The sequence below is a fragment of the Ornithodoros turicata genome, unplaced genomic scaffold, assembly GCF_037126465.1.
Source record: "Ornithodoros turicata isolate Travis unplaced genomic scaffold, ASM3712646v1 Chromosome29, whole genome shotgun sequence".
Lineage (NCBI taxonomy): Eukaryota > Metazoa > Arthropoda > Arachnida > Ixodida > Argasidae > Ornithodoros > Ornithodoros turicata.
The window spans coordinates 640324-712412 of NW_026999353.1; the positions used below are offsets into that span (position 1 = coordinate 640324).

General features: G+C 48.6%; 3 protein-coding genes across 3 annotated transcripts; 2 read left to right on the plus strand and 1 right to left on the minus strand.

Annotated features, from left to right (window-relative positions):
- Nucleotides 1–24943: 24943 nt before the first annotated feature.
- On the minus strand, nucleotides 24944–25867 carry LOC135373666 (uncharacterized). The gene has a single exon (XM_064606758.1). It carries the CDS (start codon nucleotides 25865–25867, stop codon nucleotides 24944–24946), a length of 924 nt encoding a protein of 307 aa, XP_064462828.1.
- A 10258-nt stretch (nucleotides 25868–36125) lies between these two features.
- LOC135373667 (uncharacterized) lies at nucleotides 36126–38711 on the plus strand. Its single transcript, XM_064606759.1, has one exon. It carries the CDS (start codon nucleotides 36126–36128, stop codon nucleotides 38709–38711), a length of 2586 nt encoding a protein of 861 aa, XP_064462829.1.
- Nucleotides 38708–44294, plus strand: LOC135373668 (uncharacterized). The gene is made up of 3 exons (XM_064606760.1): nucleotides 38708–40396; nucleotides 43290–43344; nucleotides 43804–44294. Exons 1-3 carry the CDS (start codon nucleotides 38708–38710, stop codon nucleotides 44292–44294), a joined length of 2235 nt encoding a protein of 744 aa, XP_064462830.1.
- Nucleotides 44295–72089: the final 27795 nt, after the last annotated feature.

The window sequence follows — 72089 nt, forward strand, 5'->3', positions numbered from 1 at the left end:
TCTGGCTCTTGTTGGGAGAAGACGTGCGGTCGTTCGCTCCGTCGTCACTTGATCCCTGGCTGTCGACGAGAGCAGTCGCATCGGTCTGCGCTCCTGCTGTGGTGAAGTGATTTGTTGCGTAACTAATGCTTTCGTCAACTTTGTTCCCGCTTTGTTTGCGATTTTCGTGCCAGTGCTGGTTGCTGTTGCCCGGGCATTCCCGCCATTTTCTATCATCTTCTGCCTTGGGAACGGCAGTAGCGCTTGCGTGATTCTTAATAATTTTGTTGTGAGATTAGTTGAGAAAGTAACCGCTAGGGGGTGCAGCTGCAGGGCTTTATACAGGACAAAAAAGCATTACGAGTCAGTTTCTGCCTGCCTCTCGGATGGAGCAGTCGCATGGTTCTGCGCTCCTGTTCTGGTGGGCTCATTTGTTGTGTAACTAATTGTTTTTTCTTGTTAGCTATTGATGGTTTGCATACTCTTGCTTTCCCAGCCTCTGTATTACGAGTGTTTTTCTCCTTGCATGTCCAGAGCTGTCCTAACTTGCCCAGACATGCCATGATGACGTCACAGCTGACGTCACAGGATGTGCGGAACTGGTGCTGCGATGCTTTGCAACCTGCCTCTGTGCTCCGTCGCCCAGCGACGATCAGCGGCCGTTCCGTGCCGCTTTCTTCAAGATGACGTCGTTGATCTTCAACTAAACTCCTTCTCTCCACTCTATTTCTATCTCTTCATTTTATTTTCTACCTATTTTTTTATTTTTTATCAGCTCAAGTAGCTGGCAACTCACACAGTGGTCTGGACGTGTCTTAGATGATCCCCAATTAGTCTAATGACTCCCTGGTGGGTCCTGATTAATGTGGGTGGTCCCAATTAGCTCTAATTGCTAATTAATGGCGTCCAGACGAAGATGTGACTTGCCGGCTTCTTGAGCTGATACATTACTACTAGTAACAGTTGTTTTTCATCTTCCAATAGTCGAATAGGCCACTGTAAGGGTCACGGAACCGTTGCCGGTTGCTGCAAGGGATCGGAAACATTTGGTGTGCTTGATTGCGGAAATAGATTTCCAAATTTCGATACGCCAGTGCCGGTTAGCCTTCGGTGGCCCCGACTTTGGGAGCGTAGGCCTGTTTGATGCAGTTCGTACTGGACTTCGGGCGCTGATCACCAGTGAACAGGTAATCCTCGGCCCAGTCGCGTGCTCCCGTCGCTGCCTCTGCTCCACTCGCCTCTTCCGCTATGATCAGGGTGAGTGGCACATTCTGTTCTAGCCAGTTTGCTACACTTCTACTGCCCTCCGTCGCCACTCTCCCGTTGATCATGGATTGTTCGCATGGTATCACCCGTACATACAGCAATATCGCTTAGGAGCGTTGTTATCCTCCCTTTCGGTATATTGCAGTTCTAGTGTAAAGGACCCTACCTCCATAGGTACCTCTCCTGCTTGATGACAATACAATGCACTCATCTAACAAGTTAACAATACAAATGTTTCGCTTAGCTCCTGTCTGAATTGCTTCAGGACTTTATCTCCTCGAAGGATAGAAAAACTCTCCTAACATCTCTCGCTTCCTTAAAGGGGCCGCATCCAGACCACCGAACATTTCACAGATAATGGGACCCCATGTAAGGATACTGGTCACAATACCCAAATATACGTTTCTTTCGTATATAAAATATAAATTTCTTTCGGCTCGTGCCAGCTCAGTGACCCATATAACTGCTTTCAAAGTTGAGTAACCAGCGCGCCTCTTTCCATCACGCCTATGTCACATGGCTGCATAGCCTTTTGCGGTCCAATCGAGGGACCGAGCTGCAAACATAGATAACCATTAGAAATTTTGAGACAAAGAGCCTAACCCTAGGGGTCTTTGTAGATTTCCTAAATGCATTGGACTGCATGAATCATAATGTATAGGCCAATAAACTAGACTATTCCACTAAATCTAATAGTATTCTTACCTAAGCCTGCGTGAGCAGGCAAGTTGTAATAAACATCCCGTCTAACCTTGCACGTGTCAAATCAGTGGTTCCACAAGGCAGCGCATTAGGCCCTTTACTTTTTAATAGATGCATGATGACATAGTCGACACCACTGATTCGAACTGCCATCACTAGGCACGCGTTCCTAGGCATGATCATAGGCAGAATATTTCACAGAATTGTGCCACCATGCACTACAAGCTAACTCAGGCGTCGTCGTCGTCATCGCGTTGCGTTAGGAGAGCAGCAGTGACGAACATTTTTATTCTAAACGCATCCGCATCACCAGCAAGGTTGGATGACTGGCGCTGATAATATGTAACAGTCGCCGGACTCGACGTTCGTGTTTGCGGTGATCGCCGCGGTAACTGTTACAGGCTTTCTTAATTCTTCTATTGCGCGTTTCACCTCTGTTGGAGATGGTGTTACATCCTCGCCAAGCATGTCCCGTCCCCGGCAGGTCCTCAGACCTTCATAGAATCGCTCTCCGTGATGCCATCCACTGGTTAGCAGTGGTCATGCCCCCGCTGTGCTGGCGTCATTCGATCAGTCCAAGGCATTCCATCGCGTGCAACACGCATACCTGTTCTCTCGGTTGATGGCATATGAGGGGAAACGTTGTATAGGGGCGCTAGAAGCGTTGTCTCTGTCGCTGGCGGACTGTCGTCCCCCTTTGATGTAACTTGTGGGGTCCGTAAAGGATGTCCTCTCTCTCCCGCCTTGTACACCATTGCCATCAACCCTCTACTCGAGAGACTGTGCTCGCTTCCAGTTACATTGCCACTGCCCAACGGATACCCCCACCTCTTCTTGCGTTCGCGGACGACATCTCTGTGATCGTTTCTCGGAAGTGTTTCCTAGGGCCCGTTTTGAAGGCGTTCGAGGATTACGGAGCCGTTTCAGGGGCGAGGCTGAATAGATCAAAAAGTGCAGCACTGTTTTTGATCCTCCAGCCTTCCTGCGGGACTCCTTTCTGTGTTCCAGTGATGCCAGAAGTCGAAATTATGGGCGTGACTTTTGATTGCACTGGCATATCTACCGTAAATTGGCCACGATTGTTTAATCGTTGCAGAGCTGTCCTGCGGCAGCTTAAGTTTGTTGATTTGCCCACCACTTTTCGCGCTCATCTCCTAGTGGCCTGGTACTACAGTTGCTTGTGGTTTTTAGGAGTCGTTGCCACGCCGCCACCGCTACTGCCATCACTAGGCACGCGTTCCGTTTCCTCTGGGGCGGTTCGGTGGAGTGGGTCGCGAGGTCCCGCTTGCACCGTACACGTGACCGTGGCGGCTTAGCCTTGCCGGTGGAGCTCGACAAGTGCCTTGCACTTCAGTCGCATGTTTATTTCGAGGCATTGTACACTCCCGAACACCCAGCGTGCGCATTTGTACAGTACTCTCTGGGATGTGCTACCAGGTGGTTCGTTGAGAGCCTTAGGTTTCAGCCTAGGTCCGAAGTCCTGCCTCATCAATACAGTGCCTGTGTTGATGTTGTACGGCGTTTGTGACTCCAGCTTCCGGACGCTGACATCCAGTTATGGGCTGTCAGTGATTTTTATACAGCTGTCTGGGAGTTGGAGTTCCTTCGGTGCCGACGAAGCTGTCTTGGCGTCGAATCACTGCGGGCTGGCTAGATGCCCGCCGCGCCAGTCTTCAGTGGAAGTTGGCCCACGACGTTCTTTCTCTTCGCGAGCGACTACACCGTTTTCACATCTCTCGCTCTGACGGTTGCCCGTCTTGCGGGATGTGTGAGACCGCAGAGCACTGTTTCAGGCGTTGTCGTCTTCCTCTTTTGCTGTGGCGCAGAGTAACCCAGATATTTCATGTGTCGACAGTCGCCTGGGGCACCGCACAGTTCATGGAACGGTTGCCTAATCCGCGCGTTCGGCGTAACCTATTCGCTTTATTAGTTACCGAGATCAAGTTTCAAATTCGGATCTGTCGTTGCCGGCTGGCTTTCGGCGGCCCAGACTTCAGAGACGCAGCTATACTTCAGGCTGTCAGGGCAGGTCTTGGAAGCCACATTGTCCGTGAACAAGCACCGTATGGTCTTGTGCAGTGCTCTCGCCGCTGGCTAACGTCTACTCGTCTTTTCCGCCATGTTCAGGGTGAGTGGCAAATCATGTTCTAGCCAGTTCGTTAGGACCGTACTGAACTCCACAGCGACTCTCCTGTGTTTGAATTGTTCGCTTGCTATGGTCAGTACGAAAAGCAAACCCTCCTAGAAAGTGTTGTTATTTAGCTTGTACTGTAACGTAAAGTTAGTGTCTGTCCAAAGGGGACTACCTCCATAGGTAGTTCTCCTGCTTGATGACAATGCACACGAACTATGCTGCTTAGTTTGTCAACAAGTGGCCCTGATATCTAGGACACCAAGAGATTTGAAGCATGTCTCCGTATACGAAAAATGTCCAGAGTCGCGACGGCTACAGGGAAGGTGTGCATCTGAAGTATGCAACAATCGTAGTCTAGTATCCCTAATCGACAACTCGTAGACGCGGTACAGTATCAAAGAACAAAAGGACAATGACAGTATTCTAACGAACACTAAACACAATAGAATAGAATATAGCTTGATTGATCGAGTTACTTTGCCTGGTTACCAGCCCGATCGAAACCAGCTACGTTAACATGTGGTTAGCACAACCGCGTGTATTGTCATCAAGTAAGTATGAAGGCTGACCTTTATACAGGTGACGCAATTCTTCCCTACCTACTGGAGAAGAACTCCACCCAGAACTCCACCCACTCCACCCATCTACTAACTCCACCCTAAGGTGGATTGCTGGGCTTGCCCGCAGACCATGCGAACAATCCAGAACTCAGGAAGACTCGCTTCGTACCGTCCAAGCTCTTCGGCTAGAACATAGTCTCCCATTCACCTTGGGTATGGCGGAAAAGACTTGTGGATGACAACCACCAACGAGAACAATCCAGGGTACCATAAAGGCTCCCCGCTCATGCGTAAGGTGCGCACGAAGACCAGCACAAACGTATGGACGGCATCCTGCGTTTACGCAGTCTGGGCCACCAAAGGCTAAGCGGCACTAATCCACACGTGAAACTTAATGAAACTTAACACATCATTAGCCTAAGCTACTTTAATACACAAGCAGTCATTTTAATACGTTGACATGATACACGCTCGCCAGCGCCAGGCGGATGAACCTGCAGTATAATTCTTCTGTGGAGGAAAACTCACACGACCTCTCGCGTCGGGCCAGTCTTTGGACGATGGTTGAGCAGCTTTTTGCTTTGTTTTTTCTTCTTCTTTTTTTTTTTGTCTCTCTGGGCGACGTGTGACGCTGGCGAGGCTTTCCCTTTCTCATTTGTTCTCTCCCCCTCCCTCCCACCGCTGGTGTGCCGGTTCTGGACTTTCGTTCGCGTCGAGTGAAGTCAATAAGAATACGTCGAAGAGTTGGCTGTTTCTGTCACACAAAATGCTTTATTTTGGTGGATGAAGGATGAAAGTCACTGAAAAGGTTAGCTAGCTGTAGGACTCGAACCCACATCTTCTGGATTACCCGTCCAGGGCTCATGTTCTCTTATTTTTGGGGATAGGTATTTTTAAATTACAAATATGCAGTCTGGTGTACCTGAGCCAAACACGAATATCACATAAACATAGTTTCTGAACTTCGAGTGTTATGGCGAAGCAACTTTGCTTTCACTGATAGCCGACATCTCACGTGGAAGACTTCATAGTAGAACAATTGTATATTTACTGCACTGGCACACACACTGACAGGTTCAGCATCAGAGAGAACATGTCCATATCTCTTTGCTGCTTCTGTAGGCGTCTGTTGACCCGTCACAGAGGGACTTGTGGAGCTGGTATGCCGAAAGATTAAAGGTGCTTCAACCGCTCTGAGTGGCTTATCGATGCAGATGCTTTTCTGAAGGAGATATGACTTGAGTGCTTATACCTGAGCAAGAAACACCAGAATAGGAATCAGAAATGTGAAAACCAGCAGCATTCCCGGACGCGTATTTCCAAAACATATCGCGCACAGCCGGCGAGGCTCCTCCTCACCCTCTGCTACACCGGGATCACAAGACGCATGCGCCTGTTCGCACGGCGATTCATGTGTTTGAGGCCGCTTCAATCACTGCCGCACAAGACAGCAGCAGTGGCAAGGCCGAGTGCATCCGAAAGATGAGAACACCTCTTGCTGTTTGTACCTTGCTGTTTGTGGCATCGAAGCTATCGAATAGCTCGCGAACGAGTAGTCAAGTTACACGCTGATGCTGTAGCAACACGTGAATGGTGCACCTGTGGTGTAACACACACCAAATCATTTCTGCAACGTTACAGTTGACTTAACTCTTTGGCACACTTTGCACCATTCGAGCTGCATATATGCTGTCTCGTGGTTTGCTATTTTGAACACACAATACAGGGTCTATACGAACGTTTCTGCAATGTACTTCTTTGTAGTCGTAGTGCAAGTTACAAAACAAATCAAGAGTGAACTCACCAAAATCACTCTTGTTGTCATATATGACGCAGCTAATTGCGCGATATGTAATAAACGTCAGCGGCAAAACACGTTATAATGGCTGTCCATATGTACAGGCAGTGCAGTCAACCCACAATTTGCGAACCGTGAGCATTATATTATTGTTATCGAGGAATTCACTTTTGGAATAATTGCAAGAGTAGACATGCAGTAAAATAACACGAGATGCCCCTTAACATGTGATGACATGCATTTAATTTAGTCAGTTAACGTCTTTATATATATGTATATATATATATATACAGGGTGTCCACGCTAAGTGTGAACAGATTTTTTAAAAATATATCAATCACTTTTTCCGAGATGAAATCAATTGCAATATAGCATATGCTGAAGGGCACTCCCTAGGGGGGCTTTAAGAGACTCCTGGGGCAATGTCTTAATTAACTTTCAATAATTACCTTTTCAATTATAAAAGCTACGAAGTTGCTCCAATGAGAATATCTGATCTCTTCGGTCACCAGATACCAAAACCGTTTTCAGAACAAAAATCCGTTCGGTAGATCGTCCGCAAAAAATTCGTGAAGGAACGCCATTTTTTCCTTTATTTGGTTTATTGCGCATCTTCAAAGAAGCGGCTTTCCTTTACCCCCCTCCCCCCCAGTGTGAGAGAGTGAAAGAGCACAGTGCCGCCTCATGCGTCGAAGGTTAGCTTTAACTTGCGGAAACAAAACAAAAACACAAATCTATCGGGTGACTCTATCGCGACTGTCCTTATATTGGGCTGCATTTTCTGTTTTCTTTTAATCTTTTTCCAGGACGCAAGAGGCGATAGTGTGCTCTTTCATCCTCCGTATTGGGGGCGAAGGAAAGACGCGACTCTAGAGATGCACAATGAATAAAGTAAAGAAAAAATGACGTTCCTTCACGATTTTTTTGCGGACGATCTATCGAACGGATTTTTGTTCTGAAAACGGCTTTGGTATCTGTCGACCGAAGAGATCAGATGTTCTCATTGGAGCAACTTCGTAGCTTTTATAATTAAAAAGTTAATTATTTAAAGTTAATTCAGACATTGCCTTAGGAGTCTGTTAATGCCCCCCTAGGGAGTGCCCTTCAGCATATGCCATATTGCAATTGATTTCATCTCGGGAAAAGTGATTGATATATTTTTGAAAAATCTGTTCACACTTAGCGTGGACACCCTGTATATATAAATAGCTTCTAATAATGTTCTAAAATTGATTCGTTTTGCCAGTCTTGCTCAATATTAGTAGTGCAGCTCTACCTCTTCGTTCCTGTCCAAAGCTCAATTAAATTGTCCGAGGATTATTAACCGTACTCTGGACACGATTCCGCACAGATCCAGCTCTAACATGCTATTCTTGAATCACAATGAGGGCTATCATCAGAACTGTTTTCTTTTAGGGAAGACGCATCTTTTTCTCTTTGCCGTTTTCGCTGTGCCCCTATTTCAAAGTGCTCCTCCAAAGTGACATATAACTGTTAGTGATGTGACTGATGGCATTCACTGCCTTCATAAATCAAAGTAAGAAAAAGGTAGGATCTTGATAGATTTGTAAAAGAAAAAAAAGATGAAGCTGTTAGTCCCAGGTAGGATATTCTGAACTTGTTCCTTATTCATTGTTTGGAAACTGGGGATTCATATAACAATGACCTAGCCAGTATGTGTGTGTGTGTGGAGGGGGGGTCTGGAACATCCCCCAAATCATACTTTTGGTAGTGCATTTCGGAGTGACAAACAGGTGAAATCACCCCCCCCCCCCTTCCGAGCAATGTCCCCACAGAGTCCCTCCCGCAACATTTTTCTTGCTGCGATACTGCTTCATAAACGGACAGGGGAATACAAGGTGCTTCACGCGAGAGTGAACTGTTTATATATCGAACGCATTCGTAATTTGTGGTTTCATAAGCAGAGGGTAGACAGCATAATCATGAAAGACTTGCAATATGCATGCAACTACGCGGTAGACATATTCAAAATGGGCAGCAGCTCGTTGTGACAACAATTCATAAAATGCATAGTTGGAAAAAGGAAAAAATCGTGTTTTATGAAGAGTTGCACAGCAGGATACCGGAACGTTAGTACAATAGCACAAGATACAAAGGCTTCTGCAGTATCACATGACAAAGTATTGACGGGGTAACACTTGATGTCCGCTGTCCTTTGCCACGTTCGTGTTTGGTCATCTGACCTGTGAGAAGAGGGTTCGGTCTTCGGTGTCAGAATGTAACATTGCTTAGTTTGTACGGAAAACCTCTGTCAAGTGCGGGTAGAAAAAAAAAAGCACTAGACAACACCAACACACACACTGAGTTAAGTGGTGCGTAAGTGCCAGATTAAGAAGCGATGCTATTACATTGAGCAAAAAAGATGGCAGTATGATCGACGACATTTTCTGAAACGTAAGGCGAGTTGACACTCCGAAGAAGCGTGCACTTTTGCGGATTTTCATGCGTAATATTCCACAACAGAGGAAATTCATTATTATAAATACTATAAAACATTTGTAGTTATCGACAAACAAAGAACACACGTGTTTGTTTATTGTTTAGACACAAGACCGTACATCTCCTAGTTTCAGCACATACAAAACCGTGTCCAACAAAAACATAAGCACAAGTCGGCACGAATCACCTTGAACTCGTCCATCGAGGATTTGTCTCTTTCCTACATGGCATGACCCAGTATTGTTCGATGATTGAGGTGTTTTCACCTGAAAAAGCAAAGATTCGCTGCGCAGAGGTAGGCGAAGTCTACAAGTAATTCACGAAAAAGCCAATAAGTGCCAGCGCCAGGGGCTAGCGCTTCGGCTTGTTTGTTTATCTGAGGCAGAGGAGTCGGATATCAGGTACGCAATCTACGCGAGGGCGTTAAAAAGCGCGCGTAATTTCGGTGAGCGCTCCCGTTTACATTGCGCATGCGCGCTGGTCAAGCGTGGACGGCGGAGTTGTTGCTGCGCCGACGAGACCACTTGGCGGCGGCGTCTCCATGGTTACAAAGAGCATGCGCACTGCGGCAACAGGAGCAATGTGCAAGAAGGAAGGCCGCGCTGGCTGTGCGCGATATGTTTTGGAAATACGCTTCCCGGACATATAGAAGCCATGCGGGCGACTGTGATGGCCACGGGAGTTGATCCAAGTGAATTCGTGTCTGCCGCCATGAACATGAGAGCAGCCGTCAGTTAAGCCTGTCGCGTTTACAAGGCATTCGAGTTCTCTGCAGGCCTGCCTACCGTGTTGGCGGTCGATCGTGCAATTAAACTCGCCCGCAGGTATCAAGTTTTGGTTGCCAAAAAGAAAAGTGTCCAAGCGACAGAAGAAGCCCGATCGCTCAATAAGATGCAGCGGAGCGTAAACATGTAAAATTTGAAATAATTTGACGTCAAGCTGAAGCTCGAAGATGCTACCCTACCATCCAAATATTATTTTCAACCATACGGTTCAACTATTGTTCTACCTTTTCCCGTGATACATATGGCACCATTCGAGGTTTACAAAAGCAGGCTGAGTTCTCTGCTTCAGCACAAGCTTTGCCTCAAATCATATAACAGTCTGGGGGTCCCCGAACACCGTCGAGTACAGGGCTTTTTGCTTTTTCTACATCACAGTCACCACTGGTAACCTTGTTCACCGATCTCAAATTCACTTTTAGCTCCTGGAGCCAGTCTCTGCCCAATAACGTGGGTAATCTGGTCCCTCCACTCTGATCTATGAGCAACGGCAGAACCTTTCTTTGTCCTTCATGCTCTACCTGCACATGCATCACACCTTTGACCTTTACATTTTGACCAGTGTAGCTCCTTAACTTCACGTTCGTAGGCTTGTATCTTTTGTGTGGGAATAATTCCCTACAGTTATGCTCAGACATGGTAGATACAGCCGCGCCTGTGTCAATTTCCATGACAATGTCCCGCCCTTCAATTTGCATGGTTACTTTCCACGGTTCCGACTTGCCTTTTTCATGGAAGTAACAACAAAATCTATTTTCTTAAATTTTGGAACAAGAATAGACTTACACATTTCTCTGGTGTGTCCCCCTTTTCCACATCGAAAACACTGTTCCTTCATGAACCTACAGTTCTGGGCAGTATGTTCTGTCGCACCACAACGTGAACATCCTGGTCCTTTCGGCCTGCTTCGCGGTGTAAACCTCTTACGGTGACCTCTTCCCACCGGAGCCGTTGGTTTCCCAGCGTTATGAAGTCGATGCACCTCCGATAGAGCAGAAGTCTCGTTAGTGTACGGACGCAGCTCTTCACACTTGGCCATTGCCAATTCTTTAGCGGTGCCCACCTTGAAGCATTTGTCAAAATTCTCGTCATCTAGTTCAAGCAACGCTTTCTTGATCCCAGTGTCGCGGCAGCCCACGACCAGCCTACCCCGTAGGGCTTCATCCAAGAATGTGCCAAACTTGCACGTCATCGCCAGACCTTTGATAGCGACAACTCGCTGAGCGACTCGCCTTCTTTTTGATTTCTTCCGTGGAATTTGGCTCGTTCTGCTATCAGCAGGCGCTTGGGAGCATAGTGGCCTAGCAGTTTCTGCTTCAGCGTTTCGTACGTTTGCGACGTGGGCAGGTCGGGCACAAAGATGCTTTTGAGTACATGGTACGCATCTTTACCGATATAATTCAGGAGCGATACAGTCTTGTTTTCTGTCTTCACGCTGTTGGCTAATAAGAAGATGTCAAACCTTTCGAGGTAATCTTCTATCGACTCTTCTGTGGGACGAAGTTCTGCGAGCTTGGACATAGCGTGGATTACAGTTAGCCCTCGTCTCCAAGTGTTGTATCCGGTAACGTTCTAGCTCCCGACATAGCAGCAGACAGACCACCGACCCCAAGAACAGTCAAGAACGGAATGCTTTATCATCAAACAGAACAGGTTACACGAGTCACACCAAACATGGGCATAAGCAGTGCCGTCTAGCAGGAAAGATGCTTATCGGTTTCTGCTACAGCATCGTTTTCGCCTATATCACACGGACGGTTGTCGGTCTCGTGGCATGGCTGAGACATTTTTTTCTCTGCGATGCCATATGCCACTTCTACTGTGAAGTAGAGGGGTGCAAATACTTGGGCTCCCAAAAGTTGATTGGGCCATTGCCGGTCGTGCGCGCTGAGCGGAAGCAATTAGCATTGCTGATCTCGGAAATGAAGTTCCAAATTTGGATTCGCTGGAGCCGGCGGCCTTCGGTGGCCTAGATGTTGGGAGCATGGCTTTTTTCCATGCAGTGAGACCAGGGCTGCGTGCGCATTTCGTCCGTGAGAAGTTATTATCTGGGTATGTGGACCGCTGTCGCCACTGGCTTACAGCGACTCAGCACTCGGGTCATGATCAAGGTGAGTGGCATACCAAGTTCTAGTATGCCCATTAGGACTGTAGTACCTCCCGTAGCAACTCTTCCGCAGTTTCAGGATTGTTCGCAGGGTATGGCACATACAAAAAGGAATCTCCCTTTGGAGAGTTGTTATCCGATATGTAAGACAGAGCTCATGTAAAAGGGGCTACCTCCATAGGTAGTTCTCTTACTCCATGACGAAACGCACATACTCTTCTCGGTGAGGGTGTTGTAGTATCAAATAAATGTTATGTGAGTTGTCGTATCAGTGGTGCAGTTAGTGTCAATCCAAAGGGGACTACCTGCATAAGTAGTTCGCCTGTTTGGTGACAATACGCACACTGGTCGACTCCCTCGTATACAAAAGAGAGGCCCTTGGATAACGCGGTTCGCTCCCGGGCGGGCCATGTCAGTGAATGCGCGCCTCATAAAACGGTCGTCGGGCAGTACCGCTTGCGGTGCTCTTCGGGGAAAATCCTTTCTTATCCTTTCCTCCTTTCCTCTTTGTTATCATTAAACATATCCCCCCTTTCTTATATCTAGTCGACTTGTAGGTGACCATGTAGAGTGCGGCGTTGTCACGAACGCAACTTTCTGCGAGACTTCGCTGCTGCATGGTGAGTGACGTCCAGCACACATATTAATCGAGTTCATACTGCTCTAGAGTTGGCATCTACGTAGTCATAGCCCAGTCCGTGTCAAACGTTAGAAGGAGCCAGTCTGTGTGGCTGGCCTTCCGCTACGATGCATTACAGACTGGTCTCACTTCAAATCCACGTAAGCGGTGGAGTTGAGGCAAATGGGAGCCGTTCTCTCATATGGCGGAGAGGGGCCCAGTGATGACTCGGCCCGCCCCCTGGTGGGCTGTGTCCTGAAATGCGCGGTCCATAAAAAGGTTGTCGTCGGAGCAGTACCGCTTGCGGTGCTGTGATGCGGCGCATAAGGTTGTTGTGATTTGCCCATCACTTTTGCGCTGCGGCGCAAACGTGATGGGCAAACCAACAAACTTAAGTTGCCGCAGGACAGCTCTGCAGCAATGAAACACTCGTGGCCAATTTACGCTAGATATGCCACTGTTATCAAAGGTCGTATTGCCAACTGTAGGATGGGACAAGTGAAAGCTTGCCCACATCACATTTCAAAAATAGTACTGCCCTCGCCCTAAAAACGAAGAGCAAGATCAACTAAGCTAGGCAGGCAGTCCCACGGAACTGCCAATGCCAAACATCCCTCAGACACTCAAAACTCACTAAGTGTTACCAAAGCGATCACCGCAAACGCGACATACGAATCTTGCGAGCGCTACATATCATCAGTGCCAGTTATCCAACTTTGCTGGTGTGGCATATGCGGTTAGAATAAAAATGTTCGTCACCGCTACTCCCCTCGCAGTGTGCGATCACGACGACGCTTGAGTTAACTGGTGTGTGGTGGCGCCATTCTGTGAAACATTGTATCGAGATAGAAATGCTCCCTTTGCCCGAAAGATGTTAATCAAACTGTTGGAAAGATAAGATACTGATAAGATAAATTACCTATGACGGTAATTTGACATAATCACGCGCCTACTTTAAACCTGGCGAGTGACCATATTTTTAAGAAAATGATTTTTCGCAAGAAATGTTCTTAGAAAAGAAGGAAACGCCCAAAACATGCGTATTTGCATCAAAGAATAGAAAGGCCAACCTCAGGGGCTGGCTTCCTGTGGCATCTCAAACGTACTTGAACCCGGAGCGTCGCTTCAGTTTCGAAAATTGAAATGCAAATCTTGATTATAGTGATATGAGGGGGTGTTCAATGTGTAATGTGCCACAGTATGAGCTACTAAGCGGCATGAGAGTCGACATAGGCTGAGTGTATATCCCGCAGAATGCAGAAACCACCAGACACCAGGGTAGCTGATGTCCTAAAAACTGACACACACTGACAAAATACTGAGACGCATCTTTACCATGTCAATGGGCTGGATGAACATGTAAATAGTACGTACAAAATTAAACGAAAGGACGCATACAATAAGTTTCGTCTAATAATAAACACGAAGGAGAGAAGATTGTCTCTGTCAACATCACCTATTATCGTATTCAACGGAAGCCCATTTTCGTTTTTGTGAAGTCAACTCCCCGTCTCCTAAAGGGAGTACAGGAACTCCCTATATTCGTACCGGGGTGTGCACTCTTAAAAAAGGGTGTCCGTTAACTCTTTTTTTCTTGCGATATATATTGCTCCCTTTTGGCGAGTATACATCACTCTAAAAAAGGAGTCTCCTCACTCCCTCAAGAGAGTGAGGAGACCCTTGAACTCACTACTGGAGAGTAACTGTACACTCCAAAGGGGGTAGCAAGGGTACACTCCCCAAAAATGAGTTTCTGCACACTCTTTATTTTAAAGTGTACTACTAAGCAAAAGCAAGTAACAGGTGGCCGTTATCCCCTTTCTACTCACAAAGTTCACTTATTTTTTAATAGTGTAGCACTGGCATCTCCCTATCTTAATATTTTTAAACCTTCTGTTTTTCCATAAGCAGTAAGAGGGTGTGGTATCCTCTGTAATTCTGGTTCACCTGGACACCGTGCTCCGCTCTCCATAGTATTCATCCTTTCAGTTTTCTCCAATGACCGCATCGAGCCACAAATGGGAACCAATCGCCACCTTCTATGCGTGCGTGCTGAATAACTTCTCCTCCTCTGTGTGATGTCGTCACATACGGGGACAATGGCGCCGGGGAAGTTCACCTCTCGTGCCCAGAACCTCCATCAAATATTACGCTGTACCGTTTATTCGGAGGGGCGCGAGAAAGATGATCTTCCCAGTCGTTCCTGTCCCTGTATGTCAAAATACGTACTTCAACATGGCCGCAGCACACACAAGGAGCGCATGGAGGTAGCAAGAAAGAAATATTTAGGATTAATCAGTTCTTCCACTCAGCAGCTCTCCGTGACAGTCACATAAACAACTCTTCATATATTTCCAGCCGCCTCGATCATCAACGCAAGGTACTACTAAGCCTCTCTAAAACAACCACATTCAAACTGTCATTTTCCCAACAAACATCACCAGACTTGGCTAATAATATTGCTGAGCTATCTGTTTACAACCAGTTTGTCGGCGCTCTAACCGTATGTTTCGCCTGACTCATTCGATTCTATTTTCCTTTTGTCCTCAATTATGCTTGTGTATTATAGTACGCAATCATTTTACGTTCTTGTAATTGCGTTGCTTATTAACTATCTAATCATTGTGATGTATTTGATATGCTGTGTTTCTGTGATGATATTATACCCACTCCCTCATGTAGTGGCCTCACGGCCTCTTGATGGCTCAATAAATAATAATATTAATAATAATTAATTACACAGTAACAGTTTAGTTACGCCCAAACTAACTGGAGTTTGCGATACGCCGAACTAAAACGTGGACATCAAACTTGACACCATAACACTTCGTGAAAGGCACGCGTTGGGTGACAGTTGCGGCACCACGCATGTACGAGGGTGGTTCCATAAGTTTCCGGCCCGAGGTAGAAAATGCGCGCGAATTTGAAAATGCGATTAAGGACGCGTGGCGCCACCTGTTGGAGGGCCGGAGCACCACCCTCAACCCTCTCCATGCTTTTGTCGGTTGGAGAGCGGCATTTCAAACAGCCAGGGTGCACTCTTCAGTTAAAATGGAAAAAATCGAGTACCGCGCTGTGATAAAATTCTTGACAAAAGAGGGACTTTCGCCTAAGGAAATTAAAGCGCGACTGGATAACGTGTACAGGGAAGCCTCTCCGTCGTACACAATGGTAAAAGACTGGGCTAAGCAGTTTCGACTGGGGCGAGAGTCCATTGAAGATGATCCACGCGATGGTCGTCCAGTGGAAGTAGTGACACAAGAAAATTTGTCGAGGAGGAAGTGCTGATCGATTCTACAAAAACTAGTCATGTCATCTCCAATAAAAATGCACAAACCGCCGCCCGTTACGCCATCCTTGCTATATTGCCAACACAATGAGTAGCCATTGTACGGTGGGACACTCAAACACTCGTTGTCCCATGACCAAGTTTCCGAAAACGTTCGGAAAAAAAAAGTTCGCTTTAATTTCTCCTGTGCGGCCATATGTTGGGCTCGAGGTTTTTGTCACATGATTCACAGCCTTATGCAGCTTCTCAAATAAGTCGCTCACAAGACTCACACACTTGTCGAGCTCCTCAAATGCAGCACCCAATTTTCTATCCATGTCTGTTATTTTAGCTTGAAATATTCGTTGCGTTTCTGTGAATTGAGCATCAACATTTGCCGATATTTCAAGCAGTAGTCTGTGTAACTCTTTCATTGTGATTTTAATGGGGTCACTCATTCCGACAACAACAAATTAAATACAGTACAAGAAAACAAAAGTCACAGTATGCACGTGCAACAGCAGTAGTAGAATATAGCAGTCACAAAGGTGAAGAATATATTACATCATACGCTCACCTGCAACGACAACAATAGTCGCATATCACATGTTTTGCATCAAAGCATGCTACAAAGTCACACATGTTTGGATCGGTGGCTTGGATGTTTTGGTGTACGGCATCCCAGGCATGCAGCAATGGCGAAGGGCAAAAACGGTCTCTCGTGATCCTTACAACTTCCACTCCTCAGGTTCTCCATTGGCTATATGAACCTTCACCGAGAACTTCCGTGTGGCCAGAATACTTACAGAGCTTTCCGGTTCTGGCTGGTGAAACCTCTGTATTAAATACCCATGGAGATTGCTTTTTTTCACATACATGTATACATGTACATTGCGATATGTGTACATGTATATGAAGAAAGAAAACAATCAATGCTCAATGGGCACTTAATACAGGGGTTTCACCAGAAGTGGGAAGCCCTGTAAGTCTGTCCACGCGGAAACGCCCTGTTATAAATAAGGTAGGATATTCTGTACTTTTACCAAGTTTTCTGTAATCTGCACAGTGCTTCTGTAAATGCACTGAACAGAAATTCTGTAAAATACAGCAGATTGCTCTGTAATCAAAAAGTACAGATATTCTGTACTTTTACTAAGTTTTCTGTAATTTTCACAAGGTTTCTGTAAATACTATGAACAGACATTCTGTAAAATAAACAGATCGCTCTGGGCGCTCTGTAAAAAGAGCCCGATATTTTTTTCAGTGCAGGAAGTATTCAATGCTGACAAAAGAAACACCCGCGACTGTACGTCCGAGTTGCGGAACGCCAGATGTGATATGTAGATACTTAAACAGTATTTTGGTACTCAAAATACGTCCACGATAGTACAATCAGCTCCCTGACACGCGCGTAAATCCACTTTATCTTCATCCCTCTCTCCCTCTTTACTGACTGTGCAACGCGTCAGAAAGCGCCTCATGGCGGACAATAGTTTCCTATTTTTGCCTGTGTATCTTGTTCCGTCCACCTTGGTTAATAATGGTGGCCTTGTCAGTTTAGACTTTGAAGTAGCGGAATCGAACAAGAAGAAGGTTGTTGCAACAGTGCCTAACAGCTACACTTAGCCACCACTTTCCCGCAGAAATAAATTGTCAAGAGAGAGGTCCGTGTCTACCGAAAAAAAAAAAAAAGTACAGAAACTACATATACGACGTGCAGCTCATACTCGAGGACGTATTCTACACCCTAAAATATCGCTACTCGCAATACCACATAATTATATCAGAAGCACATTGAGACACCATCCTACCGGGTGTTACCTACACACGCCCTGTCTTAACCCAGCATTCGAGCAATAACAGAGCAATGACACATTTTCCTCGTAATTATGTTCTCATAATTCAGTTGAGCTGTTGCTTCCCCAAAACGTGAAGCGCCGAATCGGCGTTTCACCAAAGATGAGAAGGGTATACCGCTTTGAATTTCCCGGTCCAATTTACCCCTTCAACCTGTCTCGCTGACACCCTCGCTCTACGATGAGTCGCGTCTTGAACTTCCTGTCCGCTTTAATCTTCGGCCGTCTGCCATCACCTGACGCAGTGCAAACTATGATACATATTCACTACCGACGCATCGTGTCCCGCATTCCGGGGGCGTTCCACGGACTCCGGAATGAACTAGATATTTGTCGCAATGTCGAAGGCTACCTCTCAGCTACGGTAAACCTCCTTTGTGACGTCCTGCAGGACAATTTGTGCCTGCAGGACGAATGCCTCGACTTCGTGAGGTACTTCGTCCGCACCACCACCGACGACTCACGGCCGATGACACCACTCACTTGATTCATTCCATTGCTCGCGCCGTCCTCTCATCCCACGATACTTCACTCGCCATGCCCATGGACCTCATAGAGATCCTCATCAAACATCTCCACGCGCTGTGAGTTCTTCTGGATATGCTTTTCTGACTTCGACCTACCGCCTGTCCCCGGACCCCATCACGACCTCGGATTCATTGGCTCCCAACAACTGCGGCATTCAACCTCACCTCGCCGCGGTGGGAGCTGGTAACGGGTTCGAAATACCACGGCGCACCCGGCCAACGAGGCTCTGAATGCCGCCACCAAATGCAAAAATGTCATCATCTACCTAATCGTCGAATAGAGCAAAATATTTGTACGTCTACGCTACTACTGATCAAAGTCACCTTCTATACATCTACGTGGCCAACAGCATCTTGTCGTTCAACATATTGCAACCCTGGAATCCGAGGCCATCTAAACAAGCTCCGCGTGGTCTGGCATTCTAAGTCGTGTGCCTCCGCCAACCACGTTGGAGCAGAAAATGGAACGTTTTACCGCCTGCGCAGATATTAAAGAAGACTCTGCGCAGGCGGAATGGGTCGTGGGTCAGAGAAAATTGAGAATCGTCCTCGTCGAAGTCTTCGAAGTTGTCATCTACGTTGTGAAGGCTCATGAAATATTCCTCTCTTCGATACAGCCGTTGGAGATTGAGACACAGAAACTGAGACTAAAAGAACGCTATTGATTCTGCCAGTTCGTCAGAAGACATGGCGGTGCACGGAAATGAATGCGGAAATCAAATCAACGGAGAACATGTCGTGGAAGAAATGTTTAGGCAAAAGAATGTACTAAGGAGAATTTCCTCTGCAAGAACTTCAGCTCGACTCACATTGCGGCAGATTTGTTGAGACATTGCGGCGTGTAAAATGTTGACAACGCACATCGCAGTTTGACTAGGATTGCCGACAAAGATATTCCCACGGAACATGTCGTGGAGCGGATGTCGAGGCCAAACAATGTACCCAGGAGAATTTTCTGTGCAAGAACTGATGGAACAGATGGAACAGAACAGATGGTTCCACATTGCGGCAGACTTCTAGAAACATTGCGGCGGCCAAGTGAAATGTTGACAACACACTTCGCAGTTTGACGAGGAATGTTGATAAAGATATTATCGCGGAGCATATCGTGAAACTGATGTCGAGGCCAAAGAATGTATAGAGAAGAATCTCTTCAGCAAGAACTCCAGATGATCCCACATTGTGGCAGACTTCTAGAAACATTGCGGGCGGCCCTGGTAAGTGAAATGTTGACGACACACTTCGCAGTTTGACTAGAATGTTGACAAATATATTCTCGCAGAACATGTCGTGAAACTGAAGGCAAATTAATAGAATGCGCCCAAGAGACTTTCTTCCGCAAAACTCGGATATAGAACAGGGAACATCGTCGAGCGAAATAAGCAGCAAGTTTTTGGGGAGTTCAAACACGATACGATGGACGCGTTACCGACTTGGAACTTGTAGCAACTTGTTGCGACTGCAGTATATGTGGAACAGTCATCGGATGTTACGTTCTCAGCATCTTCTTTGTCTGGCAGCAGCAACCATCTACGTAGACCAAAGAGAATGGCAAACTCGTCAACCTAGTTCAGACTTCCGAATCAAAGTACTTCACAGGCCAGAAGCCGGCTCGCCAATGCGAACACTGTAACCACAGTGTTTTTGAGCAACCAATAAAGACGAAACGGCATACGATTTTATTGTCTTTTTCACTGCACGGCGTATCACGTGCTTTACGTGTGCCTCCTTTTCACTCAAGGCGCGAGGGTGAAGGGTTGTCCGTGCGCATACCGATGGGCGGCGCGTGGTAAGAGGGCAGCGCGTGTGCTTACCCTCGCACATTTTTCAGCCTGGGCCGACTTCACTCGCATTTTTTTTCCCCACTACAACTGGTGTGCAGTAGGCGGTTTACATACAAGCAGAGACATGCAAAGGATAGCCATACACAAAAGCACAAGTGGAAATATATTTATTAAAGCCAATGTTGTAATGCCGATCTGTGAATGGGGAAAATCTAGCTGCAAAACCTGAAGCAGGAGGAACACTATACAATACACGTAAAAAAGAATATACTTTTTACATGTATGATGCAATAGCATTGAAGGGGTATCACACATCGACCACAATTTTTTTATTAATGGTAATCATACGCCCAAGTTTTCAATGAATCATAATTATTTATTTATTTATATTAAGATAGAGTAGCACATTTAATCAAGTAAGATATTTTTAATCAGTATGATTACAATCAAAATTACAAGTTTTATTATAAAAGTCTAACATTCAAATAAGTGAGCACAATGGCGTAGCTTTAATTACAAGTTATGATACATGTAAGCAACTTCAAGCACGATAGCTAAGTTGAATATTCCAACATGACACAATTAATCAGATTCTTATGAAGTGATCGGTGGTCGGCACGGTGGCGGATGGCCTTCGTTTACCATCGCGCATTTTTCCACCTTGGCCGACTTCGTTCGCATTTTTTTTTTCAGGTGGTGCGCGTGTGGTTTACATGCAAGTATAGACATGCACAATGCCAACACACCCAAGCGATGCTACCATCACACCTGCACTAACTTCACAGGCATTTTTTCCTTGCAACAGCAGTGCGGTGGGCGGTTCACATGACAGTATAGACATCCGCACTGGCAACCCTATCAAGCGACGATGCTTCCACACCTGGGCCGACTTCATTCACATTTGTTTCCGCCTGGGCCGACTTTGTTCGCTTTTTTTTTTCAGGTGGCGCCTGAGTGGTTTACACGCAAGTAGGGACATTCACATTGTCACCCCAGGCGATATTACCGTCGCACTCTGCCAACTTCTTTGGCAATTTTTTGGCTTGGGTCGACTTCGTTCAAAATTTTTCGATGCAATAGCCGCGTGGTAGGCGGTATACAGGGAAGTAGGGACATGCACACTTGTAACGCTATCAAGTGACGGTGCCGTCGCACCTGGGCACATTTCATTCACATTCTTCCGACTGGGTCGACTTCATTCCTTTTTTTTTTCTGAGAACAGCCGTGCGGTGGGCGGTTCACATGCAAGTATAGATATGCACGCAGCCAACACGCATCACACCTGAGCAGTAATTTCCCCAGAAATTCACTGTTTGGGGGGTGCCGAGCTTTCAAGGGGGGGGGGGTATGCTTGGTGAAGGTTCCACATTCGGAATTCTTCTTAGACACAGAAATAATCGTGGACACAATGCTGACATATCTTGACAGCTTTCCCGCTTTATTTGTACATGTTATAACGTTAGAACACAGTACATTAGAATACAGATTCATTACGAACGGCATTTCGACATTAAGATGCAAAATCACACGACCGACAAAGAAAAAAGACTAGCGCCTTGTCTCACGAAGCTCAATGAATACCTAGCAACCAACGGTGAAAACCTTAGAAAAAAAAGCAGAATACCTCGCTTGATTGAGTTGGGCGCGAATGGTTCTTGATGATCCACATTGAGTTTGCGTGCCCGCACGCATTTTTGCTTGTATATGCGTGCAATATATGCATTGAACAGTCACTTGCAAATTATTCTGGACAAATGCATGGTACAATCATCTGCATGTCTGTGGTCCTGTCGGAGAAAGAGGTAGACTAGACACAGGTTGCCGTGAGAGCCAGGCCAGTCGAACTAGAGCCCGAGCTGGCCGAGGCAAAGGTTTTTATTACCCGCGCGCCTAGGTTATTGGTGCGCGGGAATGGTAATGGCGATGCCGCTACAGGGCTCCCCCCCCTAGTGAGGCGTCGGAAGATGTCGAGCGATACATAGCTGTGGGGCCCAGGTGACGTGTCGGCGGCGGGGGGGAGGCGATGAAGTCGAGGGTGGAGAGTGAAGTGCGGACGAAGTGGCAGGAAGAATTGGCGTCGGCCCTGTGTCGGAGTTAACGGCGCTGGGGGACGTCGCAGGAACGTCGAGGAAGGCGGGCTTCAATCGCTGCAGGGCGACAGTCTCCGCTCGGTTCTTTACCAGGATGGTGTAATGCGTAGGAGATCTTCGCACGACAGCGTACGGGCCGGAGTATGGGTGCTGAAGGGGCCTCTTGACTGCGTCGCACCTGAGGAAGACGTGTGAGCACGTTTCGAGTTCGGGGTGCTGGTACGTCGCAGCAGAGCGTGGCACACGCGGGGGGATCGGGTGGAGGGCGGCCATTGTTTGGCGAAGGCGGGACACGTAGTCGGCTGGTGATGGAGACGGGAAGTCGGGAGGTGGGTCGATGATATCGCCAGGCAAGCGAAGAGACGTCCCGAAAACTAATTCCGCCGATGTGCAGCCTAAGTCTGGCTTATAAGCCGACCGAACTCCCAGCAGAGCTAGGGGCAGGACTTCTGTCCAAGGAAGGTCAGATGATGTCCGGAGCGCGGCTTTCAGCTGCCGGTGAAAGCGCTCAACGAGGCCGTTGGAAGCCGGGTGGTAGGCGGTTGTTCGAATACGTTTGGTGCCAAGGGCTTGCGTGAGGTTGGAAAACAGGTTGGACTCGAACTGCGCGCCCCGGTCTGTGGTGATGATTGACGGAACACCGAACCGCGATACCCAGGTGGAGATGAAGGCTGAGGCGACGGTGGCGGCGGTAGCGTCGTGAATAGGAATGGCTTCGGGCCACCGGGTGAAGCGATCGACGATGGTCAGAATATACCGGTGGCCAGCACATACCGGAAGCGGTCCAACCAGATCAATGTGGAGATGCGCGAAACGGTCGTCGGGGGGCAAGAACCTTTCTGGTGCTCTGTGGACGTGCCGTTGCACTTTGCTGTGCTGACAGGGAAGGCAAACGCGCACCCAGTTCTTGACGTCCTTGTTCATGTGCGGCCAGACATACCGTTGGGAAATCAAGCGCAGAGAAGCGCGGGCGCCGGGGTGAGAGAGCGCATGGTACGTCTCGAAGATGCGACGTCGCAGGGAAGAGGGGACGAAAGGTCGGGGCCGTCCCTGAGAAGTGTCGCAGGCAACCAGAGTGGAGGAACCGGGTAAGGCGACATCTTCGATGGTCAAAGAAGCCGCGCCAGAACGGTACTGAGCCAGCTCGGCGTCGGAAGACTGTGCTTGGGCCAGGGCGTCGAGAGAGAGTGCAGGCAGCGATCCGAGAGCGTTCACGCGACTGAGAGCATCCGCCGCTGCATTGTCAGCACCGCTGACGTGTTGAATGTCGGTGGTGAATTCCGCGACGAACGCAAGGTGACGGGTTTCGCGAGGACTGTATTTGGTACCTGATGCAGAGAAGGCATATACAAGGGGCTTGTGGTCAGTAAGCACTGTAAATGCACGGCCTTCCAAGAAAGGTCGGAAGTGCTTTATCGTGAGGTAGATGGCTAAAAGTTCTCGTCCAAAGGTGCTGTACCTCGTCTCTGGCTGTTTGAGCTTGCGAGAGAAGAACGCCAAGGGGCGCCACGCTCCTCTGATACGCTGTTGAAGCACGGCGCCGACGGCTGTGCTGGAGGCGTCAACCATAATGGACGTTTCGGCGTCATGGCAGGGGTGGAAAAGGAGCGATGCGCTCGCAAGTTCTTCCTTAATGGCCTTGAACGCGGCAGTGGCTTCTTCGGTCCATGATAGAGGCGGTGGGGACATAGTACGTTTAGAAGTAAGCATGGCTTCGAGTGGAGTAAGCTTGGCCGCGCACTACGGAATGAAGCGCCGGGAAAAGTTGATTAACCCAAGGAACTGGCGCAGCTTGGTCAAGGAAGTGGGAAGCGGGAAGTCCTGGATGGCCGCAACTCTGGAAGGCAAAGGCAGGATTCCCTGGCTGTTGACACGGTGCCCGAGGAAATCGAGTTCCGGAACGCCGAACTCGCTCTTCGCTGCGTTAATGATGATTCCATAGTCGTGAAGACGGGAGAACAGCGCACGAAGGTGTTGTTCGTGTTCGGCCGGCGAACGACTTGCGACGAGGATATCATCAATATACGCATAGACGAAGGGGAGGCCGCGGATGATGTTGTCCACAAACCGCTGGAACGTCTGAGCGGCGTTCCGCAACCCGAAGGGCATCCGCAGAAACTCGAATAATCCGAAAGGTGTTGTGATCGCGGTTTTGGCTATGTCCTCTTCGGCCATCGGGGTCTGGTGGTACGCCCGGACAAGATCTATTTTGGAGAATACTGTGGCGCCCTCCAGCTGTGCAGCAAAATCCAAGATGTGCGGTATGGGGTATCTGTCCGGGATAGTGGCTTGATTCAAAGCGCGATAGTCGCCGCACGGTCTCCAATCTCCGGTCTTTTTGGGCACCATGTGCAATGGCGACGACCAGGTGCTTGATGACGGCCGGACGATTCCGAGCTCAAGCATGTGGTCGAATTCTGCTTTGGCTACCCGGAACTTCTCGGGTGCCAGACGACGCGGGCGAAAGTGGACCGGTGGGCCACGGGTGGTGATGTGGTGGACCACGTCGTGCTGCACAGGCCTGGTCCCGTCAGGTGGCTGGGTGAGTGCCGGGAATTCCTTCAGTATGGCGGCGAAGGGTGATTCAGCTGGTGATTCAGGCACGGCACAGGCCAAGACACGCAACGGTGGAGTCGATAGACGTAGTCCGTGCACTGACAAGGAAGTAGTCCTGTCGATCAGACGCTTCCCGTGAACGTCTACCAGCAACTTGAAGTGATTTAAAAAGTCGGATCCGAGGATGGCTTGTGTGACGTCTGCAAGCAGGAAAAGCCATCGGAAGTCTCTTCTGAGCCCAATGTTAAGAGTGAGCGACTGCTGGCCATAAACCGGGATAATGGAACCGTTGGCGGCCTTGAGTGTGGAGCAAGGTTGTCGGGAACGGGAATAGCGCGCACCGGCGGGGATGACGCTGACCTCGGCGCCCGTATCGACCAGGAGCCTTAAGCCAGATACACGGTCTACGATACGAAAGAGGCGGCTGTCGCCGAGGCCGAATCCACTTGCCGCCATTAGTGGGGGGCCGGCGGGTTTCCCGTCCAAGAACAGGGGAGCAAGCAGTGGTGGGCTTCGGCACCGAAGCGATGGTGGTACCAACAGAGGCCATCCTGATTCGCAGAAAGAGATCGCGATCGCCGTGGCGACGGGGAACCTCTGCGGAACCTTGGGCGGCGGGGGCTCGGGGATCGTGGGCGAGCAACCAGCGTCGCAACCAATTGCGTAAGGCTATTGACCTGCTGGAGTATAGCTTCGGTGGCTGGAGTGGGTTGGGAAACCGAAGGACAAGCTTCTGGGATGGGCGGAATGGCTGGGGGAACCGCTCGCCCTCTAGTCTGGGTAGCCGGTTGCTCGAGAACGGAAAGAGAAGGAGATGAGGCAACCTCCATGACAGCATCCGCGAGGGTGGCGAGCTCGTCGATGGGAAGATTCGCGGCTGCTGCCAAGACCATCTGCACGTTATTGGGTAAGCGCTGCATGAACAGCTGACACAAGAATTTGTCGCCGGCCTGCGGAGCGTCATCTCCCAAGAGCTGCTTCATGCGGCGCAAGAGCTGGGTAGGCCGCCTGTCACCGAGCTCTTCCGCCGATAAGAGCTGCCTCAGACGGTCACGGTCGGAGGCGGACGTACGTTTCAGCAGGGCAGACTTGAGTTGGTCATACGCATTCTGCGTTGGGGGAGAGATTATGAGATCTTGTACTTCCTCGGCGGCCGCGGGAGACAGGGCGGAGATGACATGATAGAAACGAGTGGTCTGAGCAGTCACACCGGCCAGATGGAACTGGGCGTCCGCCTGGGCGAACCAGATAGCTGGATTGCGATCCCAGTAGGCTGGAAGTTTAACGGCGATGGCTCCTACATGGTGCTGTTGTCCGTCAGAGTTGGGCTGTAGGGAACCTGTGCTAGACGACGACGGAGGTGGGTCGCCTTGATGCATCGCCGACGGAAAAGGGAAAGTAGCGTCGTTCCAGAAAGGAACGTCCGGGTCACCAATGTCGGAGAAAGAGGTGGACTAGACACAGGTTGCCGTGAGAGCCAGGCCAGTCGAACTAGAGCCCGAGCTGGCCGAGGCAAAGGTTTTTATTACCCGCGCGCCGAGGTTATTGGTGCGCGGGAATGGTAATGGCGATGCCGCTACAGTCCTACAGCTCAAGTTTGATACAGGATGTAATTCGCTGCGCCGGACTCACTACCAGAACGTGTTGGTGGCCAGCTGGTTGGGGTCACCTGAGAAATTTCAGGGGGGGTGTTGCAAAAATGCAGGGAGGGTGTACACCCCCTGGGAGGTGTAGGGAAATCCCTGCACCTGAGCCAACTTCACAGGCATTTTTTCGTTGCAACAGCAGTGCAACGGGCGGTTCACTTGCCAGTATAGACATGCACACTGGCAACCCTATCAAGCGACGATGCTGCCACACCTGGGCCGACTTCATTCACAATTTTTTTCCACTTGGGCCGACTTTGTTCGCATTTTTTTTTTCAGGTGGCGCCTCAGTGGTTTACACGAAAGTAGGGACATGCACATTGTCACCCCAGGCGATGATACCGTCACACTCAGGCCAACTTCTTTGGCAATTTTTCCGTTTGGGTCGACTTCGTTCACAATTTTTCGATACAACAGCCGCGTGGTAGGCGGTTTACATGCAAGTAGGGACATGCACACTTGTATCCCCATCAAGCGACGGTGCCGTCGCACCTGGGCACATTTCATTCAATTTTTTTTTCGACTGAGCCGACTTTATTCCTATTTTTTTCTTACAACAGCCGTGCGGGGGGCGGTTCACCTGCAAGTATAGATATGCACGCAGCCAACACACCAAAGCGATGCTACCACCACACCTGGGCCAACTTCACAAGCATTTTTTCGTTACAACAGCCGCGCAGTGGGCAGTTTCCATGCAAGTAGAGACACGCAGGGGACAATCATACAGAAAAGTACAAAATGAAGTATATTTATTAAAGACAATAGTGGCAGGAATTTGCTGTGATTCTGTGTGAAGGAAAAAACTCACCCAAAACATAAAACAGCAGAGTCCGTATTCACCCGCCGACTTGAACCATTGGTTTAGTGACGTCGGGTTTAAATGGGTCACGCGATGTCTCCGGCTATGAAGAGCTGTTGAGCAAAGGTTGACCATAACGCATGCGCACTACTGACATTGTCATGAGATGGTTGAGAGGAGGGAGAAACTAGCAGACGACAGACAGACGACAGAAACAGTAGACTTGCGAAGAGGAAGGCTCCCGTTTTATTAATTTTTTTATTATGAGGTTCTTAGCGGAGGAAAAGTTCAGGCGGCGCTGCGCTGGTACAGGTTGTTACGGATCAGGGTGTCGGTAATCGGCGGTTATGCCTACCTCTGTGTTTCTCGCGCAGGTGAACGTTGTGCTTTTGTTCGGTGTTCGGTCGTCGATAGTGGCTGCGTTTATAATAACTTCATCCGCATCGACCATCGCTGTTTTATCCTCTGTTGTGCAATCTGTGTGGTGAACTGCAGCGATCAAGCTAGCCTCTCGATTGATGCGGCGTTCCAGCAGCGTCTTTTATACGTTTTCGAGACAGATGTCGTGTTCGCAACGTGTGTGCAACTGCTTGATCACTGTAGGTTATGTAAACAGAAAGAACATCGATGGAAGGGTGGCCTTATCCTGCATGTGACTCCTACACGCATAACTTTTACGGTATTATAGTTTTAAAAAATCGGCGTGGTACTCTAAGCGTGTCACAAATCCGCAACGCATTAGAGCATCTCTTTGCTGGCTGTGTGTCTTTGGAGTGCAACTCATACGGAAAAGTACGATGAATGCTGCCTTGTTTACGTCTTCGTCCTGTGTGTGTGTTTTTCGCTGCTTGTTTAGTGCTGTTTTCGTCATGTTACCTAGGGCGTCCCTGCTTGTGAGAGTGGAGTTTGCCAGTGTCCCGACCCCCTGTCAGTGCGGTGCTGTGCTTACCTCTGCTGACCCCTTTTTATTTCTGCATTTCAGCACATAGGATTATTGTATAAATCATTAAGCACTAAACTGATTGTTCTGTTCAGCCAGCAAAGGTTCATCATTAGGTTTTGAGTGTCTCTTGCTCTGCTGAAATTTCACAAAATGGGAACATGGCGATATACATATATATATATATATATATATATATATATATATCCTATATGTATTATATGTATATATTTGTCCTTACTCGTCATCTGGTATGATGCACTTTACATCACAGACGTAATAAATGCTAAAATAAACGGCCACACTTTAATGCCATTACGCTGCGTCCGAGCCATTCAGGATTTGTAGTTCATTGAGACCATGTACACAAAATATAGATGTTAAGATTAACCAAATATCTCATAAAGAAGGATTTCTTATACCGGTTTCAGTAGTGGTGTTTCAAGGTCGGAGCAAACAGGAATGTACGAAACAGAAAGACGCACAACAACAGCGGCAACATCAGCTACAAACAAGCCTGTGCAGATATTTTGTTCAATAACTGCATTGTGCTTATTTCTTATATATAGCCATATAAAGCAATATATACTTATAGCACTTTCACACACCCGGTTGGGGACTTATCTCTTTCTCCTATCTATCTATCTATCGTATCTCCATTTCCTATCTATTTTCTATCTAAAAGTTCTCTCTCGACTCAATGCAGGCATTGTAAGCAATTTCACTAGCATTACCATCACACCATTATATGCCAAACCATCACCACCACCGATGCCTAAAAGCTCCCCACAGCTCATGCCATGCTGTATTACGGCTGCCAACAGCATATCATGCACTAAACAAGCTTATGAGGCGGGGTAGTTGGTCCAAATTCATGATGACAACAAGCGTCATGCGCTACGATCTTTGAAATCACTCCTTATTCATTTTTTTTTTTAAATTTAGGCTTCTTGTTCCGAAAAAAAATCATAATGATGCAGTTAGTTATCACTTCAGTCTGACACAGATGACTCAACTTTGACTGTGAAATGACATAAGAGGCCTGTGTGATGCCATGACAACGACAGTTGGCACTGAACGGTTGTGTAAACTTGTTATTGAATTTTTACTTCAGTAGCTCTTTACCACTTTGACATTTTTTTTTGTTTCCCAGTCATGCAATACTCCTCAGACTGTTCCCAGTTTTCCGTGCTTTACTTTACTTTACTTTGCTCTACTTTAGATTGCAGACATCCTTTAATACAGACGATAATTTAAGTAGCTCAACAAATGGACGTTCGAGGCTTACATGTTTGTATCGTCCGTATTTGTGGCCATCTTCGTGTAATTTTAGTTGTTTGCACACATGATAAAGTTAATAAAAATTATTGCGCAGGGTGCATTTCTGCACTGTGTGGTTATGCAGTTTGACTGTACACCTTTATACTGAGGGATTGTGCTATTTCTTGAGAAACAACACAGTAGAATATCATAGCAAGGCACACCTAGAGACGCTCGTTCTAGCATGGAATCTCAGTGCCACAGCATGCAGCAGCACTTATCATTGTCTGCTCCTTTGCTGTATTGTTCTATATCATGCCGTAAGAGGAAGTTTGCAGTGGAAAATGGACACAATGCAAATAACCTGAACTTGAAATCAATCAAATGCAACTTGAAATCAGGTGCATCTTAGCCACAATGTGCTGTATCATTTTTATTGAAATTTACATGATTGTATATCTTTTTTTTTGAGCCACATTGATAGTTGTCATTTTACAGAACCTGACATATTCATCCAATTGTGTCAGCACAAATCTAGGTAACTGGGCACTTTAACGTAGTGAGCATGGTGTACTGCATCATCAAGGACAAAGTCTGGGAGCAGATATATGGGACACAATGCTGATTTCGTAGTAAAATAATATAGATGCCTCTGCATGACTAACCACCTAACTTCAGTAACGAGTGATGAACATACACTGTCTTCAGGCAACTTCTGAAAACTAATTCATGACATATGGGAGATGGTTTGCAAGATACCAGCACCCAAAGCAACAGTTTCACAGATACCGAGCATATGCATTACGTCGGCACACAAGACAAGATTGTAATTAATTTGGTCCACTTTACTGAACTTTAGCACACCAAAGGCTGCCACAGAAAATGTAGGAGGAGATGAGGCTTCTAAAAGAAACAGATGTGCTATGAATTTCCCGTTAACAAGAAATGAAAAATTTCACACACACAACCACAAGATTTCTGAGCCTATAGTGGAACTAGCTCTTACGCAAACATGACTTTTGTTGGGGATGGCATGGAAGAACTGTTCACCTGTAACAAAATAAGTAACCAGGTGTGACACATATATGTACAATCATGCTTCACAGGCATTGCCATGCATGCAGTCAAAGCAGTACACTCTAAAAGCGGTGACACTTTAGTGACACGTGGAATTGGTGTGACACTTTGGGGCGAGCCCAAACTTGGATTTGGAATGTGTCACAGAGCGAACTTAGTCCATATACAGTTACCGGAAACGCGTTTTTGTTGCCACCGAAGTGGCTGAGGTGTCGTAGATGGTTTTTGAAGCCTGGGAGGGCGTTTGAACACTGGAGTTGTGACACTTGCCGCAGCTGCGGCCGTTGGCCGTGACACATGGTTTGATATTTTCGCTGTTTGAACGCTTCGGATCTCTATGTTTTCTCATTCAGCTACCAACAATGGGCAAGTCTTTGGGCAGTTCAAGCGAGGACGCTCACGAGGTTTCTCGCGTCCGGTTTTATCTGCTAATGTAGCTTATTTAACTCGCTTTCGGGAATACTGTGACGACTCAGACGTTGATGTTACTGGAACATCTCGAGGAATCTGTGCGTATGACCTATGCTAGTGCCTGTCATATATAAGGTCATACCGTTCACATGCCTGTGCACGGCAGTATGGTGCATCATGTGAGGGCATCTTTCTGTGAAGCACGGACGTATCGGTAAGTTCTTTGGGATTTGTTTTCTTTTCGAAACGACGAACGCAATGCAATCATGTGAATACAGGGAGGCTGGAGGATAAATTGGAGCGAAATGTGCCGCATTGTCTCTGTGTCTCTGCCCCCTGTCGAACGCGAGCACACTTTCGGAAACCCCACATTGCTTTCCCTAAAGCATTAGGAAATACTTGACTTTATGCATGTGAAATTGTTACCAAGCAGACAATCGCATCCGCGCGTCTGCACCACGGGCACGACGCGTATTCGCGTAATGAGCGTCTTTTACCAGTGCATCTGTGCGGCATAATTCTTTGACATCCGAAATCGCAAGTTACAGCGATGGAGATAAATTCAAAGGTTTTTGAGTAGCTGCCGAGAATGGAGGCTTTGCGGCATGTTTTTTTTTTCGTACTTCATTGCGCCGTTTCTTCCGATTACGTTCTACATTTCGTTTGTCTTCACTTATCTTTTTTAATGTGTCGTGATCTAAACTGACCACTTATGTTTAGGACCTGCAGAACGCCTATTAGGAAATTTCAGAATAGCGTGTGAGTCGCCCACGCAAGCGCAAATGAAGCTGTTTTGCTAATTATTCAGTTACCATGCTTCCCTTCAGGACACCCCTGTATTTCGAGATGCAGTTCGAGCAACGATTGCCATCTTAGTCGGAGTTCTACGGAATCAAGCAACCAGGAGGGTCTTGAACTCCGTGCTTGCCGCGCGATTACCTCGCAGTGTATCGATTCTGAAATAAAATGTTTCTCTTTTCACCCCTTTTCCCCTAGCATGTGGGCGTGCCTTCCACATACGAGCACATCAGGTGTCAGTGTCCGCTGCATGTTTCACTCATCTCTGAAGTTTATAGAGCCACATTCTGAGAGTCTTCTGCATAAAAGTTAAGTAGCTGCCTCATATTCTGTCTCGTGCTGTCTCGGACGCTTTGGCTCCTTCCCCGTGTGGGCTCGTGGGAGCGCACTCAATGCACTACCAAGATTGTCAAGATTGAGATTGAGACAATACACTCAACTTTTATGCAACTAGGCGATGTTGCGACCACGAGGGCAACGTCACGACTGACGCCGTGGGGGAATGTCCGTCCTGTGCCGACATCATATGGCTCAAAGTATCTGAGGAAAACCCAGGATATACCCCAAGCAGCACAGTCGGCATCTCTGTGAGGCCGACAACCGCAAGCCCTTTCGCTAGCACCACCAGCACAGTCGTGACCACGACACCACCTGCACTTTAAACACAGAGCTCATCGCATAGCACGCCGACGGCCACCATTGTACAGATCGATGTCTTCATCACTGTTGGTTTGTTGAAAACGCGAGGCTAAGCCATTTCGGGACACTTATCATAACTGCATAAGTGTCCTAAAAAGGCTTGCGCCTCCTGTTTTCAGCTAACCAACGGTGATAAATGCATCATTCTGTACCATGGTTGGCCTTCGGCCGTGCTATGCGGTGAAGCCCTGTTTTTAGAGTGTGCTACGTTTTTTGTGACACTTGTTGCGGGAGCTCTCGTGACACATGCTTCAAAAAGCAAAAAGGAACAAAAAGCGTCTGGAAGTGACACTTGAGCAAAGCGTCACTTTTTGCAAAAAAGTGACGCTTGCAACGCGTCACAAAAGTGTCACCATTTTTAGAGTGTATGCACGAGATGGCACATACTTTCCTGGTGATGATGTGATGGAACGAAGCTTTCCAGCAGTAAATGTACGTCATGGTGTCTCTATTGCAACAGCATTCAGGCACTGTTTCGTGTGACAGATCCATAGATGTTAAAATCGTTTGTCATAACGCTGATGACACACTCCTAGTTACATCCGAACTTTGTTACCGTAGTATTCCCACATTCTGTACTCCGGTGCAAGGAGAACAAGTTGTAACGTAATTGAAAGTACAGTGATGTACTACACATATGCACATTGGAAGGATAATGGTGCGTCATATTGGTGATCACACTAGTGTAAAGCTGCAGTGTCGTCGAGTAATTTTTAACAGTCCTACTCACAAAAGGATGCAGAGCAGCATGCATGCATTTTTGTCAGAAAGAAAAGCCTTGAGCTTCAGGAGACACAAAAGGAAAACCTTATTTTGTTTTGCGCTATATTCATACTGAACACATGAGCACATGGATATATTCTGTGGCCATATCACATCAATCAACAACGTAAAAGAAGGAGAGCTAGTGTAACATGGGTGCTTGTTCACCCTGCTTTACTGCTGTCATCAAATCCGCAGTGAACACATGAGCCCCAAAGAGGTATGCGGTCGTACGACAGCTGTCAATAACGTAAAAACATGATAGCTACTGTTATCATGGGTGGATGTTCTTCCACGTGCTGGTGTGGATATAAACGGCTGCACTGGCTGCAGAAATCTGTAAATCTGTTAACGCAAGCTAACTTTATTTTCAGTAGTTGACAACTGTCATGTGGCCATGTACAATATGTCAATGCGTTCATGCTACGGTATCGCAGAACTACATTTCCATTTTGATGTTGCATGTACCACCTGACTCCTATTATAATTGTATATACCATTTATTTCTGAGTCTATAGCCTATCTTCTGTCATATTCATCTGCAAGGCGCTATATGCAATAACTGCAGTTGATCTAATTTTCAACTTTAGGCTGTCGTGGGTTTTGTTTACATGTGTGGCAATGCATTTCGAGACCGTGTGATAACGGGCCAGATAACGGGCTTGAAGGTACGTGCTTTAACAACACTTTAACAACGCCGTGAGGGCGCTTCTGTAACACTTTAAAAGGGAGCAGGTTTCCCGAAAACGGGAGTTCGGTTTTCAACGGTTGTACGGGCTGGAGGACACGACTTATTCTGCTATTGGTAATAAACCTTTTCTGTTCATTGGTTATTTGGCTGTGCTGCGTTTCCTTGGTTGCTGGACGGACGGGCCGACGCCCCGAGAGTGGGAACCTTGGTTCCCACAATTGGCGCCGAACGTTTTCGGAACCGGGTCGTCCGTTCGGTGGCGGGGGGCACGCAGCCCAGGCGTTCACGGTGCCTAGTATTCATCAGCATGGGAGTGTTCATTTCATCTTTTATCAGTTTTTTGGGGGGGAGTTGCACGTTTGTGCCTTGGGTTTTGTGTCGTCTTGTGAGTGTTTTTCAGTTGCTGTCACCTCTTGGAAATGGAGCGTTCCCCGCCGCGCGGACACCTTCTACGTAGCGGTGTCCGCTACGGACTCCCGGCACAAGTCGAGCCGACAGGACCGGTCGGTGATGGGAAAGTACCGGCGGGGGTGCCGCCACAAGGTACGTTGGCTGAGGTATCTGCAATGCCGCAGCCAAACCCTGCAGTAACGACAAAGCCACTGACACGCATAACAGAGCTCTGTACGTTGACGACGCAACGCCTTGCAGCCGGGTTTGTTTCGTAGCCACAGGCTCAAGCGCCATTACGACTCTCTGTACCCGTCCCCACCTTTTCCGGATACTCAGACAAAAAGACGGTCGCAGACTTCCTAGATGACCTGACAGCCTATCAGACTGGCATGGGAATCTCGGAGGAAGTTCTGCTAGAACGCGTCCTGCAGGTTGCCCTAATCGGAGATGCCGCACGCTAACTTCGGCTGCAGTCGAAGTTTAAGTCCCTGCGGGACTTCCAGCAGCGGTTCAAGAACGAATTCCTTCCACCGGATTACGAATACCGTATCCCAGAGAAATTACGTAGGCGAACTCAACACCCCAGTGAGAGCCTATTGGAATTTCTTTCAAGAACTGTACAAGAGAGCAGATCCCACCGCTCCAGAGGAACAACGGGTGGCACGGGCAATCCGACAATGCCACACGCGCTTCCCGCCCTACCTCCGAGCCCAGAGCTTTAATAGTCTAGAAGCGTTGGCCCAGGAGGCTCGTACTATACAAGGCGACCTCCTGACAGAAGCCGAGTATCGGCCCCCGCCACCACCTGAAGAGGTCTTGGAACCGCGTTGCGCGTGTGTGGCCCCGGTTGAGCACTCTCCTGCGGTGAGTCTGGATGACAGCTACCGTAACCCTTACATTGCGGAGTCATCCCACCAGCAACTTGTCCCCTTTAGTTATGAGCGAAGGGTGACCCCAGCGGGACTGCATCCTGCTAGACCAAGCGCGACCCGAAGCTTTGGGGAGCAGCGCACGGGAACCCAAGAACAGCGGTACCTTCCGCGACAAGAGCGCAGAACGTCCGCTGACTGTTGGAGGTGTGGCAGCCCCGACCATTTTCGTCGGGACTGCCCGCGTGGCAGACGGAATTCCCATAATTTGCAAACGAGAAACGACCGAGGCGGACGTCGCTGTACGCTCGCTCAGCGACGTCGGCAGTTACCACTGGCCCTAATCATTCAAAAGCTGGCTTTGCAAGCAGCAAGATAAAAAACGGAGACGGTTTGGCTTCTTTTGCTTTTTCTGTCCGGGATAACAATCGGGATATCGAACGAAACATTGCTGTTCAAATTTTGGGTAAAGATTACATCGCCCTTATCGACACCGGAGCTATGCTCTCGCTTATCGGTGACTGTGTTTACGAGCACTGCCTATCTAGACACGTGTTCCTGCAGACGACGGAAGTTTCCCTACGCCTTGCTTCCGATGACGTCATTCCAGCACAGACTAGCACTCTGGTTGTGCTTGGATGACAGACGACGAAAGCAGCGCTTCGTCCACCTTCCCGGCCTCGCAGTGCCTACTATCCTGGGCAGGGACTTCATCATCCGGCAGAAGTTGGGGCTGAACCTGCCCAATGGAGGATACGTTTACCACGGATCGGCAGGATTTTTTCCCTGCCGTGGCACAGGAAAACAGTTCAGCTCAGCAAGCTGCTGCGACTTCCGTTGAACACTCTCCGTTCCCGACTGTCTTGGGGTCATTCCATGGTCCTGAGGAAGAACGCCGTCAGCTTGAACAAGTACTGATACAAAAACGAAACAACGAACGAATCGAACGGACACTTGTTAGACGACCCCTTAAGGGCCAGACATAAACAGAAGACCGCGTATGTAACCGAATACGCGGCAGGTTGGGGCCTGGAACGTGACTTTAACCGAATTGGACTTGGTGATACCTCCCAATGTACGCACTTCTATTTCTGTCTGTTGTACAATAAAGTAGTGTTCTTCTGTCTTCCTACGAGACCAGTCGTGGTTTTCTCCACTGCGGAGCAGCGCCAGTTAGAAGCGATTTTATACGAGTGACAACATCGCTAAAGAGTCACATTAATATACTACATGGTGCCGAAACCCGGGACTAACTGCGCTGCAATCAGAAAGGCCAACTGCATCTAGACGACATGGACCGCCTAAAGGGGAAAAGAGCCGCACGACGAGCACAAGTTACGAAACTGGTCAATGAGCTGGCGGAACTTCGAGCCCAAGACAACGTCCACAAGACAACGCTAGAGAGCCTACTCGCCCGACTCATCTCTAACGATACAGAGTTACGACAGATTAACAAAGATGTTGAACCACTACTCAAACCAGATGAGCTCCAGGAAGAGTACCCAACCATCATCGCCTACGAGGACGAAGCTCATGGTGCTATAGCGGAACTTCGAACGAGGATTGCCGACATGCAGGTCACCGAGCAACCGACAACCCAGAACCCGTCTGTGCCCACATCATCAGGAGCGGAAAGACCACGCGCTGGAGCTAAGCTCCCGAAACTACAGCTGCAGCGCTTTGCTGGCGAGTTAACACGCTGGCAAGCATTTTGGGAGCACTACAAGACAACCATACACGATAACAACACCCTTGCGAAGGCTGAGAAGTTCCAATACCTGCGTTCATTACTCCGAGGATCGGCTGCTTCAGCCATCATGGGACTTCAGGCTACGGAGTCATGTTATGATGACGCCATAGAGATCCTGAAGGAGCGATTCGGAGATCGGAGCCGCATCGAGAGGGAACATTTGTCCAAGCTTCGCAATCTGCCTGCCGTGAGATCAACCGGCGACGTACACGGACTGAGAAAGTTGTACGACCACGTCCAGAACCACGTACGTGGACTGCGCGCCCTCGGCGTTTCAAGTGAAAGTTACGCCTCAATGATGGTGGACATTCTGTTTACGCCGCTGCCGCAGGATATGGTGGTTGAGTATCATCGGTTGGCCAGGTATACGTCGACCGACGAACAAGAATTGACCAGCGGATCGGAGTCCGAAGCAGACGAGGGGTTAACAAAGGTACTGAATTTCCTTCGCATTGAAATTGAGAGTCGGGAACGCTCAGGAGTACGAGACCGGAATCAAAATCCAAACAAAGGCAATGGATCCGACAAAAAATCGAGCAGCTTTATTCCAACGGGTGCAGTGCTGCAGAACGGCGTGCAGTTGCAAAACAAGTGCTTCTTCTGCGACGCTTCCGATCACGCTGCGCCACAGTGCCAAGGCCGCCTCTCTCCGTCCGAAAAGAAGTACAAGTTAGCAAAAAATATGCGCTGCTTTAGATGCACCAAAAGAGGCCATCGCTCGAAGGACTGTCGTGCAAGGATTACTTGCGATCACTGCGGAAAACGGCATGCTTCGTCCATGTGCTCCCCTCCTGAGACAGGCGAGAAAAACGAAAGTCAAGTGGAGAGTGCAAATATTGTGGCGATAAATACTGCCCCAGTAGGGCAGGACTCCAACGTCCTACTGCAAACGTTTCGAGCATGGTTAACCTCCGGTTCAAAGACCACGTATCTTCGGGGACTAATCGACGGAGGTAGCCAGCGTACCTTCGTGCGCGACGATGTAGCGAAAAGACTCAAGCTCAAGGTGGTGGGGGAAACGTCACTGCAACTCAACACCTTTGCCAACGATACCACCACTAGAAGACCAGTGGTAAAGGTGAAGATTGTGCAGCTAGTGCTCCATAGCCAATACAACTCCGAAGCGTACATCATCGAGGCCCTGACGATCCCATTTATCTGTAAAGACCTCACCGCCACACCGACGGATAATGAATTCATACGTTCGGTCCGCAGTCACAAAGGGTTCATTGCAGACGACGTGACGTGCCCAAATATTCCCGGCGAATCTGGAATCAGCGTTTTGATTGGGTGCGACCACATGTGGCGGCTGCTGAGCGGTGAAGTATGCCGAAGGAAGGACAACGACAAGTTGGTAGCAATCTCGACAGTTTTTGGATGGACGTTTCAGGGACCAACGACGCTATCTGCCCACCTCGGCATCGACAGCACAACTGCTGTGTGCGTGTTGCGTGTGGGTGTAACCGAGAAACCCCCACCGGACTATCTGAAACGATTCTGGGAGTTGGAGAGCGTGGGAATTGTTGACGATGAAAAGAACAATACGCTGATCAATTCATCCTTCGTGGAGGAATTCGAGGAAAATATCACGTTCGCCGATGGTCGATACCAAGTTGCTCTGCCATGGAAAGTAGGGATGGCCACTTTGCCCGATAATCTGGAGGTGGCGAAATTCAGGATACAGAGTCTCGTGCGGCGGCTACAGCGAGATGGCAGCGTGAGGGAGTACGACGACGCCATAAGGGCCTACGCCAAAAACGACCACGCAGAAAGGGCAACTGTCGACGCGCGGGATTCGGACTGCACGTGCTACTACATGCCACATAGAGCGGTGATCCGCGACAGTTCCACTTCCACAAGATTACGGGTCGTCGTCGACGCCTCGTCTCACGGTCACGCAGCCACGTCCTTGAACGACCATCTTGAAAAGGGTCCAAAACTTAATTCCGATCTGATACCCATTTTGCTGCGTTTCCGTATGTACAAGATTGCGATTACGGCAGACATTCAGAAGCATTCCTGCAAATCAGCATCAGACCATCAGATAGAGATGCATTGCGTTTTCTCTGGTTCTCCAGCCCGCCTTTTCCTGGTGCCCCATTGCCAGCGCTTGAACATTGGAGAATGACCCGCGTGCCTTTCGGGACTTCCGCGAGCCCATTTCTGCTTGCGGCTACTCTGCAACATCATCTGCAAAACACGAAAGGACCCGACGAGGACATTGCCGTCACTTTGGCCAACTCCTTTTACGTGCATGATCTGCTCATGGGTGCCGATACGCTGGACGAAGCAGGGAGAATCGCTGCGGGAGCGCAGGCCATAATGCAAGGGGCAGGGATGAAGCTGAGCAAGTGGTCATCGAGTGCCATGGAGCTGCAGAGTGTTTTCGAAGATCTGAACACGGACAACTGCAACGTGAACAAGCGACTTGGAGATACTGAAGACAGAAAAGTCCTTGGCATCGTTTGGGACAGAACTGGTGATCACTTCAGGTTTTCTGCCGAACATCTACTGGACACCATGATCGCCGCAACGCCGACGAAGCGCAGCGTGTTGCAAACATGTGGCAAGATCTTTGACCCGCTCGGTTTCCTCGCTCCTTATACAATCAGAGCGAAGATTTTATTCCAGAGAATATGGGAGCGAGGACTGGACTGGGACAACGAGCTCCCAGATGACTTGTTACAAGAATGGAAATCATGGTGCGAGGAGTTGCCGAAGCTCGGCATCATTTCACTGGAACGATGCCTTACACCTGTGAATGGGACCGGCTACACGGCGGAGCTACATATATTTACCGACGCCAGCCCTCAGGCCTACGGTGCCTGCGTGTTCGTACGGACGGTAGACGACATGGGAGCTGTCAAGGTGGGGCTGCTGTTCGCAAAGTCCCGCGTGGCACCCATCAAGAAGCTCACTCTGCCACGTCTCGAACTGATGGGTGCGGTGATCGGGATTCGAATTGCCAAGCTCGTGCGTGATTCGCTACAAATCCTGTCAGGCGAACCAACCTACTGGACGGATTCCACTATTGTCCTCAGCTGGATCAAGGGTGACTCAAGTAGGTGGAAACCGTTCGTCAAGAACCGTGTGACGGAGATCCAAAGCAACAGTGACCCATCACAATGGCGACACTGCCGTGGGGCTTCAAACCCAGCCGACGCTCTTACTAGAGGACTGAGAGTGGACGTTCTCGCGGAATACAAACAGTGGTTCATCGGACCAGAATGGATGCGCATTGCACCCGAACTCTGGCCACCAACGAGTACACAGGAAACACACCTCGACATGGTACAAGAAGAGCAACGAGTACAAGACGTCGCCGTGAATCACGTGCAGATAAAAACCGACTTGCTGTTGGATCCCAAAGATTACAGCAACTACCAACGCATATTGCGAGTCACGGCATGGATTTTTCGGTTTGCGGAAAACTGCCGGCGAAGAAACCGCAAGAACGGTCCACTGACCGCTGAGGAAATGGACAGAGCCGAAATATTCTGCATCAAACAGGTACAGAGCGATGCCTACGCAGATGAGGTGCTAGCCCTTTCCCACGGCTTGGCACTACAGAAGTCGTCAAGGATAGCGGAGCTACAGCCATACCTCGACGGGAATGGACTCCTGCGACTCACTGGAAGGCTGCAGTGCGCTGAAGAACCCGAACAAATTAAACACCCCATTCTGCTGCCAAAGGAGCATGAGCTAACTCGACACATCGTGGAGGCGGCACATCGTCGCACTTTGCACGGAGGACTCCAGGCCACGCTCTCGGAGATACGTGAAAAGTGGTGGATCACTCGAGCCAGGCAACTGGTAAAAACAGTCATAAACCAATGCAGAGTATGCGCTCGCTTTCGGGCATGCCATGCAACAGCGCCTACGGCGCCTCTACCTGCAGATCGACTTGAGCGGAGACATCCCTTTGACACCACTGGAATCGATTTTGCCGGTCCACTATATGTAAAGGTGAGCGACACACAGGTGAAATCATACATAGCTCTGTTCACCTGTGCCACCTCAAGGGCCGTCCACCTTGAACTGGTGTCCGACCTGACTTCTAAAGCATTCGTAATGGCGTTTCGACGCTTCATTTCACGAAGAGGAGTGCCCTCAACAGTGTACAGCAATAACGCACTCACATTCAAGAGAGCGGAACGTGACATCCGCAATTTATGGACGTTATCCGAAACGAAGAGGTACAAAACTTCGCTTCCGAACACCGGATACACTGGAAATACATCGTTGAACGTGCCGCCTGGTGGGGTGGATTTTGGGAGAGGATGGTTAGAACTGTAAAGCAGTGCCTCCGACGAGTTCTCGGACGACAATGCATGACATTTGAGGTGATGACAACTGTCTTGCATGAAGCAGAGGCAACCGTTAACTCTCGTCCACTAACCTACCACTTCACCTCACCGACCGAGCCAAGTGCACTGACCCGGCACACCTTTTGATCGGGCGTACTTTGACTGCACTACCTTCGCCACCACCCAGCACTATTAGGCCATCGACTGCAGCAGAGCTAAGACAGCGATGGAGACACCTCCAAACTGTGGCCGACCAATTTTGGCGACGATGGAGACGCGAATATCTGCTGGAGTTGAAATCTGCCCACGTTGCCAGAGTGGACAACCAGGTGGGGATCAAGGAGGGGGACGTAGCTCTCCTACATGAAGACAAGATTCCACGTCACTTGTGGAAATTAGTTCGAATACTGGAGCTCTACAAGGGAAGGGACGGCCAAGTTCGTTCCTGTGTCATCAAGTTGCCGTCTGGTCGTATCACACGAAGACCAGTGCAGTTACTCTTCCCATTGGAATGTCTGTAGAAGAAATGAGTTATCAAACTCATTTGGGGGGGGAGGATGATACAAAAACGAAACAACGAACGAATCGAACGGACACTTGTTAGACGACCCCTTAAGGGCCAGACATAAACAGAAGACCACGTATGTAACCGAATACGCGGCAGGTTGGGGCCTGGAACGTGACTTTAACCGAATTGGACTTCGTGATATCTCCCAATGTACGCACTTCTATTTCCGTCTGTTGTACAATAAAGTAGTGTTCTTCTGTCTTCCTAAGAGAGCAGTCGTGTTTTTCTCCTCTGCGGAGCAGCGCCAGTTAGAAGCGATTTTGTACGAGTGACAACATCGCTAAAGAGTCACATTAATATACTACAAGTACTGCGGCAGTTTGACAGTGTCTTCACAGAGAAACCCGGTAAGTCGTCTGTGTTACAGCATAGCATAGACCCTGGCGTTGTAATCCGAGACCACTGAGTGTGCATAAGCATGCTTTGTTAGACGCTGCTCTAGATGAAATGCTCCAAACCGGTGCAGTTGAAAGTCCCAGAGCCCTTGGGCATTTCCCGTTGTCCTGGCTCTGAAACGTGATGGGACGGCTAGGTTATGCGTCGACTACCGTCGACTTAATGCATAACTGTAAGGGACTCTTACCCGTTTCCGTCCATCGAGTCAATCATGTGTTCCCTGGGCCACGCTACAGTGTTTTCAACGCTTGATTGTAGTAGAGGGTTTTTGCAAATACAAGTTGCCCCAGAGGATGTCCCGAAAACAGCCTTTACCTGTCATGGGGGTTTGTTTGAGTTTGTACGGATGCCTTTCGGTCTGTGTAACTCTCCCGCCAGTTTCCAACGGCTAATGGATACCGTATTGGGAGATGCAAAGTATAACTTCAGGATTGCGTACATGGATGATGTCGTAGTGTTTTCCAGAAGCTTTCAGGAACACTTGGAACACCTTTCAATCGTCCTTGCAAGGATGAAGCAGGCGGGGCTAACCATCAACCCCCGCAAGGTGCAGCTGGCATCGCCTAGGATCAGCCTGCTCGGCTTCATGGTGGACACAAGAACCATCAGTCCTAGCGATGACAAGCTAAAGGCGATCATGGAGTATCCGGTTCCCAGTAATGTAAAAGCCTTGCAGCGTTTCTTGTGTATGGTTGGTTTCTACAGACAATTCATTCCTAATTGTGCTGAGCTAGCGCAGCCGCTTAACCAGTTGTTGCGCAACGATACACGCTGGCAGTGGGGAGAAGAGCAGGAACGATCCTTTCGAGCTCTTTCTCACGCAATCACTAATACGGCCAGGCTATATTTGCTTGGCCTGAATAAACCGTTTGTTGTGGAAACAGATGCTAGCGATTATGGTGTTGGCGCAGTTCTCTTGCAGGAGCATGACGCTATTCTCTGTCTAGTGGCTTTTGAAAGTCGCACGCTGAATCCGGCAGAACGGAATTACTCCGTCACGGAAAAGGAATGCTTGGCGATCATCTTCGCTTTCATGAAGTTTGATCTGTACCTGGACGGCACCACTTTCACCGTCCAGACTGACCACTAGGCACTTTCTTGGCTGCAGCGGCTCCACAACCCATCTGGATGTCTTGCCAGGTGGGCCCTGACGCTACAAGGCTACTCCTTCAGCGTGGGGTACAGGCGGGGCTCAACGAATGTGGTAGCAGCCGCGCTTTCCCGTGCGCCTCTACCGGAGGGGGGGGGGGGGGCAGGAAGGTCCAGAGGCGCCTTCCCAGCTCCTGGCAGCAGCACAAGTGGCACGAGACGTATCTTCCTTCCGGGTGTCTTAATGGTTAGCTGAGCAGGACTCGACAGGCACCGGAACGACTGACGGACGCACGACTCCTATCTGCTGGGCGAGGATGCCATCCTGTTCATATACATACCCCAGGCGGATGACGATGACGGCTCATCCCCATACAGAGTCGTGGTGCCACGGAAGTTGCGTAAGTCTTTCATACGGTCACAACAGGTCAGTTTTCAGGTCACAGCAGTGGCAGGAAAACTTATGAAAAGTTATGTCGTGTTGCGATATGGCCAGGAATGAGGCAGGACGTAACTAAGTATGTTCGTACTTGTCCGATATGCCAGATAGCAAAACCTTGTGGTGGTTTACCCCCTGGGCGCTTACAGCCTGTTCAGAGCAATAGGCCCTGGCAGATAGTTGCTTGTGATGTGATGGGACCATTTCCCCGTAGTCCTAGAGGTAACCAGTATCTGTTTGTGGTTACTGATCATTTCACGAAATGGGTTGAGCTGTTTCCTCTCAGGACGCTGACTTCCCAGAGAGTGTGGGGAAGGCTACTCGACACCTTTTGCCGATTCTGGTTTCCTGCTCAGCTCATCACGGAATAACGCACCCTACTTTACAAGTAAGGTGTTCTCAGATTCTTGCGCTGTCTTAGGCATTCAGCACAAGAAGACCTCCCCGTATCACCCTCAGGCTAACATTACCGAATGTATTAATCGAAACCTGAAAATGATGTTCGTTACTTTTACTAGTCAGCACCACCGTGAGTGGGATCTTCGCCTGGCTGAACTGGCGTTCGCTACACGGACAACAGTCAACAGATCTACAGGCTTCACCCCGGCATTTCTGAACTTAGGGCGAGAGGCACCTTTTCCCGTGGAGAATGCTCTGGGCCTCCGGGATGGCTGTACTCGGTTGGACCAGGCTTGCCAGTACAACCGAGGACGACGGAACCTCACCTGCAGCGTCGGTGACCTCGTCGGCTTTGCAGCCTCGCTCGCAGATAGGCGGGATGGCCCCTTCGTGGTAAGTGCGTGCTCCTTCGGCCTCACTTACAGGCTTCGTCGCTGTGAAACGGGCGAAGCAACTGGGCCAGTGCACATCTCGGACTTGAAACCTTACCACCTCCGAGAGCGGAGACTCTGACCTTCTGCATCCTCAACACCTGGACTAGGATTCCGCTACCGGACCAGCATCCAGTCGCTACAACTTGCGTCCCCGCAGGCGGCGCACGTAGTAGCCACTATCTCGGTCACTAGGACCTAGTGCTCACGATTTATGTGATATTAGTGTTATTTCTGTTTCGCAGTTTTCCACAATGCCATTTTCGGGGAGAGCCCTTTCGAGCTGTCACGATGTGGAGATACCCTCTCACCGTATCCCCTTTTTCTCCTCTCGGCAGATACCATGCCGCGACCCTGCAGATATAGGACGGGCCAGCCCCGAACCCACCGCCAAGAGACTCGAGGACGCTCCCGAGCCAGGTCGCCCCCGGAGAGGACCCCCCCCCCCCCCCTCCGCAGTAGCGATCGGCAGCAACGTGGACGGTCGTCCACGGTGGACGACCAGTTGGCTGGGCCTCGCACAGCCGGTGGGCCGCCCAAGCTCCATCCCTCCGAGGATCCGACCCTTTGAGGACCCCCCCCCCCCCTCCCTTCCGAGGACTAACGCTGTCCGACCGGCTCCCCGCAGATCCACCATTGCCACTGACGGAGGAGGAGCGGAGGATCCTCTGCCCGGCCTGCGCGGTGCCGGAGATCTACCGGACCACATACCAACGAGGCGCCCTCCGCCGCACAAGGATCGAGGCAGCACGACCCTCGGGCATCGATGTGGCTACGGCATTGGCCACCCTCAGACGCTTACGTCGGGAACCTCCTCTAACCTCCGGAGTAGTGACTCCTAAGACAGGATCCTCCACCGCCGCCTGCCCATCACTTCCCAGCACGCCAAGACGAGGACATCGTCATTGAAATGCCCGACATATCGGACGACGAAGATCTCTAGAAGACACTGAGTTGAACTTTGGGGTGGGGGAGTGTGGGTGATAAGCTATCACCGCCCAGGCATCACCCGTACCATCCGTCTACGTGGGACTCGTGTTAACGATGGGGGGCACTGCAACAGTAACTAAGGGGCTTTAAAAGCAATACGAGAGTCTCTCCGGGAGTGGTGTTTTCGACTGTGGTGCTGGCTGGAGGTCACGTCTTCTTCTGTTGGTAATAACCCTTTTCTGTTCCTTGTTCATTTGACTGTGCTGAGTTTTCCTTGGTCGCTGAACGGACGGGCCGACGCCCCGAGAGTGGGAACCCTGGTTCCCACACCCTTCAGAGTTTAATGTCCTAAGAACCCATACACACCTCTATATACTCAAACGTCCTGAGAACAGCAGGATAGTGCAACAGGAATTGCAGTTCGCGAACTGGCTTGTTGGTGAGCGGACGCATCGCAGCTGCGCTTCCGGAGCAACGCCCCCTTCCCGCCGATACCGCCGTGCTTCCCCGTGTTGTGTGTGTGCCTTTTTCGCTGGATTAAGTCCGTTGGACCGAAAATTTAATGCCTCGAATTCGACTCAGCGCAGTAAGTTCAATGCCTTCTATTTATTTGGGGGGAACTTATTTAATTTAATGGCACACACGGAGTGGGAGTTCGTAGATGGGTGCAGCTGGGGTGCAGACCCACTCGCGCAGTTTTTCTGTGGTTTGTAAGGTAACTTTACAGTTGTTTTTTTGGGGAAGGTGGTTTATGTTTACTGTTTGGTGACTTCGTGTGTGTAAAATATTTTGTCGTGTAGGGGTGTGTGTTATAGGATAGTCTTGGAGCAATGCTATAGGAAGTTTGAGGTTAATTCAGCGAGTTGGACTTGGTACTAGAGAAAATGAGCTATAAAGAGGAGGTAATGAGGATAATTCCTTTGCACCTAACAGTAGTCTGCTAAGATCCCGGCAAAATCCGAAGAAGGTAGGGTTAGGACACAGGGCATCTCATGGCAGCAAGGGTGCGTTGAGAGCGTGAAGGGTGGCAGTAAGGCAATAGACGTGCGCCTCACGGAGCTTGAAGATGAATATCTAAAGCTCGAGGGTAGTCTATCAAAGCCTACTAGGATAGGGTTGGGTAGGGTAGGGTTGGGGGGGGCTTGCATTGCTTGGCACTGAGTGTACCAAAGAAAGACATGTGAAATGCGCAAAAAAGCGATTAAAACAAGACTGGGTGATATCTTGCGTGTTTTACCGTTCCGGCGTATTCTTTTAAACTTTTAAACCGACCTCCCACATAGCTTTGTAAATAGAGCCCAGTGAGGTTTCGGTTTCTATTCGGTGTCCGTCGAACCGGTCAAGTCATAAAGTACGTCACGGTAACTGTAATTAATGAGTTTTTCGGCGATTTCAAGGATTTCTTGGTCTGCGATGCCAACAGTAGAGATAGACTGTGGGGAAAGCGGGAACAGTGGTAGGCGCGTTTATTAACCACTGGCGCGACTTCACCACGCGCTGTGGGTGCCGCGTCAGCGGTGGGATGTCCATAAGCTTACAGGTGGGTGGCGTGTGGGCAGAGAGCTGCCCATGCGCTTACCGTCGCACATTTCTCCGCCTGCGCTGACTTCTTTCGCGAATTTTTTCCGCCGCAACAGCTGCGCTGTGGGCGGTTTCCATGCAAGAATAGACGTGCAAAGGACAGTCGTAGACAAAAGTACAAGTCGAAATAACTAGACAAAACAAGTAGAGAACTCCGACTTAACATAACAAAATAACAATGTTTACTCAGACGTTTCGTCCGTCATGCGACGGACATCATCAGTGCCATACTAAATGACAGATTACACAACTGGTCGCAATTTAAGGAGATGGGAGTATTGTTCGGGAAGGGGGCCACGGTTTTTGTTACAAACCGTGGGGTCATCGCGTATGTGCGAAGACCCTAGAAGCTTTCTGGGTCCCCATCTTTGTTCCCGAGCGAAGGTCACTGCGTTCTAGAAGTCAAAACAATGTCTCGTGTCCCAACGATGTTCTGTAAGCTCCGTCTTAAACCACGCGGCGTGCGTCGCGCTCTTTATGTCCCGCTTATGTTCTTTGAAACGAGTGTTCCGTTTCCTGCCTGTCTCGCTAATGTAGCAGATGTCACAGTCTTGGCATTGTAGTTTGTCGACTACTCTAGACTGGTCTTGTGGGGGGACGGGGTCCTTCGGTTTCGGTATGAGACTTCGGAGTCTAACATGCGGTTTGAACGTAGTCCTGATATCCAACGGAAGTAAAGCCCGGCGGATACATTTAGAAACGCCTTTGACATAGGGTATGACGGGTGCTGTTCCCGTCCTGCCGTCCAGATACTTGCATGCGTTTCATGCCAGCGTCCTCAATAAACCTGCGTGGGTAGCCACGCTTGTCGAAGGAATCGGCGATCGCCGCGTCCTCAGAAGCCCCTTACTCGGTGCTGTATGATAACTGTACAGATCAGTGGAATAATGTTTGTACCACACTCCGTTTGTGCTCCGTGGGGTGGTGTGAGTCAAAACCAAGGAAACTGCCGGTATCACAAGGCTTTCCGCACACTCTAAGAAAAAAAAGGGGAGTCGCGAGGCGTCAGATTCGCCCCTGACCCCCAAGTCGCTGTTTCTCTGGCAATGACTCTCCCCTTCTCTCTCGCACTCCGTCGAGCGGAATCTGTTGCGTGCGAGAACCAGTCCTCCTCAGGTACTCGCGGACGCGGCTGTAGAGTATGTACGACTGCGCCCATACACCATGTTGCAAGCCCATTGGCCTAGACTGTGTGCGCGCTCCGATTGGTCGAGAACGTTTTGATATCGCGTTTTGTACGCGCGCATGTGCATACAGCGTCTCGGCCGTTTCAGCATAGTTTCGAAATAGCATGGCCGTCATGTCGTCCTCCTGTGTTCGGTGGTGTCAATCGACAGAACAGTTTGCAGAAATATGTTCGTGGATTTTATTCGTGCGTTATTGTGAGTCTACGCGTGCTGTGCTGTTCCTGGACACAACTATTATCCCACGAACAATTTCTCAACTGCGGTACCGGAATGCTTCATGAGTTGGAGCGTGAAGGAAAAGTTCGGGCGCCGCTGGATTTCGAGGACTGTCAACAACCACAGGATTACGTGCCACACAAGCGCTTTTCGCTTCGCTATAATACATGCACCGCAGGCAGCGAAAGAAGATTCTCATCATGAAATGGGACGCACTCATGAGACTGGCTCTCGGTATTAGGAGTTGAACGGTGTGTTCGTTCTGCTTCATGTTCGAACTTTGTCCCAGTGTGTCAGCAACGCAGTGGGCTTTGTACGCACAGTGCACCCATGTATCAGATCTTTGAATTAGTGCTTTGTATCAAATACATCTTTATTTTACCCCAAAATCGCTTTAGTTATTTTGAATACCGAGTAACGGCGGCAGGCCTGAAATCCAGTAGAAGTCGATGGTAGCCAGGACCGACCGAAAAGCCAGCCAGACATGGGGGCTCCTGATTGGCCGACTGGTTGTGCATAATATCCACCACGTCGCAATTTTATTGGTCGTGTGCCCAGTGTTGTGTGAATTATCTCAAACTATGGGCTCTATGGGGAGCTGTTGGAGCCTGCGAGAACGAGACCAGAGTGGATCCGTGGAGCCGCTAGCAGTGCCCTCAAAACGTGAGACTGCGTGAAACGGCAGCTCGCATGCAATGCTCTGCTAATGTGCCATGTACAAACAATGATTGTGCACTGCTTGACAAATAAAAAGTAAAACGAAAAAGTGAAAACACATACACGCATAATGCGCCTCCCAACTCATATTTGAGGCTCCGGGATTTCCCGCGCCACATTTTGAATCCCGTCAACGGATTTGAAACATGCAGAAACGCGCGAGGGTGCTTGCACATGGTCTTTCTAGTTTGGTAACTTTTCGTGCATCATTTTCGCGGGACGTCTGCGTGAGGGTAGCACGAGTGTCACTCTGTTTGTGAAATACAAGTCGTCGACGAAGCAAAGTCTCAGTGGGAGGCGATCACCGTGCAGATGACGTGAAGTAAGCATTACAGGGCTCCAGCTTCCGATACCGTAACGGACAAACTGATGATATAGGTAAACGGATCTCTGATTTCGTTGTATTGCATGGTACACGCAAAAGTCGATCGTACAAACGCACATGCCTAGAAAATCTTGAAACAGTGTCGCATCTGGCTGCATGTTGCGGTGTAATTGAGCATACAAATCAGTTGTATTTTCTCCCCCCGTTTTTCGAATGTGCTTGTCTGCCTGTGGTCTGCCTTTGCATTATTCAGGTGAAAGGCATACTGGTTGGGGAATTTGCTCAGTTCAACGCAGGCCCGAATTTTCACATAATGTCTGATTTTTATATAATGCAGTTTCTATAGATATCTTATGATTTTGTGCACGTTTTGTTCTTTTGGAAAGCTTTTTATGTGTGTGTGTGTGTGTGTGTTTGTAGCCTGTATTTCTGCGCAGTATACAGATTTATCTGAGCTGTACTTCAGAACACCGCATCAGCTGAGATTGCGTTTTATATATTCATGCAATAAATGTCTTGTTATTGTCAAAATGTCTTGTTCCAGCTCCTTGCCTTTGAAATGGAAGCACAGTAAGCGTGTGCCAACACCCATACATGGGAGGAGAGTGCTGGAGCCATGGTTTTGTTGCTGTTGTCCTTGTCACCTGCGTTGCAGAACTTAGATGCATATGTAATCCTCACCACATCACCTTTCTACTCTAGCAGTTCAGATAATTCTTCGGTGCACCAGAACCATGCGAATACCTGCTTCTCCCCAGTGGTACACCTTCTGCTGTGGTCATTTATGAAGGTGTCTGCTGGTCAGAAAGCAGTGGCTCTGTGTTGAAGGTATGACACTGCAAAATCTCAATTTTTTGAATAATACAGGTCTGTCACATATTTAGTCGCTGTTATAATTTACCCATCGCATGAGGTGCCCTGGTAAGTGCTATGTTCTGCTTCTTGCCACTACTGCTAAGAGAGAAGACAGATGGAGTCATCAAGAAGTTGGTAATTTGCTGAGAAGGGGTGGGTGAGTCTCCAAGATATGTGGAATATTTACTTATACACCTATCTGAGCCATCATGCAACTTCTGTCATAATGGACATAAAGGCGCATACAAAGATTATGCGTAGACATGCATACATTAGGTTAATATAGAGGGTTTTTACTGAATACAGGTATTTATTTGCCGATAAAGATAAGATAAAATTATTTATTTTAGGTATATTCGATCACTGCCCCTAGGTTACTGGCATTGAACCCTACAGCTGGAGCTGTTCGATATCGGAGTTAGTCAATTTGTTAAATGTTTGAATTATTCATTTTAGGAGTAGGTAAACTTTGGCTAGAGTTGGAGCACACAATTAGTCTCACTGCAGTTAATATGCACCTTGGGAGGTCACGCTAGTAGTTTCTTTGTGCTACAGTACACATTTATGTTTTAATATCTATTGCATATACAGGGTGTTTCATGTAAAGTGATACAAAAATTGGAACTGGCGATGTAGGCGCTGGAGCATTGCGGGACTTTCGGTAATTACCAGTTCTGAAAACATTTGCCACCATCGTGGAAGGCTTTGGACAATTTTTAATTGGAGGACATTTATTTTTTATCAATTTAACTTCGAAAATTGCCACGTGAACATCACTTTCGCTTTACAGCAATACGAAGTCCTGCACGGATAGCCCCCAAGAGGCTAACGAAACTATGCGAAAATAACTAAAGAAGATGGAGTTGGTGTGTAGAGCACACATAGTACTTTTTCAACAGTAAGCCAGCTTTGGCATTTTCTTTGACTATTTCGTTTATATTTGGTATTGTTGCTGCAACATACGGCAGAAAATGACTAATGGGAAATTACTGGCAGTTATCTATATTCTATTGTGTACTGCACTTCACCTGGAATTTTCGAATTTTGACACCGCTCTGTCGAACACTGATCTAATTTTTGTATTTACAGGTAACCTACTTCAACTGATTCCTGTACATGATAGTCGCTACAAGGAAATAGACTTCGGGTTCGATGACCACATCTACGTCCCTTTTTTGAAACGATATTAAAAATAAAGTACACAGCCTGTACGTGATGATGTAGCCTATCTGCTCAAAAGCACCTTTTTTTGCTTGAATTTTTTTTTTCTCCTGCAGTAGGTTCTCAAAAATGGCTTGGGTCAATCACATCACTACAGTGCTGATGAGAAACATCATCCTTTTACCTTGTTTCATTGAAATACCAAAAGCACATACCAACTCAATTTTAAGCCCTGAATTATCATTTGGACTTTCTGTGGAAGAGATAGAACTTACGAAGTATATTATTATCTGATAATGTGGCACTGTTTTCCTGGCACTCTTCATAACTTCGCTCTTAAAATACTTTACTTGCAGAAGCCGAGAGAGGCCCATGTGTATCCCACCATAATCGATCACACAACAGATGACCTGCAAGCTTCTGCATCATTCTCTGTTTTGACCGAAGGGTTCATGTCGGGCATCCAGAGTGCTAACTTCATTACCGTTAACGTTGTGTCGTACGTACACTCTTCGGGTCGTACTTCGTACTGTGGCCGGCCTTCAATGTCATGCCAATACACCCTCACTTCGCGTCACACTACAAAGTACTTTCGTGGGTAGTTCGCTTGCTTGATGGTAATTCATTTTTCGGGTCGCACTACAAATTGTGCAGTTTTCTTTGCAAACTTTCGTGGTTGAAAGCGGGAATCGGTAAACGCTACTGGCCTAAATTTTTCGCTTCGCTTCTATATCAGTCGCTTCAAAAGCTTTATCTCCTCGACGAATGAAAAAAAAAAAACTCTCATTACATCTTCCTTTCCCTTGGTGTCTCTAAAGGCCTTGGTGAGCGACTCTGTGTGCGCTGCCCTTGCGGCCCTTTATGAGGAGTTACTTCACGACCAGCCTGTTCTCAGCCCAGTGTGCCCGCTGCCGGTGAAACAAATGGAGCATGTTGACTCAGGGCAGCTCACGCAACATGAAGCTTTAACATCTATCTCCTCAATGACGAGCAGAAAGTGATATAACTGCCAGCGATTCCCCCATTATTGATCAAAATCGCAGAGGTGCTAGGTGTGGCATATGTGCTGGGCCTGCCTTGGTGTTGACCTGGACTCGAACCTGGGCTGGGCTGGCCACATTAAACACCTTGAAACCAAATTCCAGCGATGGCTTCCTGTATTTCAACATCTTTCTGGCTTTGGGTGGGGCTATGATCAACGCTCCCTTCTTGCCGCTCACACGGCTTTGGTAAGAGGGACTGTGCTTTACACTCTTCCAATATTACACAGCGTTTCACCAACGTCGTTAAATACCATTCGGACCCTGTTTTTTTTTTTTGCCCGTTTTTTTCTAGATTGCAGTTCCAAGAATGGCTGAAATACGGCAAGCCCTAGCTGAAGCTGGCGAACTTCTAAGCTGGTGGAGGAACTCCGCGAGCGGGAAACGGCTCGACACTTCCTACGTTTGCGTGCGTCCATTCCCCGTCAGCCGCTTTCAGGAAAATTCTGTACTGTCCTGAAAGTGATTTCCATCGTGTACTGCAGACCACACGGCAGGCTCTCGCTGGCTTCATACATAACGACGTCACACCACCAAACGCCCACTGCTCTCTGTCGGCACCAGAAACCTTCGCATGTCTTCCGGACCTCCAGGACCGCACAGATCACGCCCTCCCTCCCCCCAACACACACCCACAAGTCGTTCGAGCCCACTTTAAGCTCTGGTAGATGCCAAGTTTTTTACCTGTGCAGCAGCATACACCGTTGTCTCATATCGAAATGGCAACAAAGTAGTGTTGCTTTTACAATAACATGAAGCACAGAATTTACATTAGCAACAGCAGCTTTATTTTGAGATGGAGAGTGAGGAGGCTCATCGCCAGAGGCGATACTCTATCCCAGGGGTCGGGAACCCGTGGCGCGCGCGCCGCTTGCGGCCCAGCTGCGGCCCGCGCAGACCGACCGCACGAGGAAAATCCCTGTGTTTAGCTGGGAGAATTCCTAAAGCAAAAGTGCACTCTCTGTGTTGATTTTCTCGCGCTTAAAATTAACAAAAGGTGTTTGTCGTATTCTGTCGTAATCCATAACTTTGTGAGCGCAACAAGCAAGCTTACAGTATTAGCTGCACTTGTAGAATGGTCAGCTTGTCATTCAACAGCGATGAATAATTTTGGAAGGCTAATTTAGTGTTATTTTGGAATGGGTTCCAATCTCATCTGTGGCCCCTGGAAAAAAGTCGACGGGGAGGGGGTGAAATATGGCCCGTGGAACTGTAGAGGTTCCCGACCCCTGCTCTACCCCATTGCTGGTGGGGATGTGGGGAATGAAATAATGAGCCCCTTCACATTAACGATCGAAGTCCGATGCTGTCCAGAAATGCCAAAAGAGCTTTGCGCGCACATTGTTGCTGGGCTGCATCTGGCCAGAGACCAACCAATTTCGATAGGGAGAAGGGGCGAGAGTCCAGCTGAGGAAGAGACTCGGAGAGTGCGGTTCGGGAAGGTTGGTAGTAGGGACAATGAAGAAGAATGTGCTCAGGATCCTCTAGAGCACCACAGTGGCAGCAGGTGGGAGAGTCAACTTGTCTCAAGCGGTGACGCCACTGAGCTGTAAAGGCCACATCGCGTCGCATTCGGTGGACTAATGCAGCATCTTGACGAGATATGTTTCGTGGCATGCGGAAAGCGAGCGTTGGATCAACTCAGCTCAATATAGATGGAGGCCATAGTTTTTCAACTTGAGCATGCATTTCTTCGTATCTTCCTACACACACACACACATCTTCCGTACGCATCTTCAGCACACAAGTGCACGATCTCACATTTTCTGTCCGACGTTTTCCTACCAACTCGTGTAAATTCGTCACTTTTTCACGCTGCTTGTACATTGCTCTCCGACCTAGAACAGACGACGTTATGTGCTCCTCCGAGTTGGCGTCTGATTGGGTGTTCCAATTGTACAAATGCTGTAAACAGTGCGGTGATCTGGATTCTATCCGAAAAAGAGCGTTTTTTATTGACACCGCACCCGTTATTAAAGAGAAGTATTGAACAGGAACTTGTATATAGAATTACGAAGCGTGGGTGTCGAATGTTATGTCGAGAAGACTTACGTCAATGAAGAAGGTGAGGTCAAGGTCGCTCACCACGCGACGGATTCACGTTCATTCTCAGATCGATATTTGGATAATAAACAGCCCCATCTGCATCCTTCCTCTCTGTCCTGTCCTATCGTATAAAGTAGAACGATATTTACATATTGCAGCCGTGACTAAATAGCCGCAGATAGGAATTCCCAGCTCCTTAGAGTGGACGTATGAAACAGCTAATTTCGGACGCAGAAATTTCCTTAGCATTATCAATCACGAGAAACAAGACAAGCAAGCGAGCTGGTGTGACGATGAAGGGAGCCTCCCTGAGCCTGTGGATTACACTGAAACACAACAACGTGTTGCGTAGCGTTGCGTTTGTTTCATTTTCCTTTCTTTCTTTCTTTTTTTTTTTGTGTGTGAGGTCGATTGTATGACATATCGGTTCTGCATACGAGATGTTCAGTGTTCAAAATTATTTAAACATTAAATTTGCATTATGTTGTGCCGTCAAACTTGAGAAAGCAGACTTGGGTTTCTTGACGGAAATTTACAGACATCGGCCTTACTGCAAGTTGCATCAACATAAATGTAAGCTTTATACGCAACATCACGCATGAATTACGTCGGTATGCAATAGTTGGAAAACGTTAATGTAACTTGTTTTCGGGGCTATATTTTCGACATTAATTCGACGTTCTCACCTATGATTAATTAAACGTTAACTTTGCCGATTGCATTTTCCACGTTAAGTTTACGATGTTGTGTCTGCAGACGCTTTCCCGGTATTTTTGGCAAAGCTGGCCTCGTGTGGGGTCTCCACGGTCATTCCAGAGGTATGACAGTGACTGGTGACTAATACGTAATGTAACAACACGACCAATGCTGTGAAAGATCATAGAGGCAAGTCAGCTGTTTTGAAAAGTTTCGAAAAGATATTGAACAAGACTCACGATGAAACAACCTACACCAATATGCTGTTGATGTAACGCAAACGTGTACATATGGGACAAAATTCGGGTCTTCAGCGTTGTTTTCAGCACATTTGCCACGTGGAATCGGTATGTAAAACTATGGCAGGTAAAACGTTGTTGAGTCAATTACGAAAAATATGAGCAGCTAATTTCCGAAGTCAGGTCCTCAAACGAAGGGCGGAGACGCTCACGCTGTTGCTAGGAGAGAAACAGCTACCCTCAATGACGTCATGTATACTTCAAAAATCCGAGTGTATGGAATTTTCCGTTTCTTTTCGGAAACTCGTGGAAAGGCCGGTTTTCCGGTGACGAATTTTCTACTTTAAATCTTCTAGGGAAGTTGATTCATAATAAGGAATAAATAAATTCAATGCATCATATTTCAATCTTCCCTACGTAGGTGGCATCCACTGTGGCCACCTTCCCTTCGTTCACATTCAGGCCACCTTCTTGTTTGTCTTGTTCTTCTTGTTGTGAAATTTTATAAGCACCTTTTACGTTTTCATTTTGGTTGGCGATGACTCACTAAAGCATTTTGGTGTCAGTATATCACTTTCTTAGAAACATCAGCTAACCTCTTAACTGTTGATTTAATTGTGATATCATTACCTCTCATGGCATGTCGACTTTTACGAGTTTACTGGGAAGCTGAATTAAATGGTCGTTGTAGGTAATCAGTAGCTTAACAGTTTCAACACCTGAATAGTTGCCTGAGAACACGCCATAGTTTGTCGTTCTTCGCCTTCACAATGTGACATGACCATCGTCGAGATTTATTTCAGTTTTAAAACTGAATCGTCGTCGTCACTGCGTGCCGGGAGTGGCGAACACTTTCCTTCTTAAAGCTTATGCCACACCGGCAAACTTGGATAACTGCCAGTGATTGTATATAGAAGTGGTCGCTCGGTGACCGTGTCCTTGCAGTGATCTTCGCAGTAACATTTGTGAAGTTTGTCTGAGTGGGTTACAGCAACATACCACATTTAATACTGATCGTCGAGTACGAGCGAGCGGCTCCGATGCTCGAAGGAAACCGACTGCCTAGCGAGGTGAGAGTTCATCCCGACAGCAGAGGTGCACTCTGACCCGATGTTATGGGCGACACTAATGTGGGCTTCTCTGTGTGGAATGCATCATTGGCGTGGGTGCCGAGACTGTTGTCTTATAAACCGCATGTCTGGCACACAGCACTCCTCCCCCCTTAGAATGTCACCGGTTGTCCGTAGCGTAGTGGTGACCTCCTGCGTCGACCTGGTCTTCTAGGTGGACGAACCAGAGACAGGAGACCCGGGTTGTGAACTTCCACGGCCGACATCCAGGTGTCGTCCTCAGTGACGATCCGCGACGCAGGTCGTCGACGCAGTTGGTCTGCGTGCCGCGTCTTGTCTCCGACCGCCGTTTTCACAACAGCCATCCGGGATCCTTTTTGGTTCTGTACCACTCCCGGAATCCATTTTTGTCCTCGCCCGTAATTTCGAGCAAACACCTGCGACCCTGGCAGGAGCACACCAGTTTCCGAAGAACTTGAACCTTTTTCTGGGCTTGGTTGTGTGTGGTCTGGTTTTGAGATAGCTTCATTGTGCAGTTCTTGGACGCTGATGAGGTCCAATCTTGACCTGATGATGTACCCAAGTACCCAAGTAGCATTTCTGAGTTCGATTTACCGGACACAGTGTTTGGAGATGGACGGTATGAATGCAACCAGCGGTCCACATTTGTGCGCAGATCCCCAGTCTTCATTTTCTTCAACGCATCCTTCACCGTGCATACCGCCCTTTCTGCTAGGCCGTTTGACTGCGGGTGGTATGTGGCTGTACGAATATGTCGTATATCCCATTAGCTTTCACAAAATCCTGAATGGTTTTCCTGTGAATGGCGTGCCGTTGTCTGACACTTCGCAGTATGGAAGTCCAAAACGTGTGAATACGCTGCGAAGTTCCTTCACCGTGTGCTCAGACGAAGCATTCTTAACCGGAATTGCTTCAATCCAACGTCCACCATGATGAGTAGCATCATTCCCTCGATTGGCCCGGCATAATCAATATGCACGCGTGATCATCTTATAGTTGTCGATGGCCAGGACAGAGGTTCCCTTGATGGTGGCATTGGCTGTGCCTGTTCAGATTCCAAACAGTGCCGTGCCTTGCTTTCGATATCGCCATATATTTCGGGCCACCAGAATAGTGATCTTGCTACTGCTTCATTGTTGCCATTCCAGAGTGTGTCGAGTGGAGTTCCAGAAGCAATGCATGGCGTGCTTTTGCTGGGATGATTGTCCTCCTTCCCCACATGATCAGTCCTTGGTCCGTCGAAAGCTCATCTGTTCGAGACCAGTACGGTTGCAATGCCTTGTCTTGCAGCTTGTGGCCATCCCCGCTGTATGGCATCCTTGAGTGCTGACAAGGGAGTATCTTGGTTTGTCAAGTCGGCTAGGTGCTTTGCTGAGAATGGCCCTTCCTCCAGGGTTTGGATAGAACATACTGCTTCTGAATTTGCGAGTTCTTCCTTAGTTGCAGTTCCTTCTATGGGAAGGCGGCTTAGTGCATCCGCATTGCCCCCGTTTTGACGTCTAGGTTTATATTCAATTTGGTAATTGTAGGCGCTCAGCGCCAACGCCCATCGCTGAATTCTGCTGGCTGCCGTGGGTGATATAGCCATGCTTTCTTTGAAGAGTCGTACCAACGGTTTGTGGTCTGTCCGGAGAATGAACTGTCGTCCCCACAGGTAGTCTCTGAATCGCGTGACTCCGAAAACAAGTGCCAATGCTTCCTTCTCCAGTTGGGAGTAGTTCTGTTGTGCCGCCGTGAGAGTTCTCGACCTGAATGCAATTGGTCTGTCTTGCCCATCGATGCGGTGTGATAGAACTGCTGCTATTCCGTACGGCCATGCGTCGCACTCAAGCTGAAGTTCTCGGGACGGATCCAGATGTGTGAGAAATCCAGAATTTACCAACACATCTTTCGCCTTTTTGAATGCTTCCTCTTGGGCAGTAACCCATTTCCAGACGGAATTTTTCAGCAGCATTTTTCAGCAGGTCGTACAAGGGTGTGAGCAAGGAGGACATGTTACGAATGAAGCTGCGGCAGTAGGTAAGGAGTCCCAAGAATGTTCTCAATTCTTGCACGTCTTTCAGCGCTGGCGCTTCTACTATTGCCCTCAGCTTCTTTTGTTCGGGGTGAGGTCCTCTTTTGTCAATGCGATGTCCCAAGTACGAAATTTCGGACTTGTGAAACTCACATTTGTCCTCCCTCAGGCGAACACCGTTGTCCTGTAGACGCTGGAGTACCTTGCGCAGGGTTTCTCCGAAGTTCGCCTCCCGTTCTCCAATCAGGATGTCATCGAGAAAGACTTGCGTTCCAGGAATTTCTCTCACCAAGGATTCCATCCGACGCTGGAAGATCGCTGGCGCAGGAGCGATGCCATTGGGTAGATGCTTGTAGCTGTACAGGCCTCGAAGAGTGTTTATTACCGCGACTTTCTGGGAGTCTTCATCAAGTGGAATCTGCTGGTATGCGTCGCGTAAGTCCAATTTCGAAAAGCACACCGCTCCACTAAGCGATGCAAACATGTCTTAAATCTTCTGAAGAGAATATTGTTCGACGTCACAGACTTGGTTCAGCGTAACCTTGAAATCGCCGCATATTCTTACTGAGCCATCTTTCTTCATGACGGGCACGATAGGTGTTGCCCATTCGGAATGGGTCACCGGCGTGAGCACTCCCGCTTCGCACAGCCGACCAAGTTCCGCGGACACTTTGTCGCGCATTACATACGGAAGAGATCTTGCTTTGCAGAACTTGGGCGTTATGCCTTGCTTCAAATGTAGATGAGCAGGTGGACCTACCATGAGACCGATGCCTGGCTCAAACAAGGATTTGAATTCCTGCTTCAGGTTGGTCACTTTGCCTTCGCTGTTAACGGCATTCATGTTGACGGTAAGCAGATCTAGCGCTGCAATGACATGACGACCACATAGGCTTGGGCCCACACGGTTAATGACGTATAGCGAAGCTGTTGCCGTCCGGTGTTCGTAAGTGACTTCCATTTTCAGAACGCCCAGCGCTGGTAGCTGACCCATGTAGCATGATAACTTGCGTTGGCATGGCAATAAAGTTGGCCAGGAGACTTGATGTTTCCTGTACGTGCTAGCAGGTATCAAGGTAACAGACGACCCTGTGTCAACTTCCATGTCGACCGGAATGTCCATCCAACGAGTGGTGATGATCTACGGACGCGGCATTGTCTGGGTGTCGACACTGTGCACGTGTATTCCATGCAGGTTAAGGCTTGCCTCTGTGGTCGCCCCTTCTGTTGATATAGCATTCGTCCGACCATGTGCACGTGGTCTTGGTTGTCGTGAGTCTGACAAGCACATTTTTACAAGATGTCCCTTCTTCTTGCAGCGGTGGCACTCAGTAGTCTTAAATGGGCATGCTGGTGCTCCGCCATCACTTCCTCCGCAACGTATGCAATTAAATTTCTGACTTGCCTGTCTTGGTGGGGTTCCTTTAGGCTCTTGTCCAACCGGACGCTGTCGACTCTTTTGATTGTTGATCCGGTTAACTGAGTTGTCCGGAGGCTGACTCAGTTCCATGGCATTCTTGGTTGTCATCTCAACGGCGCACGCAAGTGTAGTAGCTTTCTCCATGGTCAATTCCCGCTCAGCAAGCAATCGCCTTTGTATGCCAATGTCCCTGACACCACATCCCAAGCAGCAAAATGTACTGAAAGTCAAGTGCAATAGGGGTGGACGGGTAGGTGGAAGGCCTTGAACAAACTTGTGATACTAAAGAACACTGATAAGACACATACCGTCCACCCCTATTGCACCCAACTTTCAGTACATTGTGCTGCTTGGGATACCAGCCTGTCCCGTATCATCGTATCCAGAGTTGTTCCGGATTCGCAGAACTCAGATAGTTTTCTCAGCTCTGCGATAAACGTAGATACGGTTTCGTTTTCCTGCTGGACACGAGAGTTGAAACGGAAACGTTCCACAATTTCAGAAGGCTTCGGGGCGAAGTGACTGCTGAGTGTTGCTACTAGTTCCACAAAGGTCTTTGTACTCAGCTTGGCCGGGGCCAGAAGACTCCGAAGTAGCCTGTAGGTTTTCGGTCCCACAACCGAGAGAAAAATACCGGTGCGCTGATTCCCGTCTGTAATCTTGTTTCCGACGAAGTACTGTTCTAGCCTTTCAACGTAGTGACTCCATGGTTCCACGTCTGCGTCGGAAGCTGGGGCGGTTCCGAATGTAGCCACCTTGCTTCCTCGATCCGGAGAACAAAGGGAAACGCAGTCTCGTCGGATCAGATGTTTTCAGACGTGCGGTGACTGACGTGTGGTCGCATACTGCCGCTGCGCCACCAGTATCCCATCCTCGTCGGCAGTTGAAGTGTATCCGAGTGGGTTACAGCAACATAACACATTTAATACTGATCAATACGAATACATGTCGAGTACGAGTGAGCGGCTCCGATGCTCGAAGGAAACCGACTGCCTAGCGAGGTGAGAGTCCATTCCGACAGCGGAGGTGCACTCTGACCCGATGTTATGGGCACCCCTAATGTGGGCCTCTCCGTGTGGAATGCGCCATTGGCGTGGGTGCCGAGAGTGCTGCCTTATAAACCGCATGTCTGGCACACAGCAATTGATACAGTCGTTCATTTCTGGTCTGTTGCATGGCGACGCCAAGCACGAACAGCAATCCTTAACCTGACGTGATTTCACAAGCAGGAGTTGGCATTGCACGAGTTCTAGTTTTAGTCCTAGCTTGTTGAGATAGCTATATGGGAGCCAGTCCTTGTGACTGGTCTTCCGCCTGGATGCCAATACACAGTTCATTTCTTGATGGTGCCAATACATTTCTTGTGCGTTTTCTTAGCGCAGCCTGACAATATGAGTCCTGTAAATTGTATACTGTCGGCGGTTGAGCCGCCTCTGACTTATGACTAGCAGCCCTTTATCGTTCTCCGTGACACTGTCTCTGGGCATTTCCTGGTACATTTCCTCCTTCCACTAGTGAAGACAGTAGGAAAAGTTGCGAAGAGCATGTATCACATCGGAGAGGGGCATGCAACGTGTCAGTGTCAACGTGACAGTCAAGGGCTGCTGCCGGAAAGCTGAATGCCCTTGGTTCACTTACAGTGAAAGGCAGCGTGATTGAAATGGTCTCGCTCGAGTCCAACTTGGTCACGGTGACCGTTATTTGGGCACCGGACTCTATTCCCGATATCGCGGTACAGATGGCACTCACTGGATATGGGCCCGTCACCAAGGTGAGCCGTGAGACATTCCTTCAGTAGGAATTGGAAGGAATCGAGACAGGGAACCGTCGTGCTCTGATGGAAATGCGATCTCCTGTTCCGAATTTCATCAGCGTCCGCGGTAAGCGCTTAACCATCAATTATGATAGCCTAAAGCGCGTGTACATGCGTTGCAATGCGGAAGGTCACTTTAAGAAGGACTGTGTGGCCCCGCTTTGGGGGGTACCCGCTGTGGTGGGGTTCGGCATGAGAGTTGCGATGCCTTGTATAGGTGTTGCGGTGGAGACCTCGCCGTGTCCGAGTGTTTGGCCGCGATGTGGGCTTCCCGTGTTGGGACTGGTCGCGTGCCACCGAAAGCACCCGTTGTGTCGGCTGTGGAAGCTGCGCATGCTGCCAGTGCGGACACCCCAACCGCGAAGATGAGCATCCCTTTCTAGAAGCTATCAGTGTGGCGGCTGCGAATGAACGTGGTTTTGGTGACCCTATACCTGACACAGTCGTGGCGTCTCCCGACAATGCTTCACCCAGTGGTGAGGTCACTGTCGAGGGAGCTGCTGTAACTCATACTGAGGCTGTGGTCGCAGTTAGTGACGGGGATGATGGTGGTGATACTGGAGTTTGCGGTGATGGGGACAGTGTAGCGCCTTCTAGCTCCGATAGGTTAGCTATTGATATAGAGTTAGATGACGAAGGTGGAGCTGCGGACGCGGTGGACCTCATCGAATCTGTAGCGAAATGTAAGCGCCAAGCATCCGAGGGGTCTGCAGGGCGGGATTCCTAACTTGCGTGTTCGCGTCCTCAATCTTTATCTGAATGTCTCTGTTCAGTCTTGCCACACTAAATGCATGTGACTTCAGCACGGAGGTGAAGCAGTCAGAGGTTATCGACTGGGCAAGGTCTGCTCGCGTAGACATCCTTCTCCTGCAAGAAACCGGGTCCCTATCCGGTCGGGCTATAAAGTCTTTAGACGTTTCGTATGGGCTCAACGCGTTCTTTAGCTGTGGTTCGCCCCACAGAGGTCGTGTGGGAATTTTAGTTTTTCAGCCGTTTCGGGGATCTATCAGGTGGTTCGACACGGACACAGAGGGAAGGGTGGTGGCTGTCGAGCTGGAACATGAGAGTAAAACACACCGTGTTGTCAGTGTTTACGCCCCCGTGCGCCGCGGGGAGCGCTCGGATTTTTTTCGCAAAATTCGCAAACACGTTTTTTTATAGAAATCAGAACTTAACTTTTGCAGGCGATTTTAACTGTAGATAGATCGCCAGCACAGCCGGCAGGCGAACAGAGAGCTCGAGCGCCTGGTGAACTCGATTGGTTTAATTGATACTTGGTCCCACGTGCATGGTAATGCATGTGAGACCACCTGGGTTAACACTCGTGGCCACCACAGCCGACTAGACAGATTTTATATCTCCCCAGGCTTGGCAGATTTCATCTCTGATTGTGCGACCCGACCTTCTGGGGATCTTACAGATCACCACGGTGTTCTTTTGTCCCTATCTGGCCTGCTTAATTTTCGATCTGGTTGCTGTTTTTGGCGTCTGAACGTGTCCTTGCTCAAGGATCCCGAAATTAAAAGTGATATGCAAGATTGGCTATCGGAACAGTGTTACGCACCTGATTTTGGGCCAGATCACTGGGAACATCAGCACTGTAGAGATGCACAAAAGCAGCTTTTAGCTATTCTTCGCCACCCTGGCTCTCGCAGCCATGATACTGTCTCTGAGATAGAGTATCTGCAAAGGCGCCTTGCGTCTCTTCGTATGAACTCTTTAGCGCAAAGAAACGTCGAGCGCTGGGGTCTGGAAGCTCATTGCTCCCGCATGCTATTGCGGCGGTATGTAGCAGGAAATACGGGCTCGAGTATAGCCGAGCTCTGGTCAACTGACAGCTCACTTCTAACCGAACCTGATGACATTCAAGCAGCGATGCCCAACGAGCCCGTTATCAGCCGAGAGTGCCCACTGCCGGAGGCTCGGCACTGCATATAGGCTCGGGGCCTCTCACGCAACAAGAGGTTCTAGCAGTTGCCTCCTCAATGCCGAACAGAAAGTGTATCGGCGTTGATAGCCTCCCAGTTGAGTTCTACAAACGTTTCTGGCGGGTAATTGGTAACTCCTTGACTCAGGTATTTAATCTATGTTTGTCCCGCGGAATGCTGTGTTCTAGCATGCAGAGTGGAGTTGTTGTCCTCTTGTGCAAGGACCCGTCCAGAAAAGAGATCCGGATGCATACCGGCCTATCACTCTGTTGTCATGCGACTACAAAATATTAGCCAAGGCACTTCTTTTGCGTGTTTCGCCGCACTTAGAAAATGTGCTACACCCGTGCCAGACGTGCTCGGTCCCTGGCAGGTCGTCAGGCCTCCACAGGATAGCGCTACGTGATGCCATCCATTGGATAATGTGTTCACGCACAGCCGCAGTGGTGGCTTCCTTCGATCAGTCAAAGGCATTCGATCGTGTGCGCCACATGCACCTATTTTCAACACTGAGGGCATATGGTTTCGCCGATGGTTGGGTGCGCTTTGTTGAGGTGTTCTACAAAGGCTCAAAAAGTGTCGTTTCCGTAGCTGGTGGTCTATCGTCTCCGTTTGACGTCACGAGTGGTGTCCGACAAGGATGGCCTCTCTCCCACGCCATGTATGCTCTTGCCATCAACCCTCTCCTCGGGAGGCTGTGTTCTCTCTCAGTTATCCTAAGGGTACCTAAGAGATGCCGACCGCCGGTGTTTGCGTACACTGGTGATGTCTCCGTCATACTACAGCGTGAGAGTTCCCTACTTCGAAGTACCCTAGAGTTCGAAGACTACGGTACTGTTTCCTGGGCAAGATTGAATAGGTCCAAAAGTGTCGCTCTTTTTTTTAAAATGGTCAGCCAACCTGTGCTGCACCGTTTCAAGTTCCTGTAAGACCTCAGGTGAAAATCCTAGCAGTTGTTTTTGACAGTGCAGGGGTCTCAGCTGTGAACTGGCCTCGAGTATTCAGCCGCTGTAGTGCTGTGCTGCGAGAACTTAAGTTTGTTGACCTGCCGATCACTTTTCGTGCACGCCTGTTGGCAGCATGGTATTACAGTCGCTTGCGGTTTTTAGCGGCTGTTTCATCCCCGCCGGCTGTAATAAAGGCTGCTATCACGCGACACGCGTTCCGCTTTCTGTGGAGTGGATCCGTTGAATGGGTCCCTAGGTGTCAACTCCACGAAAGCCGTGATCTGGGTGGCTCGGGAGTACCGGCTGTGCCAGAAAAGTGTTTGGCGCTTCAATCGCGCATTCTCTTTGAGGCGCTCCGTGAGTCAGAGCACCCGGCCTGCGCATCAGTGCAGTATTTCCTAGGCTACGCTGCCAGGTGGTTCCTAGAAAGTCCCGAGCTTCGCCCCAGGGCGGAAGTACTGCCTGGTTATTTTTGTGCTTGTGTTGCTGTAGTGCGGCGCTTGCGTGTCGAATGCCCAGATGAAGACATTTCCTTGTGGAGCGTCCGTGATTTCTACGCCGCTTACAGGGAAATGCGACCGGGTCCCGCAAGGCCAGCAGTGCCAACGAAATTCGCCTGGCGGCGTATCACTGGTGGCTGACTTGATGCACGGCGCGCTAGTCTCCAGTGGAAGCTGGCCCATGGTGTCCTCCCACTGCGTGAACGTTTGCACCGTTTCCGGACAGCAGAACATTGTTTTTCGCGATGGCATATTCCTCTTTTGCTGTGGAGTAGGGCGGCGCAAATACTGGGGCTCACAGCAGTTGACTGGGCCACCGTAAGGAACCTCGAGCCGTTGCCGGTCGCACGCGCAGAGGGGAAGCAACTGGCATTGCTGCTTTCGGAAAACAACTTCCAAATTTGGATTCGCTGGTGCCGGCTGTCCTTTGGTGGCCCAGATGTTGGGAGCACGGCTATTTTGCCCGCAGTGAGAGCCGCGCTGCGTGCAAATATCAACCGTGAGCAGTCATTATTTGTGTCTGTGGAGTGCTGTCGCCGCTGGCTTACAGCGACTCGGCTATTTGATCATGATCAAGGTGAGTGGCATATCAAGTTGTAGGAAGGCCATTAGGACTGTACTGCGCCTCCCCCCTCGTAGCGACTCTTTTGGAGTTTGAGGATTGTCCGTAGGGTAACAAAAAGCACTTTCCCTTGGGAGCGTTGTTATCTGGTATGTAAGATAGAGTATGTGTAAAAGCGGCTACCTCCATAGGTAGTTATCTTGCTTGATGACAATGCATACAGTGGTACACTGACAACAGATGAAAATACATACAGTGGTACAGTGATGACAATACACAGTGGTAGAGTAGTAGAGGTGGGGACTGCCTTACAGGTAGCTCTCCTGCATGACAGTACACACCGCTATACAGCTATCAGGAAGTCAGGTCCCACAGTCCTCCACAGGTAGTTCGCCTGCTTGATGCCAATACAAAACACTGCAGTCCCATCCTGCAGTTGGCAATACGACGCTGAATGATATACGAACATTTAAGAAAGGATGTTGCACTTCGTTCCATATTACGGGTGAGTGATCTTTGTTTTTTTTTAGGTGGTTCCCTGGTGGTCCCCTTTCTGTGAGCTGATTCCCTTGTGTGGTTTCCTGACTATTTGAGGCGAGTATAGCGTACCGTTTTTCGACGTTTTTCGCCATCGAGTTCTATGGCCAGTCGGCCTTTAGCGTTTTCCGTGATACTACCCCCGGCAGTGTCACGCGTGGACTTCCTACTTCCTCTTGTGACGATGGTAGGGAAAGTCGTTAAAGCATGATCCACGTTGGTGGTGGAGGATGCAGCCTGATTGTGAAGTCGTGAAGTAGCTCGTGAAAGGAAGCCTCAGAAGGAGCTAGAGGGTATCGAGATGGGTGACCGGTGCGCTCTTATGGAAATGCGGACCCCAGTTCCGAACTTCATAAGTGTGCGCGGTAAGCGTTTGATCTTCAACTACTACCTTGTCAAACGAGTTTGTATGAGGTGGGGCGCAGACGACCACTTCCAAAAAGAGCGCGTGGTCCCGGTGTGTGCTGGCTGTGATGATTTTGGTCATGAGAGACGCGATACTTCTTGTAAGCGCTGTGGTGGGGATCATGCTGCACCCGAATGGTGACGGTTCTCGTGACGCTGCTGACGGTTCCAGTGTGTCTGGTGACGGTTGTTTGTGTTGGGGGCGCCCCTCCTCCCTCCCTGCAGGCGCTCGTAAACGAGAGTGTCACGCCTGAGGTGGTATATCCAGCGGGAGTTGCTCAAGATACAGTTTGTGTGGCGGAACATGGGGAATTATGGCTAATTAAAAAATTTTGAAGAAATGTTAATGTCAGATGTTCCCACTTCATTTCCCACTCTTGATGTTCCCACTGTTCCTTTTCAAACGCAATAATTTTCAATACATTGCGTATTATGGATGATCATTTGCTCCAATTTTACAGGGTCGTCGAATTGGTTCCTCATTTTCTGCAGGGACGTTCAGCGGACTCCCCACGCTATTTCGCTTCTGTTAATGATTGTGTCTCGTTGGCTTTTCTTGTAGTGTTCAGTTGGCTTCTCATTTACTGCATTCGTAACCATGCAACATGTTCAATCTCATTAAATCACATGGATATCAGATACTCTAGGTCAATTCCTTCAAATGGTTTCTCATTCCTTGTATTGGTGCAGTCTGCGCTATTGAATATGTTGGACCACGTGAAATCAACTAAAAATCAAACAATTTACAACTTTATTTTTAAGATGGGGTATGGGGAGTTCTGTCGCCCAGGGGGACAACCTACCTCATTGCTGGTGGGGTGGCGATGTGGGGAATGAAATAATGTGCCCATTCACAATAAGAGTCGAAGTCGTCGATTTTACCAACTCCGCGTTTGCTAAAGGGAGTACCAGAACTCCCTGTATTCGGACAGGTGTACACTCTTAAATAAGGGTGAACTTTAACACCCTTTCCTTGCCACATATATCACTCCCTTTTGGAGAATACATATCACTCTTATAAATGAGTATCCTCACTCCCAGAAGAGAGCAAGGAGACCCTTTAGCTACTCCCAAAAAAGAGTTACTGTACATCCTTTTTTAATGGTGTACAAACAAGCAGAAGCGAGTTACAGCTCAAGCGGCACGCCAGTATTGCTCCAATATTGGGCCCATATGGGATGCCAAGATCGCCAATATTGTTCCAATATGAACTGCCAATATTGGTCAAATATGGGATGCCAGTATTGGACCAATATGGGGAGTGCAACCAGGCTCCATACTGCACCAATATGGACTGCCCGCATTGGTGCAAGCCCATTTTGCGCCACTATTGTCAATATTTATGTGATAACGCCAACTGGGAGTCCGTGTAATAATAAAGCATTATCCGGTTTAATATCCTCCACTGATATGGCTCTCTCTTCTTTTTGCTTTTTCATTTCTGCATAGCTCATTGATCTACGTTGAATACAATAACCGAAAGAAAAAAAGAAAAGAAAACACTGCATCGCCCCAAAAACGAAGAACGGGTGATACGCCCACAAGCAGTCCCACGGAATTGCCAATGCCAAACATCCATCAGAAGCCTTCATTGGGATCGCAATATTCTACGAACCAAATGTTTCCAACCCGCTCCGAGAGTACAAAGGACCGAAACAGTTTCGTGACGGTGACGGACATACGCCAGAGCAACTCACACTGTTTGCAGCAACATCAAAGCACCTAAATTTACAGAACAGCCATCCCTTTCTATCACACATTGTGTGTTTTGCTTGACCTGCCGCAATTCAGTTGTCATTACAGGAACCAGCGACATTTTAGCCGGTATGAAACGTCCGATCCAACTGTCGTGCATGCGCGTTAGTTGTAGGAAACGTGATTTCGCTCAAACGACCATGCTCGCTCTCAGTCGGTTCGGCCGAGTGGCATTGGCATCGCGAAGCAAGATGGCGTCGGCTTCTAGAACGTCGAAAGTTGACTTGTCGAGTTTAGTGAACATTACAATGGGATTGCCACTATGTTGACTGTTTCTGACAATGTGTATTATCGGCGGGAATTCGTTGGATGTAACGACGTAGTGAATTGGGCGTTTCACACGGTTCAAGGTCAAATTTTGCCGTGCTGCTTGGGCAATTGTGCAACACGGGTACGTACTATTTTCTGTATTTTCAGTCCATATGGGGTGAGCACTGGCAATATAAGGCCCATATTTCCAGGATTTTCCTTATATTTGCTAAACTGGGCAATAAAGGCTTATATTGCCAGTATTGCCCAATTTCAGCCAATATGGGGCAAACCATGGCGAAACGGGCCCCATATTGGACCCGTATCGACAATGACAAGCCAATATGGGCCCAATAGTGTGTGCTGCTTGGTAGGTAGATGTTAACCCCTTTCTACTCGCAAAGTACACATCTTTTTAGGAGTGTAGCACTTGTAGCTCCCTATCCTAATATTTTAAAAGCTTATGTATGGCCGTAGCAGCAAGATCGTGTGGCATCCTGTGTAATTATGTTCCACCGGGACGCCTGTGCTCCACTTTCCATAGTATATGTTTCATCCTTTCAATTTTCTCTAACGAACGCACCGAGCCACAAGCGGGAACGAATCGCTGCCTTCTCTGTGTTCGTGCTGAATAACTTCTCCTCTGTGTGATATTGTCACATACGGGGACAACGGCGACGGGGAAGTTCACCTCTCGTGCCCTGCACCTTCATCAAATATGACAGGAAATGGTGGCTGTTGCTGTTCATTCTGAGCAGCACGAGAGAGGTGATTTTCCTGCTAGTCGTTGTCCCTATACGTGACAATACGTGTTTCAACATGGCCGTAGCAAACATGGAATGCATGGAGGTAGCAAGATAGAGACTATTCAGTATTAATCATACGTTAACACTTGAGTTGCACCAATACTAAAATGTGTACTTAAACTTGACGTCACAACACTTCGTGAAACGCATGCAGTGGGTGACAGTTGCGGCACCACGCATGTATGTGAAGTGCCCGGATATTAATCCCGGTGCCGGCTGTGCAGTCTGGGTTTATTCCTGTGTTTTTCTGAGACGCTTCCAGACATATGTGAGTGCAGTTTCTTTGGAAGTCGTCCCAGGATGCGCATTATCCACAGTCGTCAGCCGTGACCTTTCCCAGCTCTGTGAGGCCGACAACGGTGAGCCCTTTCACAATCACCACTAGCTGATCGCTTGTGTGGTACATGTACGCACAAATTTGTCTGCACGCGATGAAACGTTGCAGTGTGAAGCAACCTCAACAGCGTGCGATGCATTGATAACATAAACTACTACAGAATTCACAAACCAATACGCTGCGTTACCGGAATTTAGGACCACACGGACGAACAAGAATCGTCCGAGTGGTGGTCGGCGTTGACACTCATGCGTTCAGCTGCAAATAGAGAGTTTTAGCACATCGGAAAGTCTTAACGGCAACGCTTCGGAAAACATGGCAAGTGAATCGCTCGATTCCCTCACAGTGGCTTGCATGACATTATAGACTTTTTATTTCACGGCATTCTTTATCGCACCATGATAGGCAAGCCTGAGCTGGAATGGAATTTATCCACCAGCTAGCTTGCATTTACACCATTCTGTCATTCTTTATAGTACCCTTTAACTAGAATATTACTGATCTGCTAAAACAAGCGATAGTGTGTATGTATCTATTAAATCCGAAAAGGAGTCGCATCCTACGGCTGTTATAACGGCGTTGCACTTCGGACACCTTTGGCGGTACGCCAAGGTGTAGAAACCTTTTATTTTTTTCCTGCATCTAAGTTTCCTGCAAACGTTCGATCATCCTAAGGACGTCAGGAACAGGGGGCGTCCCATCAAGAAAAAAAAAAGAAAATAAAAGAAATCAGTGGGGATAGCTTGAGCCTGACGATATCACTGTCTCAATCGTCGTCATCGTCGTTGGATACCGCTAGGGAGTCAAAGAGGCGACCACTTTGGTTGTTGACGCTTCCGCCACACCAGCAAACTTGTATAGTTGGCACAAGTGATGGGTAGCTGTCGCCAGAACCCAATCTGCGTTTGCGGCGATCGTCGAAGTAACATTCCTTCTACATCTGCTGCCTGCTTGATGACAATACACCGGGCAAGCTTTCCACGATGATGCCAATACATATCTACACCGGGCAAGCTTTTGTTTGTCCCATCCTACAGTTGGCAATACGACGCCGAGGGTATCCCTCTTGAAAAAAACGCTCACACTGCACTTCGCTTGTATGAGCATCAGTGATGGGCAGTACTTGAAATACCAAGTACTCAACTAGTACTTTAAGTACATTTCTCTGCACTTGTACTTTACTTTAAGTACATTTTAAATCGTGTTCTTTGTACTGTACTTGAAGTACCTTTTTCGAGTACTTTCCCATCAAGTACTAAAGTACCCAAATCTGGACTCCAGACCAAAAATCACGAAAGAGTATCAAAAATGCACCCTATACTAAAAGCGCTCAAATGACAACACGAAGACAAAAGCACACAGATAGGGCTATATATCTGAGTTTTCGTTGTTTTGACATCATTTTAGCGCTTCTAGTGAAATGTGGTACCAAGATTCCCAGTATGACATTTTACCAAAAATGATTTTTTGTGGTTTTAAAGGGCATATTTGTTGAAGCAAATCTATTGTTGCGAGGCTTGAAATGTTGAAAAAGTATCAGCTCTTCTATGATTGAGTAAAATGCAAATGCAGGAATGCAAACCGGCAGCACAATGACTTGGTCAATTGTCATTTCAGCTCTCCCAATGCAAAGTTCTATGCTTTTTTTTATATTGTTTCCTTCATCGGCAATTAATAATCAATTTATATCACCATGTGTGATTGCATTAGACGATGAACACTCTGAAAGACACACATGCTTTCATTTTTACATTTTGCGTTTTTTTAATTGGTCACATGGATTACATTGCTGCATATAACAGTCGAATAAAAATGAAGGTTTACATCGTGTTTGATCCTCTTTAAAGGGTCTGTGACCAGAACCTGGTCAATGTCTTTGTTTGCATGGATAACGAACCTATATGGTGCCTCCAGGTTACAACAGAAACGTTTCGTTTCTGCGGGGCCGCAAACTATTCCAAACAAGGAGCCGAAAAGCGGTTTCGATTTCTGCCCTCAACTCGTGCGATCAGCGCAAAACTCTAGCTATTATGCAGTGGTTTTCCAATGTGTATGACGTCAAACGCCCGCGACGTTTATTGGTGGAAAGTCCACACCGGAAGTTCGGGTGATTTCCGCAACTTCCGTATTGCTGGGTGCTTTTTCAATATGGACGCGGAAGCACAGCGGAGTCGAGAAGTCAGCTTTTCAGCTACCTTTCAGCAGCTGAGAGGCACCTGCTACGTGCAGCAGAGTTTGGAGGCCTTGCTTTTGAAATGTTGAGCCGCGAGTCGACTTCAGCATGAAGAGGAAGTTCCAACGACAGACTGTTAGATGAGCTTTCAGCATCCATCACGATGAAGCACATGAACAGTTTGTGTAAATTTCATGTTTGACGGCGCCGTGTAAAGGGGCCGGAGTGGTTCATTGCATAATAATGCCGAAAGAAGTCGAGTGCTTATGTTGCAAGGAGCTGCTCCTAAAGTAGCATATATTTAGAACTTCGAGGGCAGCACGAACCTAGCGCTCATATTCACAAGT

Excerpts from the sequence above, each read along its gene's own strand:
- LOC135373666 (XM_064606758.1), bottom strand. The coding sequence starts at position 25,867 with ATGCATCAAGGCGACCCACCTCCGTCGTCGTCTAGCACAGGTTCCCTA.
- LOC135373667 (XM_064606759.1), top strand. The coding sequence starts at position 36,126 with ATGGACCGCCTAAAGGGGAAAAGAGCCGCACGACGAGCACAAGTTACG.
- LOC135373668 (XM_064606760.1), top strand. The coding sequence starts at position 38,708 with ATGACCCGCGTGCCTTTCGGGACTTCCGCGAGCCCATTTCTGCTTGCG. Across the intron at positions 40,397-43,289 it reads TCACTCGAGCCAGGCAACTG|GCGGATGACGATGACGGCTC; the intron begins GTAAAAACAGTC and ends TACATACCCCAG. Across the intron at positions 43,345-43,803 it reads CGTGGTGCCACGGAAGTTGC|GCATTCAGCACAAGAAGACC; the intron begins GTAAGTCTTTCA and ends GCGCTGTCTTAG.